A 72,089-nucleotide genomic window follows, 5' to 3' on the forward strand; every position below is an offset into this window, starting at 1 on the left:
AAGGTACCATATACCCTCCCTTTGTCCCAAAAATCATACAAAACATACATACAAAGGAAAATAAAGAAAAAAATTACCTGAATATACTGTTTATTTAGTTATTTTATTCATGTAAAGGCTATATATTGTTATTATAAGTCAAATTGTGTACAAATAATAACGTTCTGCTACCAAACATACATATCGAGGTAAAAATTTATGCTTATAGCTTTTCCTGGAGTGTTCAATCTGTGGACAATCTCGTCTAATGCTCCAACAATAGTCAGCCATCATATTACATCCCATCTACCCTGATACCATGCCTCCATGACCTTCAAATCTTGGTGGAATCATTCACCTTGCTCATCACTGACTGCACCAAGGTTTTTTGGGAAGTCAGCAAGATGGCTATGCAGAAAATACACCTTGATGCTCATGTTGCAACCAAGAATTTTGAAGCTCTCCAAGAGTTTCTGAACAATTTCAGTGTTATTCTGTGCTCGTGTATTTCCAAGAAAGTCCTTGACAAAGGTTTTGAATGACAACCAAGCATTCTTTTGGAGTTCTGACATTGTCTCGATGAAATGTTCATCTTAATGAGCTGCCGAATCTGTGGATCGTCAAACACACTGGCCTTTATCTTTTCAAACAACAGGCTAGGAAATGCCAAAGCGAGATACTTGAAACAATCTCCTTCAGTTAGCAAAGCTTTAACAAATTGCTTCATAACACCCAGTTTTATGTGCAGAGGTGGGAATAGAATGTTCTTTATGTCAACAAGTGGCTCATGTAGAATGTTGGGTCACCAGGTTTGAGGTCAGATCTTGGAGGTCAATTCAACTCCACCCAATGCTTTTCATGAGCTCTGCTGCCCCACATACACAGAAAACAGGGATACTTAGTGTATCTGCATTGCTGACCAAGAATAAAGCAGACCATTTGAAGGTCAACACAGATGATCCAGTTGTGCTTGTGATATTGCAACAGATCAATGACTCTTTATGTCTTCATATTCTTCATGAAAACAAACTGAATGGCCAATTGGGACTGTACCAAATAAATTGCCATTGTGGAGAAGGACACACTTCAAGCTCCACTTTGAGCAATCAATGAACAGTCACCATTCAGTTGTGGTCTAGGTTGGAATTCCCAATTCCTCCATTAAACCATGAACATTATGGCAATACACAAAGCCACCATCACTTCGAAAGTACTGCAGAAATGCACTTTCTCTTAATTGAAAGTAGGATGCCTTTGCTCCCTTTTCGAGCAACTTTTTCTCGTGCAGTCTTGATGCTATGAGTTCTGAAGCCTTTCTGGATAGTCCCAAATCTCGTGCCAAATCATTCAACTCATGCTGATCAAATCCCTTACAAACAGAGACATCTTTGATTTCAAAATTTTCATCATTGCTGTCACTTAGTTCTTCGCCATACTCCTGTTTTTTAAAAGAGGGTAGTTCAATGAAAACTGGTCCTGGAATTTCAGCTGAATGAGGCACTGGGCATATAGAAAAAACTTGATGTGATAGAAAAAAACTAACTGCGGTTTTGAAATCAGCATGCCTATTTAAGTCTAAAACAGGAATTATGTTAAAAATTGTTCCCAGTGTAATTGAACCCATAGAAGCAGAGAGTGGAATGGTGATTGCAGGAGCTGGAGGTGGGGGTGTGATGAAGAGATGTTGGTCAAAGGGGAGAAAGTTCCATTATATAACATGAATATGGTCTGGCAACTTAATGTACAGCAGGGTGACTACAGATAAAAATTGTGTTGTATTCTTCAAATTTTCTAAGAGGGTAAATCTTGTGTTTTCACCACACACACACACACACACAAAGGAAATGTAATTATATGAGGTGATGGTTAAGAGCTGTAGATCTGTTAATGTGATGATTATTTCACAATGACTATATCAAATCATAAAATTATACACCTTAAATATATCCAGTTTTACTTGCCAATTATACCTCAATAAAAAAAGATATTGATACAGTGTGAAATGGTAACCGCATTCTTGACTTTCTGTGACTTCTAGCAACAAGCTGTGAATCCCAATGAGTCAACCTAACAAGAATCACAGCACATCTAAAGGACACAGGAGCCAGAGAGAAGTGGTGAGACATTAAGAATACTTTCCCAATGAAGCACACTGCTGGAGGAGGAGGATAAACTTCTCAATAAAAGGTAATAAGAGTATTTAAGGAAATCAAGGAAAAGCACAAAATGACTTCCAGGGGCTTACCCAAAACCATGTTTTGAATTTTAAAATTTAGCATATGAATTAAGAAGAAGATGGTCATTCACTATGAGACCAAGTGTAAGAAATGTGGTAAAATACAGAGAAAAAAATTGAGACGAAAATCAGAGGGAAAACAGAACATACTGTTTGGAAGGAAAATTTTTTTCTCTACCTTTCTCAGCTCCTCGGGTTGGTCTAAAGGAAATTGACGTAAAACAGACTAACAAGAGAAAGTTAAATTTTATTTTGTACATATGGGGGCTCCATAAGAATACGAAGCCTCAGGCAGTCCGCCATTGACATTTATACGCCATTCTGAGCTAAGAAGAGGTGGGTGGAAATCTGGAACTTTAAAGGGAAAGAAGTCAATTGTGGGGAGATGGGGAAAGAAAATGGTTGGTAAACAAATGATTGCCATGCCCTGCAGAGACAAAGGGAGACAGAAAGGAATGTGAGTATAAAGGCCTTGGAGAATATTCTTTATAGATATCTCTGGTGATAGCTCTATTCTGGAACAGGGATTTTATCTAACTTCTTTCAGGGAGTTAAGGGGGAGGTTAAAAGGAAAAGTTATTTGCCTGAGTCTTGTTTTTTAAAAAATAATCCTCATGCCATAGAGACATGTTTTGGGGGGCAAATTTTGCTCCCCTACAATACTTAAAGGGCAGCTCCAGAAGACATAATAGTTGACAAATAGAGTTTCCAAACGAAGAAAAATAAACAGATTATGAAGGAATCACAGGGGCCACAATTACCCTCTTGCCTTAAGCCCCTGGGAAACCTGACAAAATGCATGACACATATTGCTAACAGATAGCACAGGACTGCCAGTTTCACAGGAGGATATCCTGATAAGACTTTAGATTACTATCCTCACCCCCACTCTACAGGATATATCTTCTTAATATCTGTGTGACGAAATGAAAGTTCACCTACATATCAAAGCACAGTGATGGTCCCAAGGAAAAGCACATGTGTAACTGTTTCGGTTGCAGACTGAACATGTCACTTTTCCCAGAGAGCATTATTTTTACCTGAAAGAACAACTGCCAAACTCGTTTTCTCATGCAAGGAAGACAACTAACAATATTTGATAGTTTGAGCTTTCCAGAAAAAAAACTACAGTTTTGGAAAACTTGTGTAAGCTACTAAGAGCTCACTCAAGAAGAAATAGATAATGTGACTTGTCCTATATTGATTAATGAAGTTAAAGTTGAAGCTAAAATTCTTCCCACAAAGAAAACTTCAGGCCCAGATAATTTCACTGGTGAACTCCACCAAATATTTGAAGATGAATTAATATTAATTAATACTATACAAACTCTTCCAGAAAACAGAAGAGGATACATCTCTACTTTTTTTAAGCCTATTATTCTGATACCAAAATGAGACAAAGATATCACAAGGAAAAAAGGAAACTACAGTTTCACATCAAGATGGCAGAGTGGGTAAACACAGAACTTGCATCCTCCCATAACAACAACAAAAAGGAAAGAAATCCTGCCACCTGAAAAAACATAGATGGACCTAGAGGGTACTGTGCTGTCCTACAGAGAAAGACAAATGCTATATGACTTAACTAATATGTGGAATCTAAAAAGCAAAATAAACAAGCAGAACAGAAACATACTTGTAGATACAGGGAAGATTTTGATGGTTGCCAGCTGGGAGGGGGTTGGAGGTATGGATGAAAAGGGGGCAGAGACTAAGAAGTACAAATTGGTAGTTACAGAATAGTCATGGGGATGTAAAGTATAGCATAACAAATATAGTCAAAAATATTGTAATAAGTATGCATGGTGTCAGATGGGTACTAGTTTCATCAGAGTGATCACTTCATTAGTTATATAAATGTCTAATCACTGGGTTTTACACTTGACACTGATATAGTATTATATGTCATCTGTAATTGGAAAATAAATTATTTTTAGAAAGGAAACTATAGAAAAACAGCCTCATGAACATAGATACAAAAATCCTCAACAAATATTAGCTAATCAAATGCAACAATATTAAAAATGACAATATATCATGATTAAATAATATTATATCCCAGAAACATGGAAAGAAAAAATTTTACAAATACCATTGATTCTCATTATTTTTGGTTTTTATTTTCCTTAATGTTTCTGTAAACACTGAATTAGCAAATATTGTACCAGTCCCAGGGAATTACAAGAGTAGTTTCCTGACAACCCCTGGTCACGACATTCTCATCAACTGATCAATATATAACTTTGTTTTATGTGTTTATGCTTAAGAAGACCTCATTTAATATATATATTGTTGATTCATTAATATTGAACTCATAGTCAACAGGGCTATACTATGCCTGCATGAAACTCTAACACATCTATTTTCTCCATAAACACATGTCACCCTTCTTGCACTTGGTACACTTAAGTAGACCGCACTTCAGCATTGTGCTCCGGGACCATTTTAAACAGTGTAATGACCAACAAAAAGCACAAAAATGCTAAAAATGTAGTACTTAATAGACTGTGAAAAGGGTTCTGCTTGTAGTATAAGCTGAGACACAAATGAGCACATCAGGTGACTTGAATTTTTTTTCCCCTCTGCAAGTCTGTGAATGACCAAACAAAAACACTCTGTGAGTATCAATTCTGGGGTTAAAAATAAATTGTAGCTAGTAGGAAAATTCGCAAATATAGTTTAAGTGAGTAATGAGAATAGACTGCAATGATAGAAGAAAAATGTCCATGAATTGAAGAAGTACCTGAGGCTAGGGCTCATTGAATCATAGTTGAGATTGATGAGAAAAGTTCTTAAATCAAGAGAGAAATTTGAAAACTTGCTGAAAAAGAAGAAGTTACCCATTTGGGATGGGGGGGGGACCTAACTTGCCTTGGACTTCTCCCTTGCTACCCAATAAACTGAAACATTGTGGCTGAAATTGTGGTGCACCCACTGGCAGCAGCTTTATCCCTGGAGCTTCTTAGAAATGCAGAATCTCATGCCCCACTCCAGTCCTACTGGATTAAAATCTTAATTTTAATAAGATCCCCACCTTGAACTAAGCAACCTGGTTTATATATGTCTTATATATTAAACTTGCATTTGGTAAAATAGTTTCTAAGTAAATTTGCATTTGGTAAAATAGTTTCACTGTTTTTATTTTATTTTATTTTTTAAGAAAAACATGGATGGGAGAAACTGAAAACCACTTACAATTCACTCACCTGTTCTTTTGAACTTCAAATATTGATTTCTTTTTTAAGAACAAAGTGGTGTTACTTTCCACAGCAGGCAGCCAATCTCTGGGACTTGTTTCCCTCAGAGGTGTTACGGACTGAGAAACACATCTCACATATCTTGCTCCCATATTTATTGAGTGTCTATTCTGCCAGTGTTACAGTGTCAATAAAATATGCATGATTCCTATTGCATATCTTTCCAAACCAAGTTTAAAGACAATCATGAATAGAGGCCCACAATCAGCAAAGAAAAGAGGAAAATATCTTCCTGCAAAGCATCCAAGTTAGTCCGGAAGCCCAAACAGTTAGCTTATTCTTCTTCTTGTCCAGAACACTAGCTCAGAAAATAATTATCCAGCAGTGTACATGATTGGAGCCACCCCTTATCTAATTCATCTAGGGTAGACTCAACTCCTCTTCTTCCTCCCAAAAATGCCTTGTCCCACTGTCTCCCAGTTTGGCTAGTCAAGGGCCCCTGATTGAGATGGTTGAATTATTCTTCCCATGGCATTTGGATATGTCTGGATCTCTGAGAAGCCCCAAGCCTCAGAGAAAAAAAATTTCAGTGGTTGATTCCAGACATCATGATCATTCAGTAGAGGGATAATTTTGAGCTACACTCCTAAAGTTACACCAGCAATATGCACTGCTTTCTCTCAAGTTTCCTATGGTAGGGACACAGGACAGAGGCACAGGTGCTCATTGGGACTGAATACTTAAGATGTTCCTGAACTTCCCGTGAAATTGGAAGCAGCCATTCCAAGACTCTGCCCTCACTTTATTTTAAGCTCTATTATAAATCCTTCCTATAAAGCCTGCCCCTCTCCATGCCCACTGAACCATTACCACTTCCTTCCACTACTGAAAGGGATGAAAATGACCAGCAAAACCCATGACTTAAATAAGTTTCTCTGTTCCTCAGTGATCAGATTTGACTTTGATTTTATTTCCAAGTGCAGAGAACATATATTAGTCATCATGTTGACTTAATACAATTAAAGTTCTTGTCGCCTGTCCTCATTCTGACATTGGCCTGGACCAGAAACTATGGAGGTAAAAAATAACTTTAAATATAAGCCTGGCCAGTCATCCCAGAATGGAGAATAAGATGTACCTTCCTTTCTGCCTTTGTCAGAAACCACATCCCCACCTGGAGATTGATGTCTGTCTTCCCCAGAAACATGAGGACACCAAGACAAACGTATTTTCAGTAAGCAGGCCCTCTCATGACTCCCTGCATTCAGCACTCTTCCCCTGCCCCAGCCTGCCACCCCACCTCAGGTCCAGGATATCTCTCCGAGACTCCTTTGGCCGAGGTTTTAGCCACTTGTCTCACTCCCCTTCCTGCTGATTGATGTCTTTCCAGTTTGAATATTGAATGCCAGTTTTTCCTGCTTGTCAATTCCTTTTATTTCAACTGCAGCTGGCCCATGATATTCTGAACTGCTGCCTACTCTGATGGCCAGGGGACCCTTGGCAGTCTTTCCTTTGCACCTCAGGTGCTGACTCTACCTCCTTTTGCCCACTTCTGTTCACATTTTGGCCCAACACCAAAGCTCAAATAGGATCTCACATGAGAATACATGAGAGACCTGTAGAGGTGAGCTAAATTCCTCTGGCCAATAGTCAGCTGAGCCCCATAATTGTACTGAGCCCAGTTTAGACCAGAAGGACCACCAGCCTAAATAGCTGAGCCACAGCTGGGATACAGCAATGCACAGACAATTAATCTGTTAATGCATTTTAAAATGTTTATTGGTCTCATACTACATCAGGAATAATATTTTTGAAAAAGAGAATTGCATAAGCAAACAGCTAAGGTGGGAATATGTCTGTTTGTTAAAGGAAAAGCAAGAAAGAGTATAGCAGTCTTCTTTTTTCTTTTTTGTTTTAGTCACCAATTAAGACCTCCAATATAACATTGAATAGAAGTGGTAATAATAATCATTCTTGTCTTGTTCCTGATTTTAAAGGGAATGCTACTAATATTTCTCAGTTCAAGCTGATGACTTTTATAGACTTTATACCCTTTATTCAGTTAAAGAAATTCCAATTTAATAAGTTTTTAATCAAAATTTATGTTAAGTATTATTAAATGCTTTTTCTATAGCTATTGAGATAATCACATCACATCATTTTATCTTTAATCAGTACATGTGATGAATTACACTTATACATTTTTTTTAAGATTCTGAATATATTTTGAAGGTCAAGTCTATATGATTTGAGACATGAGAGTAAAAAAAAGTCAAATATGATGCCAAAGATTTTGGTCTAAGCATGTGAGTAAATAAAATTGCCATTTATACAAACAGGGAAGGCTATAGGGAGAATGTTTGATTTTTTTTTCAAGGGGAGGTGAAAGTGGTGAAAAAGGGAGGTCTTTTGAATTAGAAGGTCAGTTTTGCACTTGTGAAATGTGAGATGCCTGAAAGACATTAAATGAAAATGCAGATGAGGCAGCTGGATGTACACAGTATAGTGAGGAGAAAGGTACAAGCCAAAGATAGGAACTTATGAATTTGCAAGTCATCAGCATTTGCAGAAATTGAGCTGAAGGAAATAGTCTTTAAAACCTACATATACAGGAGTAAATAAATCCCAAAATCATTTGCAAAATGCTTTCCCCTTCTCTTCCTCAGGAGAAAGTGCACATAAAAGCAGAATATCTATCATGTGTTATTATCCAGCAGATCCTTTTGCTCTGGCTTCAGTAATATTCCCCACCACACATGTAAGTTTTTTCTGCTGGTAGTAATTTTGCCTGACAGATTGCCTTCAAGACTCTACTGATCTGCTCATCAGAAAAATAAATCTGTAACTATGGTGACAAACGTTAACTAGACTTATTATGGTGATCATTTCATTTCTCTCTCTCTCTCTCTCTCTCACCCACACATCAATTTCTGCATATAAATTTAAGTTAAAATATTTTTTTAGAAATGCTTCAGCTTCAGAAGTTCTGCCTTTGAAGCTTTCCAAAGGTACCATCAGTCCAAAGACAAGGAATGGACTCTTCAGGTAAAATGGAAGGTCCTGGTATTTAAAAATGGGGTGGCTTAGGACTATGAACGTCTCTTTGTTATTTATGTTAAACTATGTGGAAACTGGTTGAGTGAAAGACAATGTCCTCCTATTCTACAGGTTCTTGGGTCTAACTTCATAGCATGAACTGAAGGCTGGAAGTGGCCTTCAAAGCTTGCACAGTTACCTGTAGTCCTTTCATTGTCCTGCTTCTAAGTAGTGCATCTAGGCCACTCTGAACTAAATCACCCTAACCATCAAAAGCATTCTTTTTCATACCTTTCTCTGTGAATCCAGACTTAACCAATCACTTTTATCATACAGGTAAGGAACTCAAAGTCATGAAAGTTGTCGGGAATTCATATTTTCCTTTAACATTTGCAGGATTACTTCAACATATTCATAGATGCCCTGCAGTCGTGTCTTCATATTATTTTGTTTCGTTTCTCCAAACCCAGCAAATTTATCAAATTCCTGATGAGATTACTCTAACTCCTACATCCTCTCTCCACTCATTCCATCCCTGACTGACGTGTAACCTTTTTTGACTGAATTATTGAAATCCATTAATGGTTTTATTGCTTCTGATTGCCAACATTTGCCAAATGTGCTGTGGCATTTATCAAGCTCTTGACAGTCTGGACAAGGATCACTTCCAGCACTGATTTAAGTTCCACAAACTAATTTTCCTTAACTAGTGTCAGCTCAGCTCCAGCAGTCCTGGGTAACAAGCTACTAATGAGCTTGCTCCTGAGTTTGTAACAACATCACAATAAAAACCCCACAAAATTAGCGGGTATTTAGCAAAGTTATAAGGTGATAAACCCCACAGGGAGTCCAGAGCACTGCTCTGACTGTGCCTTCATACAGAAGGGCATGGGGGCAGGAAGTTGCTTTACACCTGGGAAAGGGAAGAGGCGGGTCTCATATCCCCCTTCCCTTAACCTTACCTACCTATTACGTCAGTGTCTAGTATGCCTTCTGATAAATTCACAGCCCAAAAGAAAAAAGGCATTTACGTCAGTGTGAAATCATTGGGAAGTTGACTCACTCCTCAGAAAATGTCAAGCTGATCCCTTCACTTTATTGCTTGGGTAGCTTCAGAATATTTGAAAAAAGAGACTTGCTTTAGAAGTCAGAAGATCTAGGTTCTTACAAACTTTTGGGCAAACCATGTAACCTCTTATTTTTGGTTTGCTTATACCTTCAGTAAAGTACGTAGGATAATAAAACCTTTCCTGCTGCCAACAACAAAGTTTGGTCAGATAAATTCTGCTCAACATCACCTCCGCGATTGAAAGGTAGGAGCCCATAGATTTCACTTGGTTGCTGTCCTAATTTCAATACTCACATTGCTCCTCATTTTCAGAAGGCAAAACTTCCTTCCATGAGGGCTGGAGAAATTCACCTACATCATATTAAAAAGCATGGTTTTCATGCACAATCAGCCAAACCAAACTCAAAACCCTCCCAGGTTTGAGTAGAAGAACCATGGTGGGTAGGAGAAGCTCCAGGTGATAGGAAAGAGAGAACGGATTGAGGTCCTTGACGGTTTCTTTCAAATGGCTCTGCCCTCCACCCTAAGGCTTCTCTCACTTTATCCTTGTCACCACCGTCAGAGTTGGACCAAAGATATTGTGCTGCTTCTAACATTACTCATTCTTCTTCAGTTAGCACTTACCATCCTAAGTACTTGGCTTTGGGGTAAAGGTCCTGGGGTAAATAGGGTTTAGTCACTGACCTTAGGAAACTCACAAGATAGCAGAGGAGTTAGCTGGACAAAGAGATAATTACAGTAAAATGTGACAAATGGTATCATAATAGTAATATAAGGTGATGTGGGAGCCTTAAGACAAGGAATACTAGCCTGTGGGACACCAGTATGTATGATACAGAGGGCTGTAGCCACTGTGCCCCACATACCACTGCCAGTCCCACACTCCAGGGATTTTAGAAGTAGAATAGGAATGGAGTGTACTCTTCGAAGCTGATGAAGCCTGCTCTGCTCTGTGTAGCCCCAAATTCTTATCAGTAGGATGTGAAAACAAAATGTTTAAGGAAAAAGAGACTTCTGGAGTTCTATGATATCCCTTGGAGCCTCACAGTCTTGCTACCTATCTCCCTGTGTTGATTTATGTCTTCTCTTCATTCTTACTCCCAACCATTTGGTGGAGATCTGCATGCTTACCCCGTGCATTTCTGAACATAGCAAACTCAGTAAAAACCCTAACTGAGAAAGGAGTGATCGGTGATCTCCTATGACAGACACTCGCCCTTCTCTCTCCTCAGACAATTCGTTTCTGAGTCAGTTCTTTCACCCGCGCTGAGGGAGCTGAGGGACAGGGACCCTAGCAAGTGGCACATTGAACAGGGACTGGCAAGAAGGACTTGCCGGGGAACCTAACACTAGCCCCGCAGAAAACTTTCATAGAGCAAGTAACTTTTCTACTATGTCTTGAAAGAATAAAATGGAAGGTGCTATGTACTCCCAGAGAACCTGTAAATCTCTCTGGTGTAGTATTGACCATCTTTTGTGTGGTCTTCTCTGACAGACTGTGAACTCCTTGAGGGCAAGAATTGTCATGTTCATCTTCATGTTCCCTGAACCCTGCACAGTTCCCAGCACATGGGAGGAACCCCACCAAAGGCTGATGAATGAATGAATGAATGAATGAACGAATGGATGAATAAATGAATGAATGCGTAAAGAACAAATTAGCAAAATTGCTCATTTATTTTTGGAAAAGCATGGCTATTAAAGTAAGAAGAAAATGATAGAAAAGCAACTAAAGCAAGACCCAGAATCTAGGAGGTTTTTGATTGTTTAAGGTGGAAGCCTTGCTTGTGAGCATAAATTGAGGGGCAGGAGCTAATACAGAGGAAAAGAATGAGGGAAGGGGATCTTTGGCAAGATGAAGGGATCAAAGCACTGAAGTGGCCCTTCTGAATAAGGGCTGGATACCTTTTACTTAGCAGCAAGAGTAAAGGGGATAAAAAATGGGTAACAAATTGATAAGTGTTTGAGACTATTACAGTCTAACAGCATGAAATGAGGTAGAAGTTGATAAAATTCACTCTTGTTCCTCTGTGTGAAGTAAAAGCACCAAAATTTGCTCAGGCAGTAATGTTGGGGGATGGTGTGTAATACTTATCATGTTCCCTGATTAAATATGCCTTCTCAAATCTGGGTTCTCAAAAGCAGCCCTTATCCTCTGAAAATCCTGAAAAATTTGCCTTGTTTGAGGAATTAAGTTTACAGAATGTTTTCCATCAAGTTCTTCACAAGGTGGCATCTGAAAGGGTTTAAATGTTTGAAAAATGACAATGCCCCCAATCTCATCGGTTTGAGAAGCTGGTCTCTGCATCAGCAGGTACTAAAATCGGCTTAGTTAAAAAGAAGCTCTTTTGTTATTCTTATTTCCCTTACAGATAAACTCATTTCCTATTTCCCATTAGGTTGCCAGACATATATTTGTTGTCCAATAAATCAGAGCAGGTCTTTGACAATATAACATACGGTGTGTGTGTGTTTGTGTGGGGGTTCTCTCATGGTTGTTCATGACCTTAAATGCCAGATCAGTTCCCTGGGTGACAAGAAGGCTTTTCTCAGCTTTCCACTGATTCACTTATACTTTAAAGACTGACCATCTTTTTCTGCCTGAGCCTTTCTGTATAGGAGGAAATAGATGAGCTTCTGACAGAGCTAATCACCAAGGGTCCCTGAGGATAAGGGGCCAGCACAAATAGAAAGGGCAGTTAGGGAGTAGAGCCAGGGGCTGTGGAATTCTGAAAGGGGAGCAAATAATTGCTAGTCAGCTCAACTATCTGACTTTCCTTTTTTCACATGTGCTGTGGGCACCCAGGCAGGACACCTTGTAAAGACATCTGGAAATGCTGAAGTGCGAAGAAGGAATTAGAAGTTTTAGGTGAGTCCCAAGGTGGCAAAACAGTTCACTGCACATGAACCCAAGTGAAATATGTTTACTTTTAGGCTGGGAAGACCAACAGCAAGTGCGATTTTTATATCCCTGAAAAGTCTGTATACCTAATGAAAAATACGATGAAAACAGATGTTGGATCTTTTAAAGGCATCGCATGCAATCCACCCAAAAGAGTCAACCCTTATCTAAGGATCTGGAGGGTGACTGAAGGTTGGTCCTAGGAAAAACAGTACAGAAGGCAATGGCCCCCCAACATGCTGCTTGGTGATCTTTCTTCCCAGCCCCTGTCTTGCATCGATCTGATTCCAGATGCCAGGTGCCTTTCTGATTGCCCGTCTCTATCCAAGGAAAGCAGTCTTACAAATGGGTGATAAAATAGACAGAAATGCTCTCTCATGGGAACTCTGAGTCAACATGATGCATATGTGAGGAAGTCCCTTTGGATACAGGTGCCCTTTCCTTGCCCTCGAATCCCACAGTTTTTACTTCTGTTGATGGCCAACCAGAGATATTTATTTTTGTAAAATTCTTTACGTTTTATAAAATTCCTTTTCAGGTTTTTTCAGTAAACTTTATTTCTGTGTAAGAAAACTAGAGATCATAACTCTTTCCTTTATTCCTTTCTTCCTTCCTCCCTTCCTTCCTTCTTTCCTTCCTCCCTTCCCTCATTCCTTCCTCCCTTCCTCCCTTCCTCCCTTCCTTCTTTTTTAATGTATTTTGTGCCCACTATGGGCCACGCCTCTTGCCAGCTAGGCACTGAGCACACTCTCCACCCCTCCACAGGAGGTCACCACTGATTCATGTCACATCTCTTGAACCCTTAGATATTCATGGCACTATGCTATGTACCAGGAGCATGTTCATCTTCCTAAAATGAGTGATAGCAGCTTACCTCATTCTATTCCACACCCTTTTTTCTCAACTGGTAATCCATATATCCAAGTACTTTCTAGACAGCCATGATCAATGGTATCAAGCTCATATAGCCATGGCTTCTTTCACTGGTAGACATTTGCTCCTAGAAAGTTTGTTTTTTGCACTGAGCTGCCAATCTCCATGCTTTAATTGTCATACAAAACACTATTTTTAAGTCACAGTTAAATAAATGGGAACTATATCTAGTCTTTTAATTGGAGCTTTTGACACTATCACTTAAGTAATAATTATATATATATATATATATATATAAAACAATTATTAGACATGTCTATGTGTCTATTATTTTACTCAACAACCTTAGAAGGTAGTTATGGAATTAAAGAAATGGGTCTTGTGGGAAAGATGAAAATTCAATAGACAATGTTATATTCAATAAATATTGAATGTAATCCCATTATAAAAGAGGAACCGAAGACTGAGTGATCCATCTTTTCCAAAGTCACACAGCCAGTCACACCAGAGCCAGCCGTTCAACTCAGGCTGTCTGTCTCCCCAATCTATGCACATCACCTTCCCACACTAACTCCTGCTTAGTTTGAGGTGGCAATTTGACCCCAATCTTTCTCATCACTACCTCCCCCATCCAACCATGGGGAAAAAAATGCCTATCTGGTTGATGTCTCAAAAGAAGGACCTCTATGTGACCTGGTATAGCCCCCTCTGATCAAATCCTTGAGTGATGGAATCACCAGGAAATACAGCATCTGCCACAATCTGCATGCTAAAGCCTGTGAGTAAGGGACTAAGCTGCTGCAGGGTGAGTCAGAGGACTCACTGCTGGCATTGATGTTACCACCTGTGCTTTGCCTTAAGCATCAGCATGGAGCTACAGGAGCTTTTGGGGAACAATGATCCTTGGAAAGTACTGGTATATATAATTTTTAGATGATTAGTAGGACCATTATTATCAAAGTATTTATATGTGTTTACTTGGTAACAACAGGCACAATTTCTTCCTTAAGAATCCTGAAACAAGACTTCCGGCCAAGATGGAGGCTTAGACGGACACGCTAGGTCTCCCTCTACAACTACAGTGGAATACAACTACTTCAAAACAAAGGATAACTAGAAATTCCAGAAAATAAAGCTACACGGAAGCCCAACATATGAAGTTATAAACCAGCGGTGCCATTTGGGCAGGTAAGAGTTAAAGAAGGCAAAGCTGTTTGCGGAGCGGCGGGGCGGGGCGGCGAAAAATCCTGGAGGCAATCAAGCCCCTGGCGTGCGCGACTCCAATCAAGCCCCTGGTGTGCCCGACTCCGGCGCTGGGGAGCAGCCGCAGCATCGCCTTGAACAGTGAGGCCCAGGGGGGCGGGAGGACGGATCCCGGTCTCCTAGCTGAATAACTGTGTGAATCCATCTTGGACCCCCGCCCCCACAGAAAGCACCACAGGGCTGCGAAATAGGTCGCGGACGGGCAGGCGCCGGCGGTCGCTGATTTGTGACGCGTACGCAGGCACTGCCCCCTGCCCCCGACAGCCGGCCCAGGAAAACAAAACGCATCTGTCAAAATGAGGCTGACAACTATAGAAATCCCGGTGACACAACTCACCAGACAGCAGATAGAGAACCTGACAGATGAACAGATAAGAAACCTGTCAGAGGCTCAGTTCTGGGCCATTGTTATCAGGTGGCTTACAGAATTCACAAAAGAGCAGGAAAAAGATATGAAAGAAGCGAAAAACTTTCATAACGAAAGGAACAAAACCACATACGAGACAGATGGTGAGGAATCCAGAGTCCATTTCAACAAACTGGAATATGGAGAAGGAACAAGCAGTCAACCAATGCAGCGAGAGGAAATGGCAAGCAACAATGAGAGGATCAGAAACCTCTGGGACAGCTATAAAAGGCCCAACATAAGAATCATTGGTTTGCCAGAGAATGAGGAAGATGAACTAGAACTTGAAAAATTGAGTGAAAATATAATAAAGGAGAACTTCCCAGACTTGGGGAAGGGAATAGACTTGCAGGTCCAGGAAGCAAGGAGAGTTCCCAAGAGACTGGACCCAGGGAGAACCACTCCAAGACACATTATAATCAAAATGTCAAAAATTAAAGATAAAGAGAGAATCTTAAAAGCAGCAAGAGAGAAGAAAAGAATTATGTACAAAGGGGTCCCAATTAGACTATCAGCAGACTTCTCAAGGGAAACCCTACAGACAAGAAGGGACTGGCAAGAAATATTCAAAGTAATGAAAATCCAAAACCTACAACCACGAATACTCTATCCAGCGAAATTGTCATTCAGAATAGAAGGACAGAGAAAGTGTTTCCAGGACAAAATAAAACTGAAAGAGTTCATTAGATCCAAACCACTGTTATATGAGAAGTTAAAGGGACTGGTTTAAAAAACAGAAGCTAGGGAGATGAAACAAAGGCAAACGAAACAGGCAACGAGAGTGGAAAAGGAACTGTGGGTAAGGGAAACATAGTGGGGGGAGGCCAACAGGGAGGGGGAGTGGGGAGAGGGAGGGAGATGATATAGGAATTGGGGATCATGGTAGGAGGGAATGGAATAGACGGAGAGAGGTTGGGAGGAACTGTAAGCACAACTAATGGACATAATCTAAAAGGGGGGGACAACTGGAGGGAGGGGGCCACCGGGTGGAGGGGAGTAGAGGGAAGGGATTGATTAATATTTTAATCAATAAAACACATTAAATCTGTAAAAAAAAAAAAAAAAAAAAGAATCCTGAAACAAAATAACCCCCATGATGCTCATCTCTACGACATAATACTGTCCACTCCCAAAGCCACTGCCCTAGTTAAGACTCTCATTACCTTTCATGAAATTTTTTTGGTGCTTTGCTAATAGATCTCACTGCTTTTACATTTCTGTTCTCCAGTACTAATCTAGTCATCTTCCTAAAGCACAGCTAAACCCACACTACGGAACACACTCCTGTGCTGTTAATATCCCTTACATTGTAAACTCCTCAGCAGTCATTCAAAAAAAGAGCCCCCAAAGAAAGGTTCTACAGTTCTATCTTTCCAACACCACTCAAAACATACTATGCTGTCCCCTGAACACCCTGGGCTTTTGCTCACATTCTTTCCTCTGTTGAGAATATTTCCCATATCCCACATTCATAATCTTTGCCTTTCAAAATTCTGTCCCAATGCAAAAACACCCTCTACTATGAGGACCTTGATATCTTCTTATTCAAATACCCCTTTGAGCCTCCATATCACTGTTTGGAATTCTTCTGTGATTCTTCTCTTATTAGCATTTCACAATGCCTAGGAAAGTCACCTAACCATAGAGAACAATGCTTACCTTACATAGTTGTTGAGAGGATTAAATAAGATTGAAATACTTGAGTAGTTGCCCTGGCATAGAGGAAGTACCCCATCTATGGTAACTTTTCTAGTTATATTTTGTCCCTAATATAATACACACACACACACACACACACACACACACACACACACACACACACACACACTTACAACTATAAACCCTTGAGGATAGTGCCAAGCTCTGTTCATCTTTATATCCCTTGCTGAACTTGTCAAAAAAAAGGGGGTAAGTCTTCAAAAAACATTGGTTGAATTGAAAATGCCAATATCCCACATTAAGACACTAATTTTTGCCTGGCTGCTGTGGCTCAGTGGATTGAGTGTCGGCCTGCAAACCAAGTGTCGCTGGTTCAATTTCCAGTCAGGGCACATGACTAGGTTGCACACCAGGTCTCCAGTTGGGGACACGTGAGAGGCAACCACACATTGATGTTTCTCTCCCTCTCTTTCTCCTTTCCCCTCTCTGTAAAAACAGATAAATAAAATTTTTAAATAATAATAAAAATAAATAAAAAATAAAATAAAGTAAACTTGTTAAAAATTAATTAATTAATTTTTTTTAAGACACCAATTCTTAATGTCCAGAAGGGGGGAAGTTTTGAGAAGAGGAATAGCTCACCTACCTTGTTGATAAACCTATCCTTTATAAATATATTTCTCTTTTTTCCTTCTTGAGTAGTTTGTTGGTGATAAAAGAGGTATAGTCTTTCTTAACAAAGACATCAGCATACACCCAAGCAATATAAAAATTCCTCCATTCCTATAGCATTTAACAAACTTAATGGTATTTCTTGTGGACTAAATTATGTGATTTCTGTTTTCTCCATTTTTCTGTGGGGCATCAAGGACAGTGAAACGACCCTATTGTATCTGCTTTGTTTCCTAGACCCTAAAACAGAACCTGGTACAAAATTGTGTTCCAGAAAATTCTTTCTGAACATCGCTGTTCCAGATTTTCACTCACGTATCTCAGTGAAGCTCTGAGAGAGAAGAAACAATAGACCAGCCTTGGCACCATCAGAGGGCTCAGCCAGCTCTGATAGTGATCTTCCCACCTCAATCCTGCCATTTCCTTATTGCCCTCAGGACAGGTTGCTCAGGTTTATTTATTTTTTTTTTTAATGTTTTTTATTGATTATATTGTTACAACAGTTCCAATTTTCTCCCCCTTGTTCCCCTCCCCCCAGCTCCCCCCTCCCCCAGCAATCCCCCCCAAGTCCGTACCCCTGGTTCGTAAAAATTAACTATCCCCCCCCCTCTCAAATATTAGGACCCTTTGTAATCTTGTAAAGGACAATGGGCGAAGGTCTCAAGCTCCTCTAGCTGCTTCAAGCTGGACATGGTTGCCCTCAGGTTTATTTTTGAACAGACCAATTATTGCAAAAGTTCTTGGTTGTCCTAATGGTGATGGGGCTGTATTAAGATTTGTCACTGAGGCTTGACAGAACATATTTAGAGGCAGTTCTATAACTTTGGTGATCACAGAGTTCTGCCTTGCTAATCAATGTATCAGAAGCTGATGCTAAGAGGTATATTAAATCATCCATCACAGGTCTCTGCTTGAGGGAAACCCAATCATAATGAATGTATTCATTAAAAAGTGCTTTCTTTTTAAGTACATGATCAAGAAACAAACAAAAGCCAATCACTGTTTATGCAGAGATGGAAAAATCTTATTTTTGTCTGGGATCTGGATAGAAAAAAAATTAAAATCTCCCATGAGCCCATATTAAGTGCAAGCCTCAATGTCTAAAAATCTTTCTGTGGCTCCCAAGACTGGAGAAGGGGTCCCTTAAGATGTCCTCACAGCACCCTGGGCTTCCCTTCTTATGCGATTGGTTTTCTTTCTGTCCTGCCACTGACTTCCTTCAGCCCACACCAGCTCACACTGCAGGTGATTCAGAATCAGTGGACCCTAACCCATGTCCTTTCATATTGCTGTTAAGAGTATAAACTGGTACAGTCACTATAAAGGGCAATGGGCAGTCATTTTCAGATATTGTATCTTTTAAAAAATGACAGAGCTACACAGATTCTTTGATCCCACAGTTCTTAGACATCCAAGCTAACAATCTGAGAATTGAAAAAAGGAATAGGAATTATCCATTCTCAGTAGGAAATGAGTTCATCATTTATTCTGAGAAACACTGCTTTGAGAGCTGCTGTTCTGAGAGCAAGAATCGTGACTGTCCCGCTCAATTATTAATCTCCAGCAGTCAAGACCATCCCTCACACTTATGGGCATTCAGTCAATATTTAAGTGAATAAGTGACCTTACCAAAAATTCAGATTTTCTTCATGATGTAAATCTGTTTTTAAAAACCCAGCATGCTCCTCTTCCAAATGCGACAATTAACCAGTCCTATAAGTTTGAAATGACAAAGCAGGGTGTCTCTGAAGTACTTCCTTTGTTGAAAACTGAAACATATTTATTAGTGACATTTAAAGTTTTCTCCCACCTACTCCCCCTTGCAAATATTTCTGAGGGAAATCCATTTCTGAATCAATCCATCCTCATTTACATTTAATTCTCCTCAGACTACACTCACTGGAGGAGTATCAGAAAAGGTCAGGATGCTGGAGCAATGCGACAACCGAAGCAACAAGCATACGCAAAGCATCCACTGACAATTAGTCAGAATGGAGGAGACAAAGGAACCAGATGCTGGTTTTAACATGCAGCAAAGAACTGTTCATTATGTCTGATAGTTGCAAAGAACACAGAAAAAAAAATGTTTGTTTGTTTTTTAAATCTGGGACTCTAGATCTGTGGACATACTCCAAGCTAGAAAAAGCCTTAAGGTAACACCTGAACAGGTGAGTACAATAGGTCACCCTGTTCAAATATGGTCAGAACCAGAGCATTCCTGACTCATCTGGGAAAATACACCTTCCTTTCACTTAGCATTGTTCTAGATTAAAGTGCTTCTAAAGTACCTGCTGTGGTAGGTGATGTTGCCTCTGAATCTAATAGTAACCATTGTGAAATATTAGCATTTAAGGGCCACCTGAGAGCCTGCACCAACTCAGGCATTTAATGAAACCAAACTGATATGAAAATAACCTTCCCTTAATTTGCACAGAACCTTTCCCTATAGAAAACATGGCTGATAGAATTATGAAAAATCCTGGTGCTGAACTCTTCTACATATTGTCTGTAACAGCAAATCTCAAACTTCTTGGTCTCAGGGTCCCTTTACACTGTAAGGAGAATGACAAAGAACTTTTGTTTATGTGAGTTATATCTATGAATGTTTATCAAAATCAACATTGAAACAGAAAAAAATCTAAATATGTATTAATTTGTTTAAAAATAAAACTAGCAAACCTATTACCTGTTGACTTAAATAAAAGCATCCTATGAAGAATAACTATATAATCCAAAATAAAAACTAAATTTAGTGAGAAGAATGTCATTGTCTTATAGTATTGCAAATCTTTTTAATATTTGAGAAGGTTCTTTTATAAATATTGAATTCAAGTCCTTTGTCAGAAATTGATTTATAAGTATTTTCTCCTAGTCTGTGTCTTCTTTTCACTCTCTTACTAGTGATCTTTGAAGAATAGAAGGTCCAAGTGTTAATGAAGTCCAATTTATCATTTTTTTCAATGGTTTATGCTTTTGACATTGTATCTTAGAAATATTTGCTTAACCTAAATGCATAAGAAAGTCATTCTTATGATTTCTTCTGAAAGTTTTATTGTCTTAGGTTTTACATTTAGATCTATGATTAATTTTGAACTAATTCTTATATGTGGAGTTATGTATGAATTGAGTCTTTTTGCTTTTGAGTGAATATCCAACTGTTCCAGCACCATTTGTTAGAAACTGTCCATTCTCCATTGAATTGCTTTTGCTATTTTATCAAAAGCCAATTGATCATACATTTATGTCATTTATGGACTCAATTCTCTTCCATTAATCTATACATCTATCTTTCTCTAAAATCATGTTCTTTTGATGACTGTAGCATTACAATAATTCTTGATATCAAGAAAAGTTAGTCCTTCATTTTCAAAGTTGGTTTGCCAATTTTAACCTCTTAACATTTCATATAGAAGTGACTCATCAATTTTTAAAAATCCTTCTGGATTTCAATTGGAATTTTGTTGATTCTATAAGTCAATATGAGAATTAGCATCTTTAATATACTCTTGCAATCCATGACAATGGTATAGTTCTGCATTTATGCAGAATATTTAATACATATTTAGAATTTTTTTCTCTTTCAATGTTGATTTTGATAAACATTCATAGATATAACTCACATAAACAAAAACCAGAGTTATTTCATCAGTATTTTATAGTTTTCAATATACAGATCTCACACATAATTTGTTAGTTTTATGTCTAAATAATTTTTTAAATTTTTGGTGCTATTGTATATGATACTTTTAATTTCATTTCTAATTATTCATTGCCAATATATAGAAATAAAATGAATTTTGTATGTTGACCTTGTGTCTTGTGATTTTTACTAAACTAACTTACTGGTTTTAGATTTCTAGTATGATGTTGAATAGAGACAGCAGACATCCTTGCTTTGTTCCCAATCTTAGGAAGGAAGCATTAGTTTTGCACCATAAAATGTTAATGTTTATTAGGCTGAGGAAGTTCCCTTCTATTACTAGTTTTCTGACTTTTTTTATTATGAAGTGATCCTGAATTTTGTCAAAAGCTTTTTCTGCATCTATTGAGATAATCATATGGTTTTTCTTCTTTAATCTGTTGATATGGTTAATTAAATGTATCAATTTTCAAATGTTGAACCAGCTCGCATTCCTAGGGTAATTCTACTTGGTCATAATGTATATATTACCATTTTTAATACATATTGTTGGATTTGATTTGTTAGTATTTGTTTGAGAATTTTTGCCTCTATGTTCATGAGGGATATTAGTTCATAGTTGTCTTTCCTTTTAGGACTTATAGAATAAGTTGGGAAGTGTTCCCTCCTCTTCTCTACAGGGTTGGGCCTAGGGTGAGTCAACCAAGACACCCAAGGTACAAAATGTATGGAGGCAGTCACCCACAGGTGCTGAACCTGCACTTGCATAAGTGTTCTCTTGCTTCACCCTGGTTCCTTATAACACTGCTTCTATATTCTGAATAGTTTGTGTAGCACTGGTATTATTCCTTTTTTCAGTGTTTGATAGTATTTTCCTGTGAAGCCATCTAAGTCTGAAGTTTTCTTTGTTGAAAGTGTTTTAACTACAAATTCAGTTTCCTTAATAGATATAGAACTATTCCAGACATCTCTTTCTTCTTGAGTGGACTCTAGGCATTTGTGTCATTCAATATTTTTTTTTTATTTCATCTAGTTTGTTGAACTTATGGACATACATTTATTCATAATATGAATTATTACTCTGAATGGTCAGTAATAATGTCCCTTTTTAATTCCTGATATTGGTAGCTTGTGTCTTCTCTCTTTTTACATAGTCTATCTAGCTAGAAGTTCATGAATCGTGTTGACCTTTTGAAAGTACCAGCTTTTATTTTCATTGATTCTCTAGTCTCAATTTTACTTTCATATGTTCTCATCTTTACTATCTAATTCCTTTTGCTTGCTTTGGGTTTAATTTGCTTTTATTTATTTTTTTAGTTTTGTATTTAAAAAGACTAATAGGAGCATGTTAAGAACACAGGTGATAGCTTGAGGGGCCAACACTGAACAGATTTTGAATAATTTGAAAGTAAAAATATTATAGTAATGAATTTTAACATCTGGAATTTTAAAAACAATTTATATGTTTATGGAAATAAGAGAAAAAGGAGAAAAGTGGTGAGGGAGATAGGGGATAGGGCGTTTTCTATTTAAAAAAATTTAAAAAATGCCAGTCAATAAGTGTAAAAGAAATTGTAGAATTTGAAAATTTCATTTGTAACTTCCAATTTATAATGTGTTCAATAAAATGTTGTCGATAAATGCTAAAACTATTGGGTAAAAGGTTATGGGAAACAGGATATTCAAATGTTCTCAAAATATCAGCACGCAGATTATTTATTTACTAGAAAGGAGGAAAGGATACCTTAAAATGGAGAAACCTAGCAAAACTATCTTAACTAAGTGATCAAAATTAAAATGACTAGTAATGAAATAAACTGTTATATACTTCTTGATGAGATGTAATAAGAAGTACATAGCATCACAAAGGTGGTAATCTTGCCAAAAATGTTTTACGTAATCTAAGCATGAGGAAACAAACAAATCCATAATGTGGGGCATTTTACAAGATACCTGGCCTAGATTCTTCGTGTGTGCACGTGCACACACACACACACTTACACAAGCCAACAATTGCTTAACTAAGTAAAGATTGGGGTAAATAGAGTATGCACAGGGAGTCATTTGCATAACTTGCTTATTTTACAGAGGGGAAAGTAGAGTTGCCTTCATGGTAGAGCAATGACAAACCAGTCATCTCTTCAATAATGTTTGGATTTCTGAAAACAAGCATAGTGGAGAAGGATCAGCCAGTCAGGAACAAACAATAAATTACTGTTTAAGGAAATCTTATTTTCGCTTCTGAGCTGCCGCAGGAAGACTCTAAGGAGCAGTGATGTTCTCATTAGCAGCTTAGGTTAAGCCCAGAATTCTCTGTATTCTATATGTCTGCTGTTAGTGATATTTTCTGCAAACACCAGGACCTGAGCACCTGCCTATTGCTCAAACTTTCCTTTCCCACAGAAAAACTTGAGAAACCCCATGAAGTTCAGTGAGCCATCCCCCAATATACAGAGTGTGGATTGGGAATAGTAATGTTATTATTCCCCTGACACAGAGCGGGAAAATAACTCTCTACTGAGCAGAAACAGAAGTAGATTTTTAAATGTTTGAAAATGCAGTAGAAAAATGAAAAGGAAGAATACAAAAAATATCTATACTATGGCTAAATATACATGTAACCCAAGTTTTCCCAGGCTACAAATCCAGATACTCGTGCCCTGATCTGATTGACGTGAGACCTATGGTGACACGTCACCCCGAGGCCCAAAGATCTATTTCTGGGGATGTCTTACATGAACTACTGAGCAGTACTTTTTATTCCTCCACATCCAGCTCTTCACCATGATGACATGGTGGTCCTTCTCAAAGCTACAGACCCTAATGGGACCAAAGTGGCATTATTCCCCTCTGCTTTCACTGTGGTGAAGTCAAGCTAGGTTCCATAAAGAATTAAAAAACTGATCATTTCTAATCTTCTTGAGAGGCTCACTACCTATTTAATTGCCTGATTCCTCAAAATTGTCTACAAAAATATTCCTACAATAAGGTCATTTATTATAAGAATAATAGCTACTCTTCTCACCTGAGACTCTGGTTAAAATGCAGATTTTGGTTCATTAGCTCTGGGAGCTGAGATTCTGCATCCTAGCAAGCTCTGGAGGTGTTGATGCTGCTGGTCATTATACCACACTTTAAGCAGCAGACTTCTATAGTACTTAGTACTAAGTGTTATAGTACTAAGCACCTACGTTTGTTGTACTTAGTGGGTATCCAATAAATATGTTTTGGAGAGATGACTGAATTTATTGACTATTTCTACAGTAGTCGAATGAAGAAAAGAAACTTTATCAAGATATTTGCCTTCATCCTACCCATGTTCCTTTTTTTCTCAGAGTAAGGAGGCTAGGGCATTGCTAGGGGGTAGCAGAACTGGCAAGGGAGCCTGTTTACCTTTGGGGCTGTGAAGCAAAATAAGAAATAGCATGACTGGTTGATGGCCTTGTCCATTCTGTGCAGTGATCTGGCATCACAGTTAACCTGTTTTTCTACATGTAGCAGCTTCCATCCCTACCCTCATAACAATTACTGGCCAGAATTGCAGATTTATATGTTATTTACTCTACTCTACTTTCCCTGAACACACACACACATGTATATACAAACATACGCCTTTTAATTTAAACTGTTTCTTCTGCTTCTAATAATGAAAATTAATCATATGACCTTACACTATCAAATGCAAACTATTAATGCCTTCTAACCTAGCCCTAGCGTAGAAAATAAACCACACATCCTTCCCCCTTCTTTGATTATTAGAGATAAAATGTAATCTCAAGCTAATCTGACTCCCTATACTTGTCTTTCTGAACAAATTCCTAATAATCTCTAATTTTTATTTTATTTCAATAATATTATCTTCACTTATAGGCTCCACGTCTAAATCAATCAAGGCAAAGTTCTGTTTCCTTCTAGTGGTCAGAAAAGCAAAACATCTGGCTTTGTAAAATATAAGCCCTTTAAGAATATTCATATCAGGAGGTCTGAGCTCTGATAATAACTTGTGTGTTAACCTTATCTGAATAACTTAACACATCTGTGTCTCAGTTTCCTCTTCTGAAAAATTAGGAAGCTGATTATGTGGTCTCTTTTAAGTCAAACATTCTATGATTCTAGAACAGTTCACAAAAACAAAAGCATTTAAAATACTTAACAAATATATCTTTAGGTTTATGTGATTGATTGTATTAGAACATATATACATATATATAATTTTGCTATTTCTACCTTGTTATAAATTTTATAGAATCAGAAAAAGCTTTGATAAAATCCAGCACTCATTTATAATAAAAACTTTCAGAGAAGTGGAAATAGAGGGATCATACTTCAACATAATAAAGGCCATATATGACAAACCGGCAGCCAATATCATATTCAATTAGGCAAAAATTAAAAGCATTTTTCCCTTAACATCAGGAGTAAGACAAGAATGTCCACTTTCACCACTGTTATTCAATATAGTACTGGAAGTCCTAGCCACAGTAATCAGACAAGAAGAAGAAATAAAAGGCATGCAACTTGGAAAGAAAGAAGTAAAACTGTCATTATTCACAGATGACATGATATTGTATATAGGAAACCCTAATGACGCTACCAAAAAGCTACTAGATCTACTAAATGAATTTGGCAAAATAGCAGGATAAAAAATTAATATTCAGAACTCAGTTGTGTTTTTATAATGAACTATCAGGGGGAGAAATTAAGAAAACAACCTCATTTACTACTACAACCAAAAAAATTTATTCCTAGGAATAAATTTAACCAAAAAGGTAAAAGACCTGTACTCAGAAAATTATAAGATACTGAAAAAAGAAATGGAGGAAGATTCAAATAGGTGGAAGCATATACAGTGTTTATGGACAGAAAAAAAATTAACATTACTAAAATACCCAAAGCAATCTACAGATTCAACACAATTCCTATTAAAACATATCTAGAAAAAATATCCCCAAAACTTATATGGAACCACATGAGACCCTGTACAATCTTAGCAATCTTGAAAAAGAAGAACAAATATGGAGGTATTACACTAGCTCATATCAAACTATACTTCAAAGCCATGATATTGACACAAGAACAAGCATATAAATCAATGGAACAGAATAGAGAGCACAGAAATAAGCTCATGCCTTTATGGTCAAGTAATATTTGACAAAGGAGGCAAGAACATACAATGAGGTAAACACAGTCTCTTCAATAGATGGGAAAATTGAACAGATACATGCAAAAAAATGAAACTAGATCACCAACTTACACCATGGACAATAATAAACTCAAAATAGATTAAAGACTTAAATATAAGTAATAAACCATAAAAATCCTAGAAGAAAACATAGGCAGTAAAATTTTGGACATTTCTAGTAGCAACATTTTTTCTGATGTACTTCCTCGGGCATGGGGAACAAAGAAAAAATAAATAAACCAATGGGACTACATCAAAGTAAAAAGCTTTTACAGAGCAAAAGAAAACGTCAACAAAATTGAAAGGGAACCCACTGAGTGGAAGAACATATTTGCTGATAAAGGTTAATTTCCAAAACATATAAAGAACTTATACAACTCAACACTAAGAACACAAACAACTCAATTAAAAAATAGGCAAAGGACCCAAATAGACACTTCTCCAAAGAGAATGTACATATGGCCAATAGATATATGAAAAAATTTTCAATGCTGCTAGCCATCAGAGAGATGCAAATTAAAACCACACTGAGTTATCACCTTATGCCCATCAGAATGGCTATCATTAGCAAATCAACAGACAACACATTGCTGGCAAGGGATGGAGAAATGGTGACCCTCATGCACTGTTGGTGGGAATGCAGATTGGTGAAGCCACTATGGAGAACAATATGGAACCTCAAAAAATTTCAAATGAAACTGTCTTTTGACCCAGTAATCCTACTGCTGGGAATATATCTAAAGAAACCCAAAATATTAATTTGAAAAAATATATGCACCCCTATGTTTATTGCAATATTTACAATAACCAATATTTGGAAGCAGCCCACATGTTCATCAGTAGATGAGTGGATAAAACAACTATAGGACATTTACACAATGGAATACTACTCAGCTGTAAAAAAGAAAAATATATTACCCTTTGCAATAGCATGGATGGACCTGGAGAACATTATGCTAAGTGAAATAAGCCAGTCAAAGAGAGACAAATATCATATGATCTCACTTATATGTGGAATCTAATAAACAAAATAAATTGATGAACAAAGTAGAAACAGGGGAATGGATACAGGGAACAGACAACAGTGTAGAGTTAGCTAGAGGGAAAGACAGGTGGAGGAAGGTGGAAGTGGGCAAAGGGAGGATCAAAGGGGATGGAAAGAAACATTGCTTGGGGCAATGGGTGCATGATGCAGTGTGCAGATGATGTTTTGGTGAGTTGTACACTTGAAACCTGTATGGTTTTGCGAACCAATATCACCCCAATAAATTTAATTAAAAAATAAAAATAAAAAAGAATTAGTCAATCCAGTAGTATACAGAAAAGAAAAAATAGGAAAAAATAGGAATAAACCAAGGCAAATAGAAAATAGAAAGTAATTCAGCAGAAAATAATCCAAATACATTAGTCACCACTATTAGTATAAATGTGTTAAAGACTTGGTTAAAATGAAGATTGTTAGAGTAGATTTTTAAAATTTAAATAAATACCACTCAGAAAAGTATTTTGACACAGAAAGGACTGGAAAATAAACACCAAAAAATGTTAACCAACAGAAAACTGGAATAACTATTTTGATAGTTATTGGCATAGCAGACTTTAAGACAAAAAGAATGTTATTTGGCAGAAATGGGTTTGCAGTAAAATGATGAAAGGGACCATTTGTATGTAGCCAGCACTCCAAATATATAAAGTGAAAATGAACAGACTTAAAAAAAAATTTGTAAACCCACAAACACAGTGGGAGATTAGCACACACCCTTCAGCAACTGAGGAGTCAAACTAAAAATTAGTAAGGGAAAATAAGGGGAGAACTGAAAAACAAGCATGAAAATAATATTCTATGCCCATGTAAAACTTTATTATATTCTTACAAATACTATCCTGACATCAACCTTGTTAGAAAAATAGGGAAGGCAAAACCAGAAGCAGGAGCAAAGAATATGACCATTCCAATCAGACAGTCAAGCCAGCAACAGAGGCAGAAGTGCAAACTCTCCTTCCTGACACCAAGGCAAAACCTCTTCCTTATAAATCAAGCATCCTACAATTCTCTAATTCCTTTTTTCTATGCTTTCCTTATACCATCTAGCTCAAACATTGATTAAATAAATGATGTTATTACGATAAGTGCTTCGAGCACTTTAGAGAAAAGAGTTTTATAACTATAAGCCATTCTTATTCATCCACAAAGCCAATCAGTTTTTTCTTCCCACCCTGGACCTCCACATACTCTCTACAGGGTACTTACATTTCTAAACATCCTCCCAGTGCTGAATCCACAGAAGAGACCACTGGCTCGCACTACCAGAGAAAGTGCAAGCAGAGCAGAATGCCACACACAAACTTCAGCGAGAGCGGGAAGGGAAATCACTGTTTACTGGAAACGACACCCTGGTGGGTTTTGTTCACTAATCATCCTCTTTCTGTTCAAGACTCTGTCTAATCCTCCATTAGACATAGCCAGAAAGAGTTTGCAATTGCAAAGCAGATAGACTGCTTCTTGGGGTTTTAATCACAAAAATATTTAGGACGACATCCTTAAACCATTGCCCAGGCTTGCGAGGATCCCATGGGGCACCCTGCATGCGGGGGCTCCTGGGAGCATGGGCCAATCCCAAAGGGCCAATCCAAGATGGTCCAGTGGAGCCGATGGGCCAGCCTGTCTGGAGGAGGGGGTAGTGGTCTCATAGGACAGGCTCCAGACACTGACACCAAGATGTTGTTTAGTCCAGTGGAGCTTTGGCCTCAAGGGGGGACGTGTTCTAGGCAGTTGGGAAGAGAGAGTGCCGATTGGCAAGAAGAAAAGCCAATGTTTATTGTCTCTCTTTCTAAATACCTGCTTAAACTATGTTTAGAATAAAATCCTAACCTCTTAACCTGCATTCAGAGCACATCCCAAAATGAACCAGCATCCCAAACCCACCGCCCACCTATCTCCCACTCACCCTCCTGCCCACAAGTCCCTCTTGTCATTGGTTCTCTCCACCCAAACCTTCTCTCCATCTGAAGCCCTATGCTCTGCTCTCCTGGCACATGTCACCTGTTTTGAGTCTCTAGGACAGGGATGCTCCTTTCTGTGCTATGGCATTTGCCACTCTGAAAGTAGGCTCCATTTTTATGTATCTTTCTAAACTGCAAATATCCTGTAAGAACAGGGGCTGCAACTTCTTGAATTCCTGAAGGCCCTGGCAATATCTGGCATTCAGCAGGTGCCCTCCAAATACTGGATGAATGGATGAATAAATGGGAAAAATTAAGTGCTTTCCCACCAAAAGCTCTAGGTACACTGTGCCTGTCCCTTTGTGTGTCCTTTGATAACACAATTATATTGAGTTTTGTGAGACAACACTATGGGTCAGAATCCACAGGATTACAAGACAACAGGTGAACTTGAAGCCACCTTCTCTATTTTCAAAGCAGGCCCTGGCTGTAGATTTCCAAAAGGCCGGTTAGGGTGACAAGGATATAGAAAGCCTGAAAACTAGTAAGAATTAAGATGAGTAATAAAACTCTTCAGAGAAACTGCCTCTCAGTTCAACAGTGTTTTTTCTCTTTATCAATGAAGCAAGTTGCTAGGGCAGGAGGGGAAGTGAGAGGTGGGGAGGGCTGGGAGGAAGTGCAGGTAGGAGGGGTCAAGGATACACAGTGCCTGTCGTTTCCATGACGTGGACAGCTGCTTCTGGTTGTATTTTAAACAAAATCATCAGCATCCCAGTGTAGACACCACGTCTGGAACTACAACCCACCCTGCGATCTGTCACTTTGACATACACACACGGGGAGTGGAGCAGTCTCCATAGAGAGAAAACAATACAAGAAAAGGAGCCAGCGACCCCAGAAAAGACAGAAGTTCAGGGGGATGTTCCCAGGGCAGACCTCCTGGTCCTGAAGCTGTGCTGCCTCACTGAGCATCTCCATTCCAGAGGGAAGTCCACTTTTCGGTAAGATTTTGGTTAGAAACTTCTTTATGAAGGATGAATTTATTTGCCCGAAATTAGGCGGGAGGTGCTGGGTACTGGACAGAGTTGAGACATGAAGGTTGAAAGACAGTGCTGAACACCATGGTGTTTTAAATAAAGAGAAATGGCTCCAAAGAGACCATGGGGAAATTTCTAAAAGGGGTAAAATGATCCTCCTTTTGTTGATATAGAGACACCTGCTTTGAATAAATCAAAGGCAGAGTGGGTTCACACAAATCCATTTTTCCAAACAGAACTCAGTCATGAAATGAAAAGTGGCCCCGGGTAATAGTTTACAAATGAGGATGGGAGATAGTAGGGACATTCCCTACTGCCTGCAGGAGCAGAAGGATGCTTGCAATTATTGCTTATCATGTGCCAATGTCTTTCAACCTTCGTCATCTCCTTTCATTTTCTTAATACACCTGTGTGGCAGAAAATGTCTCCTTTTAGGATGTGGTGAGGGAATTTTCAAACCCAGGCCCTCTGCCTTCAAAGCCCAGAGTCCTTTCCCCATTGCTGCACTGGGGACATTGAAAGAAGGGGGCAGATATCTGCATGACTAGCTGGTACCATGAAGGGGAGGGGCCATAAAGATGGATGTTTGATGTCCAAGCATTCTTAGAAATCCTGTTTGCAATTGTTTCCTCAAACATAGCAATCCAGCAAACACACACACACATTCACACACACACTGCTTTTTAGAATGGATTAAATAATATGGCAGTAATACAAATTCTCCCAATGACCAGTTACCTACCTGTAACATGTCAGCTTCCCCCAGGCTGATCCTCCCTCTTTGGAGGAAGGGCCTTTCGTGTATAAACCCTCACTGCTCAGTTAGAGAGCAAACTGCTTAGAGGTATGTGAGTGAGTGAGTGTGTCACACAAACACTTTTACAAGTCTACAGAAAAAGAAAACGATTCACTCTGTACTCACTACTATACCTTTTGAAAAGCTTATAGCTTCCCTAGGTTTGCAGCCACATTTTCTCAAATGTTTTTAAATTCTTCATTCTTTTAATTCAACTTCTTACCAGTGTTTGCAGACAAATGGGTAAAATGGGGAATAACTGCCTTCCTTCTTACCCCATGCAACTGGAAAACAGAGCTGGTGGGGGCAAGATTATGGAATCAGGGACATTGCTTTCTGGCTTCACCACCCTGAAGCCTTTCCCTTGGAGTACCCTCTCCCTCATAGGTGCTCTGAATTTCAGGCTGGCCCAAGTTTCTAGGACTGGACTCTGTCACAGCTCTCAGATGTGTGCCTTTAAATGACCCAGAGAAGGTACTGCTGTAACAACTCTAAACAATGGTTGAGTTTGAGATATACAAGTGAGAAAAATATAGATGTGGAGCTTTACCCCTTAAATCTAAGTAGATGGGGCTCAATTCTTTTCATAGCAGGGAAATGTAAACATTTGTGGTGTTTCACTAGATGTGGTGGCAAAGGGACCCAAAGAATGGAAGAGGAGAAACTTGCTTAGGACTTCAGTGGAGAGCAAAGGATGGCTTTTCTGTGTGGAGAGTTTCTTTTTCTTTACCCTGCAAACCCTAAACAAAGGTAACAGTCAGGGGCAAATCTGCAACTCAGTTCTCTGAATTATTTGCGTTTCTAATAAATTTCTAGATGCTGCCGCTGCTGGTCCAGGGAATTGTTGTAGTGGAGCATTAACAAGGCTGCACTGGATTTTAACCCCTGTCCTTCTGAGCCTTGAACCCTCTCACAGTCCTTTCCACTTCCTTCATTTCTACCACAGAGAGAGATGCTCCTGCCAACCCACTTCCTGCTGCTGCTGCTGCTGCTCCTAGGAGCCCCCAGGATGGGTCTATCCCATAAGTTCTCCAAAGTGCAGTGCATCCTCAGCTGCATCAACACAGCCCTGCCTGAGGCCAAGAAGAGCCAGCTGGAGGATGCACCCCTGGTGAGCAAGAGAGGCTTCCCGTACTTGCACAGCCAGGACCCATCCTCAGGAGAGGATGAGAGGAAGGAGGAGGAGAAAGAGGATAAGAAGAAAAGGACCCTCTCTGGTCCTAGGAGTGGCAGTGAAGCTGGAAGCCCCCGGTACAAGTACCAGTCCCAAGCACAGCTCCGGGGGAGGATGTACCAGGACAAGACCAAGGGTGACCGGCGCACCAAGCTCACTCTGTCCCTTGATGTCCCCACTAACATCATGAACATCCTCTTCAACATTGCCAAGGCCAAGAACTTGCAAGCCAAGGCAGCTGCCAATGCCCATCTGATGGCACAGATTGGACGGAAGAAGTAGAATCGAGGCCAGCAGGAGGGTAGCCCATCAAGGACAAGGACAGAGATCAGGGTGGAGGGTGAGGGTTTGCCCACCAAGAGTTTGTATTTTGTGGCTGGTCCAGTTTTACAGGCTGCCTCACTGCTCAACCTCTCTGATTCTTTCCTTCCTCCTGCCCATCTCCCTCCTCTGCACAATACACAGATATGCGGTATTGTCCTACCTTCACGATGCGAGGTCATTAAGGTCTCTCTGTATGTTCTCTGTCTCTTTTCTCCTTCCCCACACTTCTCCTTGAGGAGCCCATGGCTGCGAAGGGGATAGCCAGTGCTCCTCTCCTCTCCACACACCAACCCCAGCCAACACTGGAAGACTAGGAGACACACTGATTACCACCCCAGCCCCAGATCCCTTCCCTACTCTCTTGCTTCCATTAAAACCAGTGGCTTCTTGAACCCCTCACTTGTTTCAGTTGCTCTTCCAACAGCCAGCTGCTTCCAAACCTCTGAGCTCAGAAAGGGAAAGCAAACGAGAGAGGACACAGATGAGTCAACTCCCCACCTCTCCCAGGATGGGAATGATTCTTAGAGGCCTTAGTGAGAGTAAAGAGCTTGGGAAAAATCAAACTGGCAGGACTCTGTCAGCTGTCATTCAATCTAGAGCCATTTCAATGGCTCTGGTCCCACCCATGGGGCACAGCCAGGGGTCTGCTACCAGAATGGTACGTCGGCTATACAGGAGAGGAAGCTTTCAGTTATCCCTCCTGAGAAACCTCACATCCTCCACGGCCTGCTAGGGGATAGAGCCACAAAGCACTTAATAGGTGCTCACTGAACCCACAGTAACTGCCCAGCACAGTGCTGGGCACCGGGGAGATACTGATGTGTGAGGCAAGGCCTCTGCTCTCCACGAGTCAACATTTAAGTGAATAGACAAACCCAAAATTTTAAAAAAGGCAAATACCACCATGGAATATATAAGTGATGAACTGCAAAGTGTAGCAATTGGTATAAAGAATATATGAGGAATTCAGAGATAAGAGGGTTTAATACGAGTAAAATCCACTAATAGTAAACCTCAGCAAGAACCCTCATGGCCTCCGGCAGCAAAGCCTGAGGGCCAGATTCCCAGAGAGGGACTGTGGTTCCACTCACTTCTGCCCAGTGATTAAGGTCATAAATACATAAAATGAATTTCTGCACAATGAAATAAATAATCTGCATGCACACCAGCAGCTAATGCTACCACCAGCAGCAGCAGCAAAGTCAAAATACAAATGAATGACAAATTTGGAAAAATACTTGCCACTCATATAAAAGACAAATGGCTTATTTATCAAATATATAAAGAGCTACTAAAAATTGAGAAGAAAGAAAAAAAAGAAAAGAAAAACAAGCAAAGATCTGAATAGGGTACTTGAAAAAAGTCATCAGACAATTAAAGTTCTTAAAATAAAATATATCAATTTTATAAAGACAATATAAAATATTTAAGAATGTTTATCTAAGATTGCAAAGAGGACCAAAATTCCATGTATATTTCCTTTAAAAGTGATTCTTTAAAGTTGTTAGACATAGCAATATGATTCACAAGCTGAACTTAAAAGTTTATGAAACAATTTGTTGTTTAGATTATTAATTTTAAAAACAATAGAAAAACCTGTAAGTGGCATTTTCTGTGTGTGCAAATGCACACACATGCATGCATACACACACACAGATTCCCTCCAGAACAGCAACACTCATATGAACAACTGAGCAGTTATTTAAGCATTTCACCAGTGCCCTCCAGTGTCTGAAAAGAGAAGCAATACCCATACATAAAAAAATGTTTAAGTACTTAGTAAGAACCTGATGAAAGTTCAAAGCACTACGCAGGAATGCACATGAAAAAGTGTTTCAGGCACTCAGTATTCACTACAATACAAAGTGCAACATACTTTTAGAGGTTTATGGTTGTTTGTATGGAAAATAATAAAATAATTAATAAGTAATAATGGAAGAATTAATGTCACGGTCCCCCTGGAAAAGTATTGAGACTTGGAGCCCCGTGCAGGCCAGGTGAAGGAAATGAAGGCTGTAAGACCTGACCAGAAAACTGGGAAAGCTGGGCGCATATGTCCCTCAATGCTATAGCCAGTGGGCCCCAGTGGGAATCGGGCCATGAGAAAAAATGCTTTATGTCCTTTGAAGCTTGCCCTGTTCTTCTGCCTCGCTTGATAGTGTTATTGTACCAGCAGCAGAGGTTTTAACTTTAATTCAAAGTGAACTTACCCTACTTATTTTATGGCCATCTGAAGTCTTTGTGTCCAACACACCCTGGCCTGAGGGAGATCTCAATGTTCGTTCAATTGTTATCCCTGAACAATATCTGCTTTCTGTAATCAGCACTGTTTAACATTGGTTGATGAGCTTTACATGCATGCTCTATGCCCTTAAGCTCACTGCACTCAATAAAAGACCTTGGAGGAGGGCAATCAAGGCATTTGTCTCTCAGACATTTGCCAGCCTTCTCTCCCCTAGCACAAGCTGCCTCAGAAGTCTTCATTTCATCCACGAGATCAGGGGATGTCAGCAGATTGGGGGGTCCCCAACAAATTAATTCTGTGTTTCACATACCTACAACTGTAAAACTACTTTGCCCGCTGAATCTTGGGGTGGGAGTAAATGGATAATACAGATTTCTCTGGTAGCTCAAAGAGGCAGAAGGAAGAAGAGTCCTAAGCAGCTACATGGAAAAGTTGACATCTGAACTGGGTTTGCAGTAGGAATTATATCCCATGGTCACAGAGGAAATGAGAGACAGCAATGAGAAGGAGCGAAGGCATAGGAGACGGAGAAGAATCTATGCTGAGAAGTGGGGAGAGTCTAGTTTAAATGGAATGCATGACAGCAAAGTAGAGGATGGGACTGGAAATTTAAGCTGGAACTAGTGGTGACAGGCTGTGCATGTCACATGCAGGAGTTTCCATTTTATGCCTAAAACAATGGGAAATCATTACAGCTTTGTATAGGGAGCAGAATAATCCAAGCTGTGCTTTTGAACATTCAGTCACAGAGTAGTGAGTAGGATGGATCAGGAAGACAAAGTGAGAGGCAGAAAAACATCTAGATACAAGTGTGCTAGGGACTGGGCAAGGATTTGATTACCTGAACTAGAATGGCATCAACAGGAAGAAAAAGGAAGGGTTTCTGAGCCCTGGCTGGTATGGCTCAGTTGATTTGAGTGTCACCCCGTAAACCAAACAGTGGTGGGTTGGATTCCTGGTCAGGGCACATGTCCAGGTTGTGGGTTCAATCCCTGCTTGGGTAACTACAAGAAGGCAATCAATCAATGTCTTTCTCTCTCTCTCTCTCTAAAGGCAATTAAAACATCCTCAGGTGAAAATTTAAAAAGTTAAAATAAAATAAAAGAGAGAGTAGTCAAAATAATAATGATGTTTCTTAGATTGCTTAACTGGGGAGTTGATGACATAAACAAGACAGAACACTAAAGGAAGAGAAAATTTCTTTGGAAGAAACTCATGTTTTTCTTGGAAGAAGTTAAGTATAGGCAAAACATCTGGGAGGATAGGTCCAATATGTTACATAGAAATTCCAGTATAAAACTCAAGAGAGAAGGGAAATATAGAGTTTTACAGTCACCCATATAGAGCTGATGTGGTTATGAATAAGATAAATGAAAACCAGAGAAGAGAACCAAGGGTGTCTTCATTAGGGGCAGACGATGGAGAAAAGGAGTCTGTGGAGGTGTCTGATGTGGAGGAGAACCAAGTAGTGCCACAGGAAGCAAAGGAAAAGTTTCAAGAAAAAAAAAATTAACAAAAACTTAAAAGTCAAGATAACTGAAGGCTGAGAAAGTTCTTGTTTTGACAAATCAGGTATGATCAATGGTTTTTTAAGACAATAGCTTCAGCAGAACAATGGGGAGATCACCAAATAACAAAGGCTAAAGAGTGAGCCAAAGATGAGCTGTAGGCAACAAATGTATATTCCTTTGAAAAGTTTGACAGAGTAGAAAGATGTGACAGTATGTTATAAGAGTAATAGAATCCAGCCCTGGCTGGTGTGGCTTTGTGAATTGAGAACCAGCCTGTGAGCCACAGTGTCGCAGATTAGATTCCCAGTCAGGGCACATGCCTGGGTTTCAGGCCAGGTCTTCAGTTGGGGGCATGTAAGAGGCAACCAAACATTGATGTTTCTCTCCCTCTCTTTCTCCCTCCCTTCCCTTCTCTCTAAAAATAAATAAATAAATAAATTTTTTAAGAGAGAAATAGAATTCAGAAAAAAGTGTTGGTTTTTTTAATGAGGAGACCTTGACATATAAGAAGAGAAAAAAAAAAGAAGTCAATGGTGAAAGGGAGACAGAACATATAAGAGAGGTTGAAGGAACAAGGTCATTTAAAGCAGTCAAGGAGAGAAGGTGCACAAATCATAAACGGCCTTGGAAAGAAGAGGTCTTTCTTCTAGGACAGTAGAGGATATGTGAAGACTCAAAATAATTGTAAGGGAAAATCAAAGAGAAACATCATAAGTTAAATTCAGATGGATGTGATTTAAATCAAGTAGGAAATAAGGTAATCTCCTGGTGCTTTTTAATCTAATAAATATTAAGTATCAACTCCATGCCTAATGCTGTAGGGACACAGATGAATAAGACAGTCCCTGCCTCAAAACACATTTAATTAGCACTGATACGCCTCAGACTTATTTTTTTAATTTTTTTTAATATGCTTTATTTATTATGCTGTTACAGTTGTCCCATTTTCTTTTCCCTTTGTTCCCCTCCACCCAGTGACCCCCCTCCTTCCAGTTGTTCCCCCTCTTAGTCCATGCCCATTGGTTGTGCATATAGTTCTTCTCAACATCTTCCTGTCTACTCCACTGCCTCCTACTATGCTTCTTAATTCCTGTACCATCTCCCTCCCTTTCCCCCCTTCCCCCTCCCTGCTGACCTCCTCCCATACCTATAATTCTTTCCCCACTCTCATTGCCTACTTAGTTTGCCTTTGTTTCAGTTCTCTAGCTTCTGTTGTTGGTTGTTGTGATACAGTTTTCATTTTGATGTTCATAGTTTTGATCCTCTTTCTTCTAAACAAGTCCCTTTAACATTTCATATAACAGTGATTTGGACCTGATGAACTCCAGTTTTACTTTGTCCTGGAAACACTTTCTCTGCCCTTCTGTTCTGAATGATGCCTTTGCTGGATAGAGTAATCGTGGTTATAGGTTTTTTCTTTTCATTACTTTGAATATTTCTTCCCAGTCCCTTCTTGCCTATAGAGTTTCTTTTGAGAAATAGGCTGATAGTCTTATTGGGACCCCTTTATATGTAATTCTCTTCTTCTCTCTTGCCGCTTTTAAGAGTCTCTCTTTATCCTTAATTTTTGACATTTTGATTATAATGTGTCTTGGTGTGGATCCCCCTGGGTCCAGTTGTTTTGGAACTCTCTGTGCTTTCTGGACCTGTAAGTCTATTTCCTTCCCCAAGTTAGGGAAGTTCTGCTTCATTACTTTTTCACATAATTTTTCAATTTCTAGTTCTTCACCTTCACCTCTGGCAACCCATGATTCAGATGTTGGCCCGCTTATAGCTGTCCCATAGGTTTCTGAGCCTCTCCTCATTTTCCTCACTTTTCGCTTCCTCTTTCTGCACTGGTTGACTGTTTGTTCCTTCCCAATGTTCTGATTTGTTGATTTGATTCCTGGTTTTCTTTCCCTCACCACTAGTTTCATATGTGTTTTTGTTCATTTCAGCAGGACTAGCCTTCATTCCTTCCCCATCTTACTTAAGATCTGCTGTTAGGTCTGTAAGCATTCTTATAACCAAAGCTCTAAACTGTGCCTCAGAAAGATTTCCTATCTGCTGCTTCATTAGATTAGATATTTGCTATCTGGTCAACTGTGTCACTGGGATTTCTATCATGATCTGTGCCATCCTGACAGTTTTGTGTTTACCTTTGCTTCCTGGGTGGGGCTATCACACCTCCTATGCTATAGGGGGTTGAGCTCTGTGCACTCATCACAACCAGGCTATAGGTGCACCAAATAGTCCCTGTAAAAAGTTTCAATATGTAAGTATGTAAGGGCTTTAAATGTTCTTTGTAAGAAGTAACAAGGACTTGCTAAAAGACCTTCGAAAAAGGAATGTAAGGAGTGTTATAGCAATTAGTGATTTATAAGCTAAAAGGACCTCAGCCTCTATCACCTTCCATTTACTTGTGTCTGGTTTATAACATTTGTGAAGGTTGTGCTTTGCAGAATGTCTAGCCCTTTGAAAATAAATTGCTTCGCAGGGAGTTTGTCCCTGGCTGAAGGGTTATGCTGCCGCTGGAGATAACCTTATAGCCTTGCAAATTTCTGTTTCTGTTACTGCCAAGACATTCCTGCAGTCCTACCCAACCTCCTCTTCCTAAGGCTGTTTCCCGCCAAAGAAGAAACAAAGAGACTGCAGCAGTATAAAAACCCAGCGTTTAGACTCCATTGTAGGTTGGAGCATGTTAGAGACCAGCTCAGAGTCTGCCCAACTCCTGGCCATCATTAAAAATCCTTTGCTTACTTTATACACCGCTTCCGAATCTTCAGTCTCGCCTATGTAGCCGTAACAAGGCGACCCTTCTCACCACGCTGTGGCGTTTTCTGTGGGAGTGGGGGTCCAAGATGGATTCCTGCCATTCACTCTCCACTGAGAGACTGGGAGCCTCCTCCTCCATCCCCACCCCCTCCGAGCCTCACAGTCCAAGGCAATGGGGGTCTGCCTTCCCCAGCATTGGGATCACAAGCTGACAGGTCTGGTGTGCAGCTGGGGGTGCTCCCCAGGCACTTCTCACCTCCCCTTAAATATGGGTGTCTGTGCCTACTGCCATCATGTTGTCATTGCTGCTGCTGCTGCTGCCAACACAGCTTGACCTCTCTGCCCTGGTGTCTCCCCTCCTACCTGTCCAGACAAGCACCACTTCTTTATAACTTCATACATTGGACTTCCATTTATTTTATGGAACTTCTGGTTATTTCTGGCTTTGTGGTAGTTGTATTCCTTCTTAATTGTGGAGGGAGATGAAACGTGTCAGTCTAGGCCTTCATCTTGGCCAGAAGTCTCCTGTGTTTGTTTGCATCTATGCCTTAGGTCCAGAGTTATTTCAGTCATTAGCTCAGGTGATCTCACTCTTTGAGGAAGAAAGGGCAAACATTCCCTCTCAACCCCAGATCCACATTTTAAAAAGAGTAAAGGGAGCTATTTTGTCAGGAGGAAAACTATGCCAGGTGAAATTATGGTGATGCAAGAAGGAATGAAGAGTAAGAATGAAGGAAAATCTAAGCAAACATCTACTATTTAAAAAACAACATTAATAATCAATGTCTTGTGGGGTTTAAAATATGTATGTCATTAAAATACAAGTTAAAAACACAAAAAGGCAGGGTAGTAAATGAAGTTGAAGTGTTTTATTATCTTTTTATTGCTCAGCAATGGTAAAAACACTAATGCACATCAATAAGTTGAGTTTGAATGTTGTAATTTCTAGAGTATCCACTAAAAGTACTTTAATGAATATTTAATAAGCTAATAGAGAGGAATCATGAATAATAAAGAAAAATACTTGGTAAATTTCATATTTATGTATGGCATGGTACAAGTACCAACACAAGTTAATCAATTCTTAGACTCACAAAGTCTTGGAACTGGAAAGGGTCTTAGAAATAACCTTGTCCAAGATGAGACTTTCATTATATGGGGAAGCTAAGTATATATTTCAAGATCTCATAACTGTAACAGCCCCATGAACTGGATCTATCTTTCCTAATATGTAGAGAAATATTTCTTTCATGTTACATCTTCCCTTTTACAGTGACAGATTTGATTTTTTTTTTTAAACAGCCTAAAGAAAAGTATTTGAGTCTTGATAAACACTCTCTAGGAAACCTAACCCTACAGCTCACAAGTATGTAAAGTGTCCATAGGCCATCAAATAGCTTTATTTACAATTGAGTAAGATAGATATGATTTTAAAATGCAAACATGAGAGACATAGGTTAATTGAAAAATAGAGTCTCCCCCACCCCTCAGTAATTTGGACACTAGCATAGGCTCCTTCAAGTGTTGAAGGTTTTCTTCCACACTTAAATAAAGAGCCAGACAATCCACTATTAGTCTGTTAGATTAGATGAAAGTGACAGTCAAATTCACCAAATCACTTCCTTTATTTGGAGAAAAAAAGTATATATGTATATTTTTTTCTCTAACTTTCCTCCAAATGTTTGATAAAGCAAGTCAGAGATGAGAATGAGAGTCATATTCATTACCCTGTTACTATAATAGAAGTATTGGTGCACCTTAGGATTAACTGTCCTTGGTTCCAAAGGGAACTCTGGCATGACAGTATTTTGGTGTCAGCATAGATTGAGCCCTTGGTAGAGGGCCTTGGAAGCCAAGGCCAAAGAAGAGCTAGCCAAATACTCTGAGATTTGAGGGCTGAGCAAAAATTCACTGGTAGTTGTGTGGGCAAGAAATCCATCTCTTCACAGGTATTAATATCTAAATATCATTTCCACTAAACTTGTTGTCATTGGTCTCCATGGTGACAATGGTGTGAGTTGAAAACCAGCAAAACAGTACATTGTTCAAATGAAACTCTTTAAAGCCACATCTCAGGACAGAGATTTGAGTATATAAAAGTATCCACCAGGAACATATGAAAGATTGAGCAGAAGTTCTGGGGTCCAGGTGGCACATGTAAGAAGGTGGCAGCATTGCAGTTTGGTAAATCTCACAATAATACATACAACTTTACACCTTCAGCCAAGGCTATAGGACCTACTAGACCAAAAGCCCTGACCATGTCGGGGCCAAGAGAGAGAACAACCAGAGGACTAAGGCTAAAAGGTAAATACCACAGATGAGTGAAGTCACCTAAAAACTATCTACCATCAGCTCAAGAGCAACACCAGCCCAAGCAAGCACCTTTGTAGTATCTAGTTCACCTTAATTTCAACTGTTAGGCTAAACATTGTGAATTTTTAAAATCTGGCTAGTGATTTTAATGCATTTACAGTTTTTTTTCCATTTTAAATTACAACTCATTTGAAAATGGGTTACTATCAAACAGTAATACAATTTAATACCAAAAATTAATTTCATTAAGTGTTTTTTTAAACTTCAGATCCTCAGATCACACCCCTTCAAATCCCCAAGGCTTCTCATTTAGCAAGTCTGTAGTGAAGCTCAAGAATCTACATTTTTTTCTAAACTTCTAAAATGGTTCTAATATAAGAACACCTCCTCAAAGAAGGAAAGCTGACAGAGATCACTTTCACCTCATGACCTACAAGCACACACAGATTCAAATCTGTGCAAAACCCAAAAATACTCTTGTTGTTTGTTTACTTGTTTGTATAAAAAAGCAAACTGAGAACTTAAGGCCCACATTTGGAAGGAAAAGAATCAAACTGAAAATGTTCATTATTTAATCAATGTACAAAATATAGACATGGAGGATAACATTAATAATCAATGCTGTGCTATTTTCCACCTCAGGTATAGTACATAGTGTCACGGTTGAAAAAGCAAAGAACATAGCCAGGTTTCCATTCTAAGAACAACAACAACAAAAAAAAAAAGTCCTGGCTGGTGTGAATTGAGCATCAGTCTGCGAACCAAAAGGTTGCTGGTTCGATTCCCAGTCAGGGCACATGCCTGGGTTGCAGGCCAGTTCCCCAACTTGGGGGTGAGGGGGTGGTGAGTGGCATATAATCAATGTATCTCTCATACATTGGTGTTTCTCTCCTTCTCTCTCCCTCCCTTCCCTTCACTCTAAAAGTAAATAAATTAAATATTTAAAAAAAATTTTTTTTAATCCCAGATGTCAGACATAACCCAGAAAGGACTCCAAAGCTTAGAAAGTTCACAGGTAGCAATGCGGAATTATACCGACTAGAAAAGATGTACTCATTGTTAATATTGGCTGACTTAATTTACTGTGGAGCTTTTGTTCTTGCTTGATTTGATGTCTTTCTTCTTATAATCAAGGGAACTCTACCCACTAACTGTTTGTCTTAAAAAGTAAACATGACACTTAAAATTCATTTTCACCATTACATATGCATCAGAAACTTTGCCCTGCCTCCACATAATCCTTCTCTAGGGCAGCCAGATCTTCCCTGGCCTCTGAAAACTCCTCTTCTTCCATGCCTTCCTTGAGGTACCAATGTAAAAATGCCCTCTTGGCATACATGAGGTCAAACTTGTGGTTCAGGCGGGCCCAGGCCTCTACAACTGCTGTAGTGTTGCTCAACATGCAGACAGCCTGCTGGACCTTGGCCATTTCCCCCCCTGGCATCATCGTGGGTGGTTGATTATTGATGCCCACCTTAAAACCAGTTGGACACCAATCTACAAACTGAACAGAGTTTCTTGACTTCATGGCTGCAATTGCTGCATTCACATCTTTAGGGACTACATCCCCTCTGTAGAGTAGGCAGCAGGCCATGTACTTTCCCAGTTGAGGATCACACTTGACCAGCTGGTTGGAGAATTCAAAGCAAGCAGTGGTGATATCTGACACGGAGAAGTCCTTATGGTAGGCATTGTCAGCAGAAATGATGGGGGCAAAAGCAGTCATGGGGAAGTGTATTCTCGGATAAGGTACTAGGTTGGTCTGGAATTCATTTAGGTCCACATTCAAGGACCCTTCAAACCGGAGGGAAGCAGTGATGGAAGATACTGCCTGACCTATCAACCTATTAATGATGGTGTAAGAGGGGCGTTCAACACCAAGTTTATGATGGCATATATCATAGAGGGCCTCGTTGTCCACCATGAAGGTACAGTCTGAGTGCTCTAATGTAAAATGAGTGGTGAGGATGGAGTTATAAGGTTCTACTACAGCAGTGGCGATCCTGGGGGCTGGATAGACAGAGAACTCCAACTTAGTCTTCCTGCCATATTGCATCGAGAGCCGTTCCATTAAGAGAGATGTAAATCCTGACCCAGTGCCTCCTCCAAAGCTTCGGAAAATCAAAAATCCCTGCAGTCCGCTGCACTGTTCTGCCTGGGAAAGAAAACAAGATGTAGGAACTCAGCCAAATAAACCCAGAAGCAGTGGTAATGGTGAGACACAAGTTCCCAAAACAAATCAAAACTTTCAGAAAGGACTGATTTACCATTATCAACTGCACAACAAACATTTATTTTGAAACATGCTTGAGGGTTCTTCTGGAGTGGCAAAGTACTTTAGAGATGTACTATAAGTAAAGCTTAAATATTCAACTGTCTTTTGCTGCCCTCCATAAATATATCTGTATGTGATCTAAAGCAAGGCCTTTATCAATAACAAAGAAAATGACTAGCAAAACCTTGAAGCAACATACTTTTCCCCAATAGTGAATGAAATGCCTGTCATTTGTATGCCTGGTCTACTGGGCTGGTGTAAAGGCATTGTATTACCTAATGAATATGGCAAATGCCAAAATATTTCCTTAACAAAGAGTGCTTCAGACCACAGATCCATAAAGAATTAACTGTCAGTAAATAGAGTAACTAATCTTCAAGAAGGATGTGCCTCTTGTTAACTTTACAAATAGTGGTTACTGAAGAGGAAATCAAGAAGTGCACCTGGGGGCTTGCACACACGCCCCAACACCCAGGTGCCTTGTGATTCAACTGGCCCTGACTCTCACACGAGTCCCCCTGATGCCAGCAGCTGCACACAGCTCCTGGTGGCCAGATCACAAGCCTCTGAGATCAAAGAAGCAAGAACAGTGTCTCCTTTCCCATAGTGATAGCATATCTTGTGGAACAGACCCCTATAGTTTACCACTTTGCTTTGTAAATTTGCAAAATTAACATTTACACTCACTCCGCAGGAAGAGTGTATGTTAGGCACATAAGCTTTTTTTTTTTTTTAATTCTATTTTTAGTAACGTCTGTAACTCAATAAAAGGAACGGTTGGACTGTTAGTCTTGGCTGATAGCCTGAGTGAGCTGCAGCCCTCCATTTGTTATTGATCACACATTCTGTCTGCTCGATATTACTTCCACGTCTCCATTCCACAAACTACAGCAACAGTTACTATTGAAAAATTACAAGTTTTAGGGTGCTTTGGAAATCTCTGACAAGATAAACGATGAATTAGCAGAAGCAAGAGTAGATGCAGATTAGTGATTTAAAAGAAGGAAATCCTGGTGTTTGTGACATGAAAGTACCTTGTGGGCATTATGCTAAGTGAGATAAGTCAGACAGAGAAAGACAAATACTGTATCATCTCACTCATATATGGAATCTAAAAAAGCCAAACATGTAGAAATGGAGAGTAGAATAGTGGTGTGAGCTCTGGGGAGTAGGGGAAATGGGGAGATTTTGCTTAAAGGATACAAACTTTGAGTTAGAAGATGAAGTCAAGAGCTAGGGATCTAATGTCCAGTATGGTGAATATAGTAAGCAATACTGTATTGTTTATTTGAAAATTGCTAAGAGAATAGATCTTAAATGTCTTCACCAGAAAGTTTTTTAAAAGGTAATAATTATGTGAGGGGATGGAGGTGTTAACTAATCCTATTGTGGTAATCATTGTGCAATATATCTGTATCAAATCATGATGTTGTACACCTTAAATTTACACAATGTTATGTCAATTATATCTCAATAAAAAGGAGTAAAATAAAATATTTCCTCAATAAACCTTAAAAAATAAAAGATGGGGCTGTAAAGAAATTGTAAAGGCTTCTCTGGCTTTTCCTAAATAACAAAGTGTGAACAAAGCCCACATCAGGACTATTTCCAGCACTGAGCACGGCAGGAGTCTCCAAGGAGAAAGGTTAGGTGGTGATGATGTTGCTGGTGATGCTTAGGAGGTGTCCTGCAGAATCCCAGGCACTCAGGCACTCTTCCCCCAACCCCGCTGAGGAAAAGAGAGCCACTTGCCAGCTTTCGGATTCTCTCTAGCACAAGGTCGATGATCTCTGACCCCAGAGAGTAGTGGCCTCGGGCATAGTTGTTTGCAGCATCCTCCTTCCCATTAATGAGCTGCTCCGGGTGGAAGAGTGAGCGGTGCTTGCCTGTTCTAATCCCATCTGCAGAAGGAAAAGCAGGTCAGCTACTCCACAACATCAACGTCTAGCCCTCTGCTAATTCTCGCACAGCCCTGGACCAGGACCCCTCTCTTCCCCCAATGTTGTGGTAAAGCAATGGGTTTAAACTGCTGACTTGGCCTTCCTTAATCTAGGAAAAGGTATAACTATTTCCAAGTTGAAAGTATGTTTTTCCATCATATACTCTCTATTCATTTCTTAGAGCTGCCATAACAAACTACAACAAACCGAGCAGCTTAAAACAGAGAAATTTTATTCAGGAGGCCAGCATTCTAAAAGCAAAGTGTTGGCAATGTAGATTCATTCCAGAGGCTCTGAGGGAGAATCTGCTCTGCACCTGTCTTCAAGGTCTGATGACTGTGACAATTCCTGGAGTTCCTTGGCAGGCAGCTGCATCACCCATCTCTGCCTCCATCGTGCATGCCCTTTTCCCTGGGTGTCCACTCTTCTTATAAGGATACAGATCACTGGACTAAGGACACCCTAATCCAGTATGGCATCATCTTAAGTCTAAACAAAGTCATATTCTGGGCTTCTGAGTGGATGCAGATTTTTAGGAGACACTCTTCAACTCACATCAGAGAAGGAAAACTCTGACTCCAAAAAACCTCCACTGCCTTGCGGCATACCTCTTCAGGGGAAAGGCTAAGGGAGTAAACCCCGACAGAAAATCCGGAGCCGGAGTCCCTAAGGCGGTTTGACGTTGTAGTCAACACCGGCAACTCCTGCGGCGCACCTGAAGCCAAGCTGTATTGACTCCGTCTTTCCCTTGGACCCTTCAGCTGCGAAGAGAGGGGGGGTCTGCTGCATGGGCAACAGCAGACCCTCCATATCACTCTGCCCAGGCTCTGTAGCTTCAGCTTCACTGGAGAGGACACTCCAGCGTCATCACAAGATGCTGATTCAACACGGGAGGAGACAGATACTGTGTCACTCCCGAGTCGGACTGCACAGCCATTCTCGGCGGTGCAGATAGACTCTTAAGAAGCTACACCATCGTCTCTCGAGACGGACGGGCATGGGCAACAGCAGACCCTCCATATCACCCTGCCCAGGCTCTGTAGCTTCAGCTTCACTGGAGAGGACACTCCAGCATCATCACAAGATGTCGATTCAACACGGGAGGAGACAGATACTGTGTCACTCCCGAGTTGGATTGCACAGCCTTTCTCGGCAGTGCAGATAGACTCTTAAGAAGCTACACCATCATCTCTCAAGACGGACGGCTGCCGACGATTCTTCATCTCACCACACATCCTGTGGCACTTTGGCATTTTAACACAAGTATTTCTTAACCCCAAAGAGCCAACAGTGTGCTGGAAAAGCATGAAAGAGAATATCAACCTAAATTATTACTAGTATGCTTTAAAGAGGCTTTAACAAAGAAGGCATGGCATGCTTAAATGCCCACTTGACTCAAATACAGTTAACATAAATGCATGTAGCAGGTAAATCGGTGGTAAGATGTTGGGAGTATCCAATACAACCAAGTGCAACCCTTGCCTTGTTTCATTGCCTTTTAAAACCCTGGGCAGCATGAGAAACATCACATGTTGGAGGCCCATGTCCCATTCCCCTACCTTAGAATTACTCAAGTAGCATGACTCCTAAAGAATTACACAGTGGCATTTGAGGGTTAAGTAGCCTTTTGGAATGTTGCCCTGGTTACAGTGTGATGCTGCATTGCATAGAAGTAAAGAGCATGTGTTCAAGAATCAATATCCTACATTCATATCTTGCCTTCCCCACTTAGCTATAGAATGGGTACTTACGACTCTAAGCCTCAGTTATTTCACCTCACAAATAAAGATAATAACAAGACCCACCCCCTTGAGTTATTATGAGGCTTAAATGAGATCATAGAGCATGAAGCATGACCCATAAAACAAGAATTATAAATAATGGTAAAATTGGCTCCATGACATGCATTTATGCAGATTTATCTTACTATATATATCATTGGCCTTGGCACTAGACATCCAGAGTTAGTCACAAGAAAATGCACTGATTTTCTAAGAGCAAGATGGTTCTCTCAAGTCACCTTGCTCTACTGTATATGATATGACCATGAATTTTGTACACCCCCAAATGTTTAAATTTACTAACATTGGGTTTAAATGACTTTTAACTATCATACACACACCAAAGAAAAAAAAAAAAGAAATATTACCAAAGTTGGTATTTTTAAAAACTATATTTATAAACAAGACATAAGTGAAAGGAGGGAATTTATGGAATTTATGGAAGCCTGCTTCTTCATGACAATGTCCAGTTGAGATCTTGAGGGTAGTAAGTTCCATAAATTCTTTCAGTGAAATCCACTTTCTTAGAAATCAGCAGTATCATTCTGTCCACTCAACTTTCTGGAACTTTTTCACGTTGATTAGAGACTTAGGTACCTGGCCCAGCATCCTCAGGGACTTTCATGGTTTTCAAGGATAATTATTTGACTGTTCTATGGAGTCTTTACCCCTAATGCCATTTATCTCCACTCCACTCAAATCACTACCACTCACAACTATATCCCCCCAAAATTTTAAACTTGCAAAATTCTTTCTCTGACTATACTTCCTTACTTCCCCCTACTTAGGCTCATGACTCAGACCCAACTATCTTTCCAGTCTCCTCTCCCATCACTCTCCTATTCACACTGGAATGTCCAGCCATGCTGAACTCTTGTTAAACTTGCACATTCCTCAATGCCTCTGTGAATTTTCAAATGCTGTTCCCCCAGGAGAAGACCTTTAATGACTCCTCAGTTACTCATTTTGCTTCAGTGATACCTCTGTACCTCACAGAAATTTCTATTATTATGAGGTTGTAGCATATGAAATTGACATTTTTAGGTAAAAAACAGTCATCCACTGGCAATTTTATATGGCTTAACTTAATACATTTATTAGTGTGTGTTAACTATTTTACATTTTCTTCTTCATTTGATTACACTGCTTTTCTGTTAAAAGAGAGTGGCTTTTATGAGAAGGCAAACTTGCAATCAAAGACAGTTTGACCCTGAATAATTCAATGATTTAACTAAGGCAAGTTCTAAAACCCTCCCAAGATGTAGTTTCCTAATCTATAAATCAAGGATGACAACAATATTTCCTAATGAAGTTGCTGAAATATCACTTGAGCCTTCTTAGCTGACACTACATAATCCTGCTTACGTAGACTGTATAATCTGACATTCCCACCCACTGATTCATTGATTTGTTTGTTTTGATTATGGCCCTGGTTAAGTACACTAGAACATAAGCCTTACCTTACCTATAACAGTTGGCTCTAGGTCAATGAAGAGTGCTCTGGGCACATGCTTCCCAGCTCTTGTCTCACAAAAGAAGGTATCGAAAGAGGCATACTTATGCTCCATTTTAGCAATTCCCAACCGATCCTTTTTACTGTTGAGAAGAAAGCCATCTGGATGGATTCCATGTTCCAGGCAATAGAGTTCCCAGCACGAATCCCCAATCTGGACGCCAGCTTGGCCCACATGAATGGAAAGGCACTCCCTCTGAAATAAGTCAGCATGAATTAGTCCTCTTTAGATCTCATGAGCCACGTCACTCAGCAGTTCTTACAAGTGACAGAGACTAAGCTAGCTTATGCCAACAGAAAAATTTATTATGAGGCAGATTGAAAGTATCTCATGGAAATCAAAATCCAGGATACAGGTAAGCTTTAGGAACAAATGAACCAAGGACTTTGATTCCATTAACAGGTTTCTTTCAACAACATAAATTAAGCACCTATTGTCTTATTGGTTAAGAATAAATCAAGAATATATATACACAAAATCAAGCTGTCTTTCCTCAAAAATAATCAGTTATCAGAAAGAATAAAACCAATATCAATGTATAGCCTTGGCATATATTAAAACCTGTAACAGATAAATTAATGATGTTATCTCTTCATACCTTGAGATTTTACACTTACTATCCACATGGGCTCTACCTAAAAAAGGATGCTCTGAGCTTAAAAGTAGTGAAAAATTTACCAAGGAAAGAAACAATAGATTTAACAATCCAGCTATACATAAGACAATTTTTATATACATTGATTTTTTTTTTTTTAAGCCCTTGAGATATCTGTCAGGGCAGCCTTGCTCTGAGAAATCACCCAGAGACCACTGTGGGAGCAGGCAATGGGTTTATTGAGGGAAAGAGGGGAAGAGGGTGGAGGAGAGAGGCAACTCCCAGACCTACTCGAGGGCCCATAGGAGCAAGGGGAATGGGGAGCAAGGGAATGGGGACTACTGGTCCTCCACACAGGCCCATATGAGTCCCACCTGGACTTCTGCAGGCATGCTTTGTAAACTTGCCAACTGTACATTTTAGCAAGGGAGAGTTTGCTTATTAACATATTCAGTAGGCTGTTGGCATCTCATTGCTTCCCCTTCTACCAGGTTAGTTTACATATCCTGCTGGGGCTAAGTCAATTAACATATCCTGTGGGAACCCCAGCCAGAGCCAGGTTTATTAGCATATCCTGCTGCAGTTCTCACCAAAGTTCAGGTGTGCATTCTAGCTGCCTCATGCTCTGACAATATCTACAAGATAAATAGGTAAACAGCATCAACAAATAGTCACAAATAAAAGAAATAACCTAAAAATGCAAAGATTTAGGCACAAGGGCATTCACAGTATTATAATTTATGAGTGAAAACCAAGGACCAATCTACCTAACCATTTACCTATTGTTGGCCATTTAAAGGAAGGTACATCAATACAATGGCATGTTATACAAGCCTTAAATATTTACCCAAAAAAAAGTTTGACATGGGAAATGTTTATGATAAAATATTAAGTAAAAATTAGATAAGTTGTACAAGTTATATAATGCATGATGTCAAATACATTTAAAAATAAAGAAAAGGTGTTTTTAAAATGTATCAAAATACAACTAGTTATATCTGGATAGTAAGTGTTTTTTTTTTTTTTTTCTTGTACTGTTTTCCTTCACCGTCCTCAGCATGGACTCTCCTGTCCCACATTTAAGTCACCATTTACATTTTTTTAGTCAAATAACCTTTTTAGCTGTACAGACAAATATCTACTCATCTAAGAGAGAAAAAGAAAAACTTAATCCTATAAATCAAAAGTGAAAGCGGAAGAGCAGATCATTCTAAGAAGCACCAACAAGCAATAGGAATCACAAAAATGGGGAGACAGAGAAACAACCCATCAAAAGGAAAGGTAGAATCCCCAGAGAGAGTGCTAAATGAAATAGAGGGGAGCAAAATATCCGATACGGAATTAAAAACATGGATTATGGAGAAGCTGAATGAGCTCAGTGGAAACTACAAAGAACTCCATGAAAACTACAAGGAACTCCAGAAAAACTACAATGAACTCACAGAGAATTACACGAGCATGAAAAAGGATATAGAAGCTATCAATAAGAGCCAGGAGGAAATGAAGAATACGATCTCTGAGTTGAAGAACACAGTAGAAGGAATTAAAAGCAGGCTAGAGGAAGCAGAAGATCGGATCAGCGAGCTGGAGGACAACGTACACAAAAACTCCCAGACAGTGCAACAAAATGAAAAAAGACTGAACAAGACTGAAGAGGCTCTAAGACAGCTGCAGGACAACATGAAACGTAATAATATCCATATCATAGGAATTCCAGAAGGAGAAGAAGAGCAAGGGATAGAAAACCTCTTTGAAAAACTAATGACAGAAAACTTCCCTCACATGAGGAGAGAAAGAGTCACGCAAATCCAGGAAGCACAGAGGGTCCCAATGAAGATGAACCCCAACAGGCCCACCTCAAGACACATCATAATTAAAATGACAACATTCAAAGACAAAGAGAGAATCCTAAAAGCAGCAAGAGAGAAACAACTAATAACATACAAGGGAGCTCCAATAAGGCTATCCTCAGATTTCTCAGCAGAAACGCTACAAGCCAGAAGAGAATGGCAAAAAATATTTCAAGCAATGAAAAACAGAGGCCTACAACCTAGAATACTCTACCCAGCAAAGCTCTCATTCAAAATGGAGGGTGAAATAAGGAGCTTCCAAGACAAAAGAAGGCTAAAAGAATACATCTCCACCAAACCAGCAATGCAAGAGATGCTAAAGGGTCTGCTTTAAGAAGATAAAGAAACAGAGAGAGACAGAGAAGAACAGGAGTACAAAGGGGAAAAATGACAATGAATAAGTACTTATCGGTAATAACCTTAAATGTAAATGGATTAAACGCTCCAATTAAAAGACATAGGGTAGCTGAATGGATTAGAAAGCATGACCCACATATATGCTGTCTACAAGAGACCCACCTTAGAACAAAAGATCTACACAGACTGAAAGTAAAGGGATGGAAAAAAGTATTTCAAGCAAATGGACATGAAAAAAAGCTGGGGTAGCAATACTTATATCAGACCAAACAGATTTCACAGCAAAGTCCATAAAAAGAGACAAAGAAGGGCATTTCATAATACTTAAGGGAAAAATCCATCAAGAAGATATAACCCTTATAAATATATATGCACCCAACTTAGGAGCACCCAAATATATAAGGAAAATTTCGAAAGACTCCAAGAAAGATATAGACAGCAACACACTCATAGTAGGGGACTTTAACACCCCATTGTCAACAATGGACAGATCTTCGAAGCAAAGAAACACCAAAGATATTGAGGCATTGAACAACACTCTAGATCAAATGGACTTAGTCGATATATATAGAAGTTTTCACCCCAAAGAAGCAAAATATACATACTTCTGAAGTGCACATGGAACATTTTCAAAGATAGACCACATGATAGGACACAAAACAAGCCTTAACAAATTCAAGAAAATTGAAAAAAAAAAAAAAGTGAAAGCGATTGCTGATTTTAATATAGTTAAGCTCTAACTGCAGGTGGTCCTGGGACAAGTCTAAGCAGGGGCCTTATAGGGTGATAAGCCTCTTTTTTGCATCATAGGGGCCCTTCAAGCTATTTGCCTGATAAGCTCATAGGCAACCCTGCCTTGGTATTTTCCCAAGGTCAGTGATTCAACTACAAAACAACCTTTAGTCAGAGGGAAGGAGGGAGCCCTGGCTGGTCACACCCCTTCAATTGGACTTGGATTCTATTCTTACTCAGCACATCAAACCTTGTACTTTGTTTCCTTGATTGACAAGCCATAGCACAGCCCTCTTAGCTTTATAAGAAATTCATGCTCACTAATTGAGTACCTCATTCTTGTTTCTTCTCTGTATAACCACCAGTCTCTTCTGACAAAGGATGTGAACTTGATTTAGAAAGCACTTCATTTAGTACCAACCAATAATCCAAACACTTGGGCACATAAAAATCAAAACAACATATTCCACCATAAAGAGCCTCTTCCTCACACCTCTACCTTCTATCCTGCTGGACTTTAAAATGATCTCTGTATAATAGCTACTGTAATCAGATCAAGATTCATCTAAATCCCTAGATTAAGGAAAAAATTTTAAAGTAGGGGGAGGGGAGATTCATTGTTTCCACAACTGTTGACCACCCCAGTCCACGTGGGATGCACACATGGCATTTGCTCATAATAGTCACACACACAAAAAAATCACCAACAAAACAAAAAAAATTGCTCCTGGCTGCTGTGGCTCAACAGATGGAGCGTTGGCCTGCGAACCAAGTGTCACTGGTTCGATTCACAGTCAGGGCACATGACTAGGTTGCACCTCAGGTCCCCAGTTGGGGGCGCAAGTGAGAGGCAACCACACAGTGATGTTTCTCTCCCTCTCTTTCTCCTTTCCCCTCTCTCTAAAAATAAATAAATAAATAAATAAATAATAAAATTGTTAAAAAACAAAAAAAAATTGCTGTCCTGGCCAGTGTGGCTCAGTTCGTTGGAGCATTGTCCCGTAATTAAAAGATTTAGAGTCCAATTCCTGGTCAGGGCACATACCTAGGTTTGTGGGTTCAATCCTCAGTCTGGGTGCTGTCAAGAGGTAACCAATCAAAGCTTCTCTCTTTCATCGCTGCTTCTCTCACTCCCTTCCTCTTTTCCTAAAGAGCAATAAAAAAGTGTCCTCGGGTGAGGATAAAAAAAATTTTAAATAAATAAATAAAAACAATTGCTGTTCTGTGGTCTGTTACCCAAATGTTCAGACATAAGAGTGGCACTGTCTTTTTTGAACTCAGCAGGAATATTTGGCCCAAGAAGGACTGATTTTGCCCTAACTAGTTTGAGAAGCAGCTGAGTCTGTAGCATAACTATGTCACAGGGCACAAAATGCTATTTTCACTTTATTCTTCTCTTAACCTTTCCCTCCTTTCCAAACTATCTGTTACATCGTTAACCAAATTATAGAATAACAAAAGATTATAAAATGCCCACTGAAAATCAATATTAACAAGTCATAGCACATTAATATACAGTTGTAACAAATAATTCAGAAGATCTCCTGTACCCCTTAACCATTTTCTCCAACGGAAATATTGATGGGGCACTCAAATGTTGGAAAATTTTAGTTTCAGGTAACAGCTAATAAGCTTCGTAATCAATGTATGTAAAAAGATATTGTTTCAGGTACTGGAGGTAGGACCCACCTTGACTCCAGGAAACCATAAGTAGTTCCACTTTGTGCCTCAGTAGGACTGCAAGCTATCAGGATAGTATCTGAACCATTGTACTCCAAGGTGACCACCACCCAGGACACAAAGAACAATGCCTAGGACACAAAGGCCACTGCCCAGAGCACAAGGGCCACTGCCCAGGACACAGATGAAAGAATGCTGCAGCTTTTACCTGATTTAACCTTTTCCCTGAATTCCAAACCCCTTACCTACACTTTTCTTCTCCTTACAAAATGGGTCCGTTTATAATGGAATTTAAGACAGTCTATTAGGGTACAAACCCGCTGTCTTCTCAGGTCACCAACCATCTGAATAAAGCGCCCATAGAGATTCAATACCTGTCTCTGCTTATTGGGTCTGGTAGATGAGAGGCAGCACAGACACTGGCTTTTCCGGTTTCAGTACCTTGCAAGATTATAGTAAATATCACGCCCAGAATACAGAATTAAATAGTCAAAACACATTTCCATTACCATGAGGATCACACATGTAGAAAGACATCATTTTTTAAGAGCAAAATAACTTAAACATCCTTAAAACGTTAAACAGAGAGTTGAATGAGGTGAGAAGATCAAAGATGAAAAAGCAGTTTGAAAGGTTACTTCCATTTAAAAATTAGAAATTCTGAAATCCTAAAATTACTGTGATTGAAACATAGAGATTAAAGGGAAAGTGGATTTTAAAAGATGGTCCCCAAAAGACTAAACTCAGGAGAGAATAAAGATGTTCATGCACTTTACCTGACACACACTTAGGAGCTTAGCAATGGTAACCTGGGTCTGAAGTCCCCAGAAACTCTAAAATCATAACTGAAGGTGAAGCAATTGATTTCTGCAGAAAAATCAGCACACCAGGTCTAAAACCAATGCAAAAACTAAAGGAAGTTGAGGTTCATGCTTCAGCATTTCAGTTAAAGGCAATGAACACCTGTAAATCAACTATGCTTTTGCTAAAAGCAGCAAAGCAAGAGCTGAATAAAGGAGAGCTTATTCAAATTTGCTTCAGACACCGATTTTTTTTAAAATGGTTCTTTAAAATTTTATTCTCTTGTACCAAGAAATTTATTAAGAATTGCTTGGTAAAGGAAGAGGGCCAAATATAGTAAGTAAAATTTGCTACACCAAAGCAACACTGTCAACAATGTACAGCACAGTAGCCACTTACCATGTTGAGCTGAAGGTGCCCCTTGGTAATGAGTGACAGAGTATGCCCAGGTGAACCTTATCACAGGGCAGGAAGTGACTCCACCTGAGGGCCGAGCACCTGGCTTCACTTAAAGCAGCACAGCCTCTTTTCAGTTTTTTAGCTGTGATAGCCTGAACACCCTGAGATAAAGCTGTGATTAACTGAGATTTATAAAGAAATTACAAGAAAATGAAAAAATCGCTTTTGCAATATAATTTTTAAAATGTATCATTTTTTAGTAATTCTTTCTTTCCTTGAAAAACTAAATCTTAAAAGAAAAAAGTTTCCTTAAGTAATAATAATTGATATTTCAAGTCTGGAGAAGTCTTCTGATGTGATGGTTTTATATGGCAACTTGTCTAGCATATAGTGCTTAGTTATTCAATCAAACATTAATCTAAGTATCGCCATAAGTCATTTGGTACAAGTGGTTAACACTGACAATCACTTCACTTTAAGTAAAGATTGTCCTTGATAATGTGGGTGGGACTCATCTGATCAGTTGAAAGGCCTTAAAAGCAAAAGACCAGCTTTAGCTTCAGCTTCTAAGCAAATTGCTGGTTTGACCCACCATACAATACAGCACCCATAATCACATAAACCAATTAGCACATAAATTTGCATATATAAATACACTATTCCATTAACTCAAACTTATATAAATCTCCACATATATACACACACAAAAAAATTTAAAGTCTTAAAAGAAAAAAGTATGGCCCTGGCTAGTGCTTCTTGGTTGGGTGTCATCCTGCAAAGTGAAAGGCTGCCAGTTCAATTCATGGAAAGGGCACATGCCAAGGTTGTGGATTCAGTCCCTGATCAGGGCTTGTACAAGAAGCAACTGATCAATGTTTCTACATCACATGGATGTTTCTCTTCTTCTCTCTCTCTTTCTCACTCCCCTCCACCTCTCTCTAAAAAAAAAACAATGTGTGTGTGTGTGTGTGTGTGTGTGTGTATTGCAAGTATAAAAATGAGGTGTTTAGTTAGGATTTCCTTTCTTTTCAAAGTTCCTATCTTAAGCATGTTTTTAATGTGAAACAGTCAATTCACTGACTAAGTAATGTGAAAAGGAAAACGTAAGCAAGAATTTTTTTTATTGTATTTTTTCCATTACCATTTATCTCCCTTAAACCAGCCCCCTAACCCCACAATCACCACACTGTTGTCCATGAGTCCTTTTTCCTTTTCGCTGTATCCCACCATCCCACACCCATCCCCATAGTTGCCCTCCTGCTCTCTATTTATGAGTCTCTCTCTATGCTGTTTGTTAGTTCGTTCATTCATTAGATTCTACATTTGAGTGAAATCATATGGTAGTTTTCTATGACTGGCTTATTTTATTTAGCATAATGTTCTCTAGGTCCATCCATGCTGTTGCAAAGGGTAAAATTTTCCTCTTGTTTTACAGCCAAGAAGTATTCCACTGTATAAATGTCCCATAGCTGGGTTTTTTTTTTTTAAGTATATTTTGTTGATTATGGTGTTACAGTAGTTCCAATTTTTTCCCCCTTTGCTCCCCTCTGCACAGTACACCCCTTCCTTCCAGCAATCCCACCCCACTTAGTTTATGTCCATGGGTTATGCATATAAGTTCTTTGGCTTCACCCTTTCCTATATTATTCTTAACATCCCCCTGTCTATTTTGTACCAACCGATTATGCTTCTTAGTCCCGGCACCATATCCCCATTTCTCCCCCTCCCCCATCCCAGCTGATACCCTTCAAATGATCCCCATATCTATGATTCTGTTCCTATTCTAGTTTGCTTAGTTGGATTTTGTTTGTATTTTTTAGATTCAGTTGTTGATAGTTGTGAGTTTGTTGTCATTTTAGTGTTCATAGTTTTGATCTTCTTTTTCTTAAGTAAGTCCCTTTGACATTTCCTATAATAAGGACTTGGTAATGATGAACTCCTTTAGCTTGACCTTGTTTGGGAAGCACTTTCATTCCAAATGATAGCTTTGCTGGATAGAGTAATCCTGGTTGCAGGTTGCCTTTCATCGCATTGAATACTGCTTGCCAGTTCCTTCCTGCCTGCAAAGTGTCCTCTGAGAAATCAGTTGATAGTCTTATAGGCACCCCCCCTGTAGGCAACTCTCCGCCGCTCTCTTGATGCTCCCAGGACTCTCTCTTTATCTTTCACCTTTGGCCTCTCAATCGTGATGCGACCTGGTGTGGTCTCCTCTGGGTCCAGCTCGCCCAAGACCCTCTGTGCTTCCCAGACCTGCATGTCCAACTCCTTCACAAAATTGGGAAAGTTTTCCTCATTTTTTTCAATTCTTGCTTCCTCCTTCTGCACTGGTCGACTGTTTTTGTTTTTTTTTTCTTATGTTCCAAATCACTTATTTGAACCCCAGTTTCTTTCCCTTCCCATTGGTTTTGTGTGGATTTTCCTTCGTTTCACTTAGCATAGCTTTCACTTCTCCTCTTAAGCGTTTGCCGTACTCAAGCATATCTGTCAAGCCTGTGAGCATCTTTATCATCAGTGTTTTGAGTTCTGCATCTGTTAGGTTGTCTATCTCCTCGTCTGTTAGGTTGGCTATGTCCTCATCGATTAGTTCTCCCACTGGAACCTTGATCTGTTTCCCTTTTTGGGCCATACTTCTCTGTCTCCTCATTCTGACAGGCTCCTGTGTTTGTTTGCCTCTGTGTGCCAGGTAGAGCTGTCACTCCTGTTACATTGTAAGGAGCAAAGCCTTAGGGATTCCTCAGTGCAGGGTGACCTATTTCACCATGTTGTGGCACTGTATGTTGGGACGGGGTCCAAGAGGGAACAATGCCGCCTGCCCAGCACTTGCCTCTTTTCCAGGCACCTTTCCCACTTCCACACCCGACTGGCACCTCTCTAGCTGCTTCCCTGGTCATCGTTCCCAGAGTGGAAAAAGAGCTGAATAGAGGACATTCTAGGACTGTGGGGGCCCTTTAAACAAGTGGACTCTGCTGAGAGACCAGCAGTTTCTGCCTCTACCCCAACCCCCACTGGTCTGCACAGTCAGAAGCAATGAGGCTTGATTTTCCCAGGTGCTGAGACTGTGAGCTGCGAGGGCTGGTGAGGAGCTAGGAGCTAGGATCGCTCCCCAGGTGTGCCTCCCTACTTTTTAAAACATGTGACTGCACTTTCTGCTGGCCTTCAGCTGCTGCCACCACCATACAGTGTTGTTTCCGCCCTGGTTTCGCCCCTCCTACCTGATTGGATGAGTATTTCTTCTTTATATATTTGTTTGCTGGACTTCCATGTAGTTTGGTTTTCTGGAACTTCTGGTTGTTTCTAGTTTTGAGGTAGTTGTATTCCTTCTTAGTTGTGGAGGGAGATGTAGCCTGTCTGTCTATGCCTCCTTCTTGGCCGGAAGTCCTCCATAGTTATTTTATCCACTCATCTACTGCAAGAAAGTCTTGTTTTAAAAAAATCTTCAGCTCTGAGAAATAATTCTGATGGATGTACTGACATTTTTTAGGTTATCTTGCTAATTCTTGTCAGCAGCCCTGGCTACATAAACTCAAATCACTTTCCATTGTCTTTCTCCCACCCACAATGCCTACATCTCTCCCTTTCCCTTTCTTGATCTTCCTCCGGTGTTACTAACATAATTTCATATTTTAAAGCTTCAACTGTCTCTTCAAAAATAATCTAAGCATAAAACAAATTAATATCAATCTACTTCTAATAATAGTAGTTTTTCTGGCCACACATTTTTCTTCTTATGTTTTATCCTCCCGGCAGAAGTGAGGCATGAGACTGCTAATTGCTATGATATATATACATATATATATGTATATATATATATATGTATATAACCAAGAGTTCTTCTACCTTAAAGTGATTCCAATGATTGCACTTTATAATTTTAAAATCATTTTGTGTTTCTTTACATAACTTAAGAATTTGTGTGTTTTGAGGCTTAAACTATTTCCTATTAGTATATTGTCTTACGTTAAAAAAACGTTATCCTTTTATTTAAAATGTAATTATTTTACTGTAGAAAGTTGATACAGAAAAATAAATGATTCAACCTAATACTGTAAAAACATAAAAAGGAAAAAAAGATCCAACTGTAATAATCACTTTTTAGAAAGAACTTGTATCCTTGGATACAGAAGAAACATAAATTTAGGAACTGGTAGTAAAATTTACTGACAGTACAAATCATCTTTTTACACCAAAGGCAACTTGCTTCATTAGTGATGTTTATGTACAACTTAGTAACACCTAACATTTACAGAGTTAAATAGATTGTTTTACTTATTTCTCACAAAACTACTGTGAAAATAGGAAGTTAAGCAACTTGCCTAAGATCACATAAGTAGTAAATGGTTAAAGCAGGACCCAAACCCAGGAAGTGTGAGTCCTTTCAGTTTAATCATATAAGAAAAGTATAATGTAATGATGTTATTTATTGTCTGTCATATTTTCAAAGATAAAAAAACTGATAATACAGAATCTTCTGTTATCAGGGGTGTTGACAGTGGTCATTCTCTATTTCTATTGGCAGAAATCTGGATATGGAGAGCACCTGCCCCTCTCTGCCATATTTGCCAAGCTTATATTGTTACCAATTTAGTAAATATAACAATTTAAAATAGGATTTTAAGAATATTGTCTTCATAAAAACTAAGTGGAATGGCCTTGGATAGACGGGTTGAAGGCAGGTGACTCAAAAACTTCCTATCAAATTTGGTGAGAGTTAGAAAGCTAAAGATAAATCAAGTAAAGCTATAATCATTTAGCCTTTTGCACAGATAATGCTTTGTGAGTATCATTAAGTTCTTGAGTCACTATAAAAAAGAAACCAAAAATAGAAATCATAGATGATTGCATATGCATGACTTGTAGATTTTTGTACATCTCTCTTTTTAAAAATGAATCCTCATTTTAAATGATTTTGTGGCCAATCATCACTCCTAGCCACAATATATGAAAAGGCTTTTACCATGTATTTCAAGAGCTCTATAATCATATTTTTTATTTAGTAATATGTTTATCCAAAGGAAATACATAATCAGATATTACAAATATATTGATGTCCATTTAAGTGTTTTTTTAATATATAAGAAATGGATCCATGTGTTAAAACATACTCATTTAAATCACTTTCAATGGGACTTTTAATATGTAGGAAACTATAATATTAATGACAAAATACAGAATATAAAACTAAACTGTGTTAGAGGAAAAGCTCCAGAATAATATTGGTGGTTGAAGTACTGGTGGTTTTTAAGTTTAATTTATTTTTAAAGTTAGTAATACTTGTTAGAAATACAAAATTTGGTGTAAAGGGAACATAAAGTAAAAGATTTCTTTGCTGTTTTCTAGCTTTGCTGTTCACCTCTGGAAGCATTCAGTGTTTGCTGAGATTTTTAAAGTGAAAGATAATTTTTATCCACATTTATTTCAGATTTTTTTTCTTTTATGCAACACACTTCTTTCTACTATCAAATCCTGGAGTAAGGAGTGAGAGGGAGGACAGGACATAGTCTTCCTGCGCACATCTGTTTTTCTCTCTGTCTCTTTCCCCACCCCTGACTTTCATATTACTCTTGCTGAGACAAAGTTGACTGCATCTGTAGCCATTAAAGGGAGCCCTTCCTCTAGCCCAGAGAATAATGACATGTCATTTTAACTATATCATTGCAGAACTCTGCTATATATATAGCCCATAAATAAGCTTTGCTCATTAAAGTAGTCTAGTATCTTACCTATTTCTTTTAACTCTTAATCATATAGAAAATCAAAGAGGATGGTATAATGAACATCCCAATTAACCAGCTTCAGTAGTTACCAACATTTCTAGTTTCGTTGATTTTTCCCCTACTCTCTGTAAATCCTAAACATCTCTTTTCATCTATATGTATCTCTAAGACTCTTCTTTCTTTTTTAAAAAAAGGACATTACCTCAGCATCATTATTCACTAGAAAAATACAGATTAAAACTAGAGGTATAACTAGATATAATGTATCCATTATAGTGACTAAAATTAAAATATTAATAACATCAAATGATGGCAAGTCTGTGGAGCAACTGAACTTTTATACATGGCTAATGGGAATGTAAAATGATACAATCACTTTGGAAAACAGGTTAAAGTATACATTTAAAATTCACAAAACTGAACTCTTATTTTACCTTAATAAAGCTGAATTTTAAAAATAAAGGACATTGCTGCAATACCATTCAACTAGAAGTCATTAACAATAACTAATAATAGTACTTTATGCTCACACAATGCTGATGGGAATGCAAAATGATACCGTAGCTTTTAAAAGTTTGTTGATTTTCTTCAGTTAAACATACAACTACCATGTGTCCCAGCCATTCCACTCCTAGATATTTACTCAAGAGTCATTAAGTCTGTTCATACTAAAATTTGTACATGACTGTTCATAGCAGTTTTATTGGTAATAGCCCAAACTGGAAACAACCTAGATGTCCATCAGCAGCTGAATGGATAAACAAATTGTGGTATGTCCACACAGTAGAATACTGTTCTGCAGTAAAAACGAGTGGACTATTGATACATACAACAGCATGGGTGATTCTCAAAATAATTATGTTGAGCAAATGAAACTATTACCCCCTCCTGTATGTACTACATGATCCTGTTTATATAAAATTCTAAAAAATGCAAAATATTCTGTAGTGACAGAAAGTAGATCAAATGTTTAGGGAAGGATTACAGAGTCACAGGAAATGACAGTTTACAATCTAGATTATGGTAATGGTTTTATGGGTGTATATATAAATATACTTTAAATATGTACAGTTCATTATATGTAGTTTAATTTCAGAGTTGAAAACAAATAACTCCTTAATCACGTATCCAGCCACTATTCAAAATTCCCTGTTTCTTACACTTTTTAATGGTTTTCTTATAAAACTAGGATCTAGGCAATGTCCACACATTGTATTCAGTTGATCCAGTGTTTTTTTAACATATAGGTTCCTCCTCTTATTTTTATTTTGTTTTAATCCTCTTGCGAAGATATGTTTATTTTATTTTATTTTATTTATTTATTTTTATTCTCACCCAAGGACACTTTTTTTTAGAGAGGAAGGGAAAGAAAGAAACATCTGTGCAAGAGAGGGGGCATGGATTGGTTACCTTCCTAACATACCAGAGAGCGAGAGTGAGATTGAGATCACCTGACTGGAAATGGAAATGATGCTCCAACCAACTGAACCACCTGGCCAGGGCCCTCCTCTTTATTTTTACTTTGTAAAGTATTTGTTGAGGAAACTAAGTATTTTGTCCCAAAGATTTTCTATTTTTCTAGCTTGTGTGTTCTGTATTGCTGTTAAGTTTGTAGTTGGTAACAGATGGATGAGGCTTGATTATGTTCAGGTTAGATTTTTTTGTAAGAATATTTCATGGTAGTGTTGTGTAATAGTTCCTGTGTGTCACATCAGGAGGCATATAATATCTGGTTATCTCCTTTTGTGTTGGCTAAAGTTGATTAGTGGTTTGGATCTTGTCAACCTGATCTGTGCATTATGAAATTTCCCACCAGCTTCTATACATGTTTTGCTTTCTATTTGTGCTCAAATCGAATAATATTTTCTGGAGAACTAAAAGTACGGAAATAAGAAAAGCTCTAGATTCTGATTTTTTTGCATACATAAGAGTTTTACTATGGTTGCTGAAATAGAGAGCTTTGTTTCATTTCATTTGTACAATTTCCTGTTTAGTTTTCAGGACTCAAATCTACTGTGACCTGAGATATATTCCTGGATGCTTTGGTGCCTTCCAAAGTAGGTGCATTGCTGCTGCTTTTTAGCAACCTATACTATCTACTACTCTTTTATAGCACTTATTTTATATTTATTGGCTTTCTTGTCATTCTTCCCCACTAGGCTGTGAGCTTCTTGAGAAATGGGACATGTACTTTTTTTTTCATCTATTTACTTTTTATTAGTTTATTGGCATAACATTGGTTAATAACATTATATAAATTTCAGGTGTACAACTTCATAATACAACATCTGTTGACTATTGTGTGCTCACTACCTAAAGCTTAATCTTCTGTCACCAAATATTTGATCCCCTTTCCCTTTTTTCTTTCCTCCACCCTTTCTCCTCTGGTAATCACCAGTCTGTTATCTGTATCTGAGTTTTTTGTTTGTTTTGTTTAAAACATGTACTTCTTATTCATTGCTTGATGCTTGTTAGGTGCTCAGTAAATGCATGATGAATTGAACACATGTGCTTTCTTTCCTTCAATCGTTTAAAAAAAACCCTTAAAATACTAGGACTTTGATTGTTATGGTAGTCATGTGCTCACTAGAGGACATACTCTATGTGTGTGTGTGAGAGAGAGAGGGAGAGGGAGAGAGAGAGAGAGATGTTTTGTACATATTTAACTTAACTAAGTTGTTGAATTGCCTTTTAGGTTGTGTAAATAAAGGTATGAAATCAGTCCCTGCCCATGAGAAGTTTTGCAGTCTAGTTGGCAAGAGAAAACAAACTTGGATCAGTTAGTGCCAATTATTTTTTAATTGTTGAAGTTCTAAGCTATATGATATTAACTAAGTACCATAAAAAGCAGAGAAGGAAAACTCTGATTCCAAAAAACCTCCGCTGCCTTGCGGCATACCTCTTCAGGGGAAAGGCTAAGGGAGTAAACCCCGACAGAAAATCCGGAGCCGGAGTCCCTAAGGCGGTTTGACGTTGTAGTCAACACCGGCAACTCCTGCGGCGCACCTGAAGCCAAGCTGTATTGACTCCGTCTTTCCCTTGGATCCTTCAGCTGCGAAGAGAGGGGGGGTCTGCTGCATGGGCAACAGCAGACCCTCCATATCACCCTGCCCAGGCTCTGTAGCTTCAGCTTCACTGGAGAGGACACTCCAGCATCATCATAAGATGTCGATTCAACACGGGAGGAGACAGATACCGTGTCACTCCCGAGTCGGACTGCACAGCCATTCTCAGCGGTGCAGATAGACACTTAAGAAGCTACACCATCGTCTCTCGAGACGGACGGCTGCCGACGACGACGACATTCTATAGCTGACACACCAGGTACTAATTTTTCTTTTTTCTTTTTTTTGTATTGGAATATCTGAAAGCAAACCTATATAGTAAACAGATAACTGATAAATAGATGCAAAAAATAGATTCATAGACACATAAAATAGATTTTTAGAAACAACACATACAGTATATTTCAGCCTGAAGGTGGACCTCACACAAAAACAGACCAATAAAAATCAAGACTCAATTATAACAGGAGGGCCCACCTAACCCACACAAGGGACATTCCTGGATCACCTAGCTCAGGTTGTCAAGGAGATTGCACAATTGGGTCCAACAGGATACCTACTACATAAAGCCACCCTACCAATATTAGAAATTATAGAAGACCTACTTCATACATAGAAACAAACACAAAGAAGCAGCCAAGTTGGGAAGACAAAAAAAAAAAAAAGCCCCAAATAAAATGTCAGGAGAGGTGCCCAGAAAAAAGTAGTTAAATAATATGGAGACAAGCAATTTACCAGATATAGAGTTCAAAAAAATAAAGAGAGAGAGAGAGATTATAAGGATGTTCAAGAAAATTAGTGGTAACTTCAACAAAGATAGAGCATAAGGCCAGTCAGAAATGATGAATATATACCTGTTTAGTGAGAATAGCGGAGGAAAAGGGGACGAAACGGGATTCCTGACTGGGGCGGCTGCCCGAGCTGTGGCTAGGAGTACACAAAGGCTTTTTGGCAACGACAGGCTACCCCGGAGAGGAGTCAGGAGGAGAGCGGATCTCTGCCCGCTGACAGAGATGGAACTCGACCAAGTGGCATTGGCGCTGAAGGACAGGAGACAGCGTGCTGCCGGGCAAGTGAGAACATAATTCTCCTTTATATTTTTCTCTAGTGGACGGTGGAGAGGGGAGGAAAGTTTGGGGGTGGTAGGCCATTCTTGAGGAGCGCAGGCGCAGAGGCGCGCTCATCCACTCCCCAAACCTACCCTTGGGTCCCGGGGGTGCGCATAGGGAAGTGCTCTCATTCACTGGCCCAGGTGCATGGGGCAATGAGGCCAGGCGCCCCTCGGACACTCCCCAACGGACATAAGATCAGTGCCCCAACGGGCACAGGGAGGGCCTACTGAACACACAGAGGACCGTGCACAGATACCCCTAGACAGCTCCTGTGGGCGCCGGGCCCCAGGCCGGAAAGCAGACCACTAGCGCAGGCTCTGTTCGTGCCCGCCCAGACGGGTGAGGGGAGGCGGGCGGCTGCAGCACAGGAACAGCGGGCAGCAGCAACTCACAGACGCTCACTTCCACTGTGCCCAAGTGTCTGGGCCCCACCCTAAGAGGCAAGAGACCAACTCCTGGAGCTCGGCTCAGCGGGACTAAGGGCACCAGCATGAGAGCATGAAAACACCTCGGCCCGGGGACAATAGGTGCCAATCGAGGGGCAAGCTCTCGGCCTCCCCGCCCGTGCAGAGGCGCGCGAGCAAGGACACCTCAGCTGGCTCCAGCGGGCAGCAAGGGAACGCGTCATGCTGGCAACCGCGGGCGCACACCATTGAGGCAACCACAGGCGCACACCAGTGCTGCAAGAAACAAGAACCTCTGAACCGCCACACTAGACCAGCTGCAGACGCAGAAAAAGAAGATGACACACCAAGGCTTAAATGAGTAAGAACATCCCTTTTTTTTTTTTAAATCACTTTTTTCTCTCTTTCTTCTTTCTTTCTTCCTTCTTTTTTCTTGTTTTATTTTCTCCCCAGGTATTTTTTTTCTTCTTCTTTTTTCTTTCTTATTCCTTTTCTCTCTTTCTTTCTTTTTTTTTATTGTTTTTCCCCCCTTTCAAAAAGAAAAACAAACTTGATCTCTAACGTGTTGCATATAACCTCTCCTTCTCGTCCTTTCTCTTTAATCGTTGTTTATTTGTGTGTCTAGTTTAGCCCCCCTATCACTCTAAATAATAGAATATAATTACTATATAAACCCAATACAATACAATCCCACTTTCTTACTATATTATGCATTTTTCCATCCTTTTCTTCTATTTTTATTAACATACAATGTAAATATTACCTACTGGCTTGCATAGTCTCAACTATTATTAATCTATCACCCCCTCTATCAAAAATTATATTTTTCCTCCCTAAAAACAACTCTTATCTATACTTCTTATAGTATAAAAGCTCTAATATCTTTACATTTATATTAATACGGGCTCATTGGCTGACGATAGCGGGATAGAGAGTGGGGGATATTTTTTGAGGATGTGGGTCTCCTGCCTGGGCTGTGTGTTTATGTTTTTAACAGCATCTCCACAAAAGAACTCAAGACAAAGTGGACAGAGTGACTCTCAACCAACTAGCCAGAAGGAAGATCCTACCAAAGAACATCTGGAATATAACCAGACAGCATAAACAAACGACATAAAGGGTAACTCAAGAACATCAGGCTCAGGATATCAAAGAGACTGCACCACTGAAACCCCCAGATCTCCCATAAAGAATCTCACATCACAAAGGAGGGAAGTCAAAGCAGACCATACCCCCCAAAAAACAAATAAATAAATAAAAACAAAAAGAATCCAACATGGTAAGACGCAAAAATAACCCCTCAATGAAAAGAAAAGAGGAATCCTCAGAAAAAGAGATAGATGAAATAGACATAGACCAAATATCAGACACGGAATTCAAAACAATGGTGGTAAAGAAGCTCAATACACTCAACATCCTTAAAAACAACTATGACAACCTCCAAGAAAGTTACCAGCAGCTCCAAGAAAATTATAGGGAACTTGCAGAGAACTACACCAGCATAAAAAAAGACATAGAAACTGTTAACAAGAAGCAGGAAGAATTGAAGAATTCAATCTCTGAACTGAAAAACACAGTAGAATCAGTCAAAAGCAGACTAAACGAAGCAGAGGATCGGATTAGTGAGTTAGAAGATAATGTAGAGAAAAACTCCCAGACAATACAGCAAAATGAAAAAAGATTGGAAAAAAATGAACAAGATGTAAGGGAATTACAGGATAGCATGATAAGAAATAATATCAGGATCATAGGAATTAGAGAGGGAGAAGAAAAGGACCATGGAATTGAAAAACTGAGGAGAAATAGTGACAGAAAATTTTCCGAACCTGATGAGAGGAAAAGCTATGCAAGTCCAAGAAGCACTGAGAGTTCCAATCAAGAGGAACCCCCAAAAACCCACTCCAAGGCACATCATAGTTAAAATGGCAGCATTCCAAGACAAAGAGAGAATCCTAAAAACAGCAAGAGAAAAACAGCAAATAACATACAAGGGAGCTCCGATAAGGCTATCAACTGATTTCTCAACAGAAACATTACAAGCCAGAAGGGAATGGTCAAAAATATTTCAAGCAATGAAAAACAAAGGCCTACAACCAAGAATACTCTACCCAGCAAGGCTCTCATTCAAAATAGAAGGTGAAATAAGGAGTTTCTCAGACAAAGGAAGACTAAAAGAATACATCTCCACCAAACCAGCATTGCAAGAGATGCTAAAGGGAGTGTTCTAAGAAAAGAACAAGAGAGGAGAGGAACAGATGTACAAAGGGAAATGAATAAATACACGACAATAATAACCTTAAATGTAAATGGATTAAATGCTCCAATTAAAAGACATAGGGTAACGGAATGGATAAGAAAAGAGGACCCACATATTTGCTGTCTACAAGAAACACACCTCAAAACAAAAGATTTACACAGACTGAAAGTAAAGGGATATAAAAAATATTCCAAGCAAACAGACCAGAAAAAAAGGCCGGGGTAGCAGTCCTCATATCAGACAAAATGGATTTCAAAGCAAGGGCAATAAAAAGAGACAAAGAAGGACATTTCATAATACTTAAAGGAACAATCCATCAAGAAGATATGACATTGATAAACATATATGCACCCAACATAGGAGCACCCAAATACATAAAGCAAATACTAGAAGACCACAAAAAGGACATCAACAACAACACACTCATAGTAGGGGACTTCAACACTCCATTATCAACAATAGACAGATCATCCAAGCAAAGAAACACCAAGGATATACAGGCATTGAACAACACACTAAACCACATGGACCTAACTGATATATATAGAACTTTCTACCCCAAAGAAGCAAAATATACATTCTTTTCAAATGCACATGGGACATTTTCAAAGGTAGACCACATGATAGGACACAAAACAAGCCTCAACAAATTCAAGAAAATTGAAATCATATCAAGCATCTTTTCAGATCACAATGCCTTGAAACTAGAAATCAAGCCCAGAGAAAAAAATCAAAGACACCCAAACTCATGGAGATTGAATAACATGCTATTAAATAATGAATGGATTTTAAATGACATCAAAGAAGAAATCAAGAAATTTCTAGAAACTAATGATAATGACCACAAAACAGCCCAAAACCTGTGGGACACAGCAAAAGCAGTCCTGAGAGGGAAGTTCATAGCAATACAGGCATATCTGAAAAGGATAGAAGAATCTCAAATAAAAAACCTAACCATAAAGCTACAAGAACTAGAACAACAACAACAAACAAAGCCTAGGGCAAGAAGAAGGAATGAAATCATCAAGATCAGGGCGGAACTAAATGACATAGAGACTAAAGAAACAATCCAAAAGATCAACAAAACTAGGAGCTGGTTCTTCGAAAAAATAAACAAAATTGACAAGCCTCTAGCCAGTCTAAACAAGAAAGAAAAGAGAGAAGACCCAAATAAACAAAGTCAGAAATGAAAGAGGAGAAATCACGACTGATACCACAGAAATACAAATGATACTTAGAAATTACTACAGACAACTGTATGGCAAGAAATTTGACAATCTAGAACAAATGGACAAATTTCTAGAAACATACAACCTTCCAAAACTGAATCAAGAAGAAGTGGAAAGTCTCAACAGACCAATAACAAAGAAGGAAATTGAAACAGTAATCCCAAATCTCCCTGCACACAAAAGCCCTAGACCAGATGGCTTCACAGGCGAATTTTACAAAACATTCAGGGAAGAACTAACTCCTATCCTCCTCAAACCGTTCCAAAAAATCCAAGAAGAGGGGAAAATCCCAAACTCTTTCTATGAAGCCAGTATTATCCTAATCCCCAAACCAGGTCAAGACACAACAAAGAAAGAAAACTACAGGCCAGTATCACTGATGAACATAGATGCTAAAATCCTCAATAAAATATTGGCAAACAGGATCCAGCAATACATCAAAAAGATCATACATCATGATCAAGTGGGCTTCATTCCAGGGATGCAAGGATGGTTTAATATTCGCAAATCAATAAATATAATACATCTCCTAAACAAAATGAAAGACAAAAATCACATGATCATATCAATAGATGCAGAAAAAGCATTTGATAAAGTACAACACCCATTTATGATGAAAACACTCAGCAAAATGGGAATAGAGGGAGCATATCTTAACATAATTAAGGCTATATATGAGAAGCCTGAGGCCAGCATCATACTCAATGGACAAAAACTGAGAGCATTCCCCCTGAGATCAGGAACAAGACAAGGATGTCCGCTCTCTCCACTCCTATTCAACATAGTGTTGGAAGTTCTAGCCACAGCAATCAGACAAGAAAAAGAAATAAAAGGCATCCAAATTGGGAAAGAGGAAGTAAAACTTTCATTATATGCAGATGACAGGATAGTATACCTAGAAAATCCTATAAACTCCACTAAAAGACTACTCGATATAATAAGTGAATTTGGCAAAACAGCAGGATACAAAATAAATATACAAAAATTAAGGCATTTCTGTACACCAACAATAAAATATCAGAGACAGAGACAAAAAAGAAAATACCATTTACTATAGCAACAAGAAAAATAACGTACCTAGGAGTAAACTTAACCAAAGAGATAAAAGACCTATACTCTGAAAATTACATAACATTGAAGAAAGAAATTAAGGAAGATACAAATAAATGGAAGCAAATACCATGTTCTTGGATGGGAAGAATCAACATCATCAAAATGGCCATACTACCCAAAGCAATTTACAGATTCAATGCAATCCCTATTAAAATACCAATGACAGGAGAAACAAGATGGCGGAGGAGTAAGTGGAAGCTACACTAACTTCCTCCTAGAACTAGTCTGGATTTACAATGTAATTTTGGAGAAATCATCTGGAATAACGAACCGAACACCAGCTGGAGAGAAGTCTTATAACCACGGAGAGACAGAAAAGGCCTCTACATCACAACGTGACCGGTAGGGAGTGCGGAGACGCGGAAGGGCTGGCTGGGCTCACACGGGTGGCTGCTGAAGGGACTGAGAAACAGCTCAGCAGCCGGGGATTCCCCCTGAGAAGGGCAGGGTCTAAACCCCCAGCTGGGCTTCCCAGCCTACAGCGACAGAGTGGAAAGTAAAATAGTATCAGCTGTGAAAAGCGAAAAGCCACAGGCTTTCTTGCTAGCCGGAGAGAAACAGCAGGAGAAAAAGAGCTCTTAAGTGGATCACATACGAAAATATTTTGGCCACCACTTACCCTGGGCTCAAGCAGAGGGAAGGCAGAGAGGACTGGAGACACTTGGGGAGAATTTGGCACGGTGGCTTTGAGGGGAGAACTGGAGGAGCAGCTGACTGGGTCCCAGTGCTGACTCATCCCCAGTACTGCGGGTAGACCATTCCCCTCCAAGTGGCGTCAGCCTGAGGGGAAGCAAAAGCCCTGCCTACAGGAATTAAGCTGCCACACCCACAGTTCTTAAGCCTGACAGCTAATCACAGATTGAATAGATTAACAATCAAAGAAGACAGACAACAGCAGTAGATCCCTGGAAGTCTCCAACAGGCTGCCTAGGGCCAGACTGGTACATGATCTGACGCCACCAGAGGCAGATCCAGGAAGTGCAGATCATTCCAAGAAGCACCAACAAACAATAGGAGTCAAAAAAATGGGGAGACAGAGAAAGAACCTCCCATCAAAAGGAAAGGTAGAATCCCCAGAAAGAGTGCTAAATGAAATAGAGGGGAGCGAACTATCAGATATGGAACTCAAAACATGGATTATGGAGAAGCTGAATGAGCTCAGCGGAAACTTCAAAGAACTCCAGAAAAACTACAAGGAACTCACAGAAAATTACGTGAGCATGAAAAAGGACATAGAAGCTATCAATAAGAGCCAGGAGGAAATGAAAAATACGATCTCTGAATTGAAGAACACAGTAGAAGGAATTAAAAGCAGGCTAGAGGAAGCAGAAGATCGGATCAGCGAGCTGGAGGACAACCTACACAAAAACTCCCAGACAATGCAACAAAATGAAAAAAGACTGAACAAGACTGAAGAGGCTCTAAGACAGCTGCAGGACAACATGAAACGTAATAATATCCGTATCATAGGAATTCCAGAAGGAGAAGAAGAAGAGCAAGGGATAGAAAACCTCTTTGAAAAACTAATGACAGAAAACTTTCCTAACATGACGAGAGAAAGAGTCACGCAAGTCCAGGAAGCACAGAGGGTCCCAATGAAGATGAACCCCAACAGGCCCACTTCAAGACACATCATAATTAAAATGCCAACATTCAAAGACAAAGAGAGAATCCTAAAAGCAGCAAGAGAGAAACAACTAATAACATACAAGGGAGCTCCAATAAGGCTATCATCAGATTTCTCAGCAGAAACACTACAAGCCAGAAGGGAATGGCAAAAAATATTCCAAGCAATGAAAAACAAAGGCCTACAACCAAGAATACTCTACCCAGCAAGGCTTTTATTCAAAATGGAAGGTGAAATAAGGAGTTTCCAAGACAAAAGAAGGCTAAAAGAATACATCTCCACCAAACCAGCATTGCAAGAGATGCTAAAGGGTCTGCTTTAAGAAGATGAAGAAACAGAGAGACAGAGAGGAACACGAGTACAAAGGGGGAAAATGACAATGAATAAGTACTGAAAGAAAGAAGGAACTTCTACCATTTGCAACAACATG

The 72,089-nt window shown here is 39.3% G+C and overlaps 2 protein-coding genes across 2 annotated transcripts; one reads left to right on the forward strand and one right to left on the reverse strand.

Annotated features, from left to right (window-relative positions):
• Window positions 1–29,824: 29,824 nt before the first annotated feature.
• Window positions 29,825–32,783, forward strand: UCN3 (urocortin 3). The gene is made up of 2 exons (XM_090267999.1): window positions 29,825–30,058; window positions 31,837–32,783. Exon 2 carries the CDS (start codon window positions 31,843–31,845, stop codon window positions 32,344–32,346), a length of 504 nt encoding a protein of 167 aa, XP_090124125.1. The 5' UTR covers window positions 29,825–30,058; window positions 31,837–31,842; the 3' UTR covers window positions 32,347–32,783.
• Window positions 32,784–41,769: 8,986 nt separating this feature from the next.
• On the reverse strand, window positions 41,770–55,195 carry TUBAL3 (tubulin alpha like 3). The gene is made up of 4 exons (XM_090266455.1): window positions 55,139–55,195; window positions 48,676–48,919; window positions 45,238–45,390; window positions 41,770–43,365 (listed from the first exon to the last, which is right to left on the reverse strand). Exons 1-4 carry the CDS (start codon window positions 55,139–55,141, stop codon window positions 42,425–42,427), a joined length of 1,341 nt encoding a protein of 446 aa, XP_090122581.1. The 5' UTR covers window positions 55,142–55,195; the 3' UTR covers window positions 41,770–42,424.
• Between the last annotated feature and the right edge of the window lie 16,894 nt (window positions 55,196–72,089).

The sequence above is a fragment of the Furipterus horrens genome, unplaced genomic scaffold (genome assembly GCF_987537825.1).
Source record: "Furipterus horrens unplaced genomic scaffold, mFurHor1.1.pri manual_scaffold_2, whole genome shotgun sequence".
In the NCBI taxonomy this organism is placed as follows: Eukaryota; Metazoa; Chordata; class Mammalia; order Chiroptera; family Furipteridae; genus Furipterus; species Furipterus horrens.

What these genes read in the sequence shown, in the direction of transcription:
- UCN3 (XM_090267999.1), top strand. Translation starts at nt 31,843, where the DNA reads ATGCTCCTGCCAACCCACTTCCTGCTGCTGCTGCTGCTGCTCCTAGGA.
- TUBAL3 (XM_090266455.1), bottom strand. An exon ending in CCTAGAGCCAACTGTTATAG is followed by an intron (nt 45,391 to 48,675) that starts GTAAGGTAAGGC and finishes TTCCTTCTGCAG; the next exon opens with ATGGGATTAGAACAGGCAAG. An exon ending in GAGAATCCGAAAGCTGGCAA is followed by an intron (nt 43,366 to 45,237) that starts GTGGCTCTCTTT and finishes TTTCCCAGGCAG; the next exon opens with AACAGTGCAGCGGACTGCAG.